Source organism: Myodes glareolus, chromosome 24 (assembly GCF_982192425.1).
Source record: "Myodes glareolus chromosome 24, mMyoGla1.1, whole genome shotgun sequence".
Lineage (NCBI taxonomy): Eukaryota > Metazoa > Chordata > Mammalia > Rodentia > Cricetidae > Myodes > Myodes glareolus.
In genome coordinates, this window is record NC_142049.1 from 14,138,976 (window position 1) to 14,211,064 (window position 72,089).

Genomic DNA, 72,089 nt, shown 5'->3' on the forward strand with positions numbered 1-72,089 from the left:
GACTCCTGGTGGCCTTTGAGAGGCAGGCTAAAGTGACCACAGGAAAACATACATGTACAACTGAGAACATTGATCCTTACTGGGTGGCCCTGAGAGAAGACTTGGCACTGGGCCCTCCTATAGTCAGGGAATTTGCTTCCCCCACATGAAAAGAGAATGCAGAACGGGTCCAAGAAGAGCGGGCAGCAGCGAGGAAATGAAGACAGCATCTCCTGCTGCCACCAAGGAAGAAAGTGATGAGGGACTTATGGACATAACACACACACACGGATCACATGCATGCATATCATACAGATCACATCTCACATGGACACAGCACATACATATCACATGCACTCACATCAAATCACATGCCATCACATAGCACATATGTATGGATCATACACATCATATTCACATACATCACATACACCTACAACATATACACACACCACTTACCATCACATACTAAATTATGAAGTTGGTCCTGAAACCTCAAAAAAAATATCTCCCTCTCTCTGTTCCTCCCCTTCCCCCAACCACCTTCTCCCCGGTTCCTCTTTCCAAAGCTGGAAGCTGGAGGCCAGCCTCATAGATTGCCCTGTGGCTCATTTCTGAGTCTGCTTCAGACCGGGAACCTTAGAGATAATGACAGGAGCAATTTCAACTTATTTCAGGAGATGAGCTCAAGCTTTAATGAGTGGAAATCACCTTCTAGAGGTAGTGTAACTGGGAGAGACAAGGCCAGCTCCAAATGGCATCCTGTCGGACTCCTACCTGCAGCCGCAACACTGGGATCACCATGACAATGAGACACACGGATGTGCCCAGGAGTTAATGGACCAAACCCCAGCGCTGGACTTGCCCAGGCCTTTCCCAAACTTAGCCCAGACTTTTATTTGTAACTGTTTTTCAAGAGATTGCCTCAACAGTGTGACTTTTGCCTTCACACACACAAAAAAAATCCATCCACCTCTGCTGACTAATCGCCATTTAGGAAAAGCTGAATCTCCGAAAGGGGGAGTGGCCAAATCATCCTCCTCTTGCCCAACACAGTCTCTGAGAAGATTTAAAGGATGCTAGGCTGGAGGTTGGAGTGTTGATGATGGACTTTGAAAGGGACTTCCCATGAGCAACACTCATGTTCCAGAGAGTCGGAGAAGAACAGCAAAAGTCTGGAATTGCATGTGCACTGAACGAATCTGGTGTGATGGAAGCTGACACAGAGATTGGATGCCTGTGACGTATCAAGGCCGTAATAACAACAATGTTACACACAGAGGGAACGAGAAATAATGTCACATACAGAGGGAAGGAAAAACAGCTGTTTAAAAACTTGGAAGACAAAGTCGGGCAGTGGTGGCTCAAGCCTTTAATCCCAGCACTCAGGGAGGTAGAGGGAAGTGACTCTCTATGAGTTCAAGGCCAGTATGGTCTACACAGTGAGTTCCAGGACAGCCAGAGATACACAGAGAAATCTTTTCTCCAAAAAAAACAAAACAAAACTTCTTGGTAGACAGGAAGCTTGAGATGGTACCAGCAGATTCAGTGTTTAATGATGCTTGCTCTCTGGTTCCCAGAGTGCATTGCTTTCTGTGTGTTCACATCTGTGTCCATCACGGTCCCACCAGCCTCACCCATCCCACCTCACAGCATGTATCCCATTCATAAGGGCTCTGCTCTCATCACCTCTTCACCCCCCGAGACCTCATCTCTCAATATCCTCACACCAGAAGTTGGGATTTCAGCCTAACTATAGGTATAGATGGTGGGGCAGAAGAATATTTTGAAGGGACTTTCTCAGCATCTTCAGGAGTTTTGACTCGATTCCCATAGATGACAAGCACCTTCAGCAGGAAATGCTGTGCCCTGGTTTTCACTTAGATCACTCTAGATAGAGTCCCATAAAGAAGGTGACGATGGCTGGACCACGATTATGCCGATCAGTGTGCATGCAGAGAAAAGGTTGTGGGAAGGCATTAGCACACCTGTGGGACAGCTGTGACCCACAAAGTCCCCGTGCCAAGGAGGGTTCCAGGAACTGGAATGTGGCTAAAGGATGCTGTGAGCAGACCCCTTCAGAGACAAAATACAAACATACTAAGATAATTACAGCTACATTACATTGTGCTACTATAAACGTACAATTAGTAATTTGACTAATACAGACAGATACTTCATGAACTATTTGATGGAGTTAGAAGCATCTTGCACCAAGCTGCTGCAATGACTTAGTGGGTAAAGGGTGCCAAGCCCAACAACTGAAGTTCAATCTTCAGAACCCACATAGAGGTAGAAGGAAAAAATTGACTCCATGAAGATGTCCTCTGACCTACACACACACACACTAGGGCACACATGTACCCCCATCATACACAAACACAACAACAACAACAATAATAACAAAGAAGAGGAGGAGAAGGAGGAAAGAGAAAGGAGGAGGAGGGGGAGAGGGAGGAGGAGGAAGAGGAGGAGAAGGGGGGAGGAAGGAGGAGAAAGAGGAGGAGGAGGAGAAAAAGGAGGAGGAGGAGAAAGAGGAGGAGGAGGAGGAGAAGGAGAAGGAGAAGGAGAAGAAGAAGAAGAAGAAGAAGAGAAGAAAAGAAGAAGCAGAAGAAGAAAATTTTAAAAACTATCTCACGAATTTTCTAAAAATAAGGTAGTGTTCATCTATAACTGCAGAAACAACATCAATATCAGAAGCTTTAGCATCCATCTTCCAGACGTAAATTACATCAGCTGTCCTAATGAGGGCTTCTCCTGCATTACTGTCTTCAATCCAAACACTTTGCAGTTCATCCCACATCTCTTTACCTTTAACTTTCCCATAATCTAAGAAATTTTCAATTTTTGTTCTATGACCTTGACATCTAAAAAAAAAAAGTAGAGGCCAGTTACTTTACAGGATACCCCCAGGTAGGGCTGTCTATTGTTTCTTTGTCATGAGATACAGGCTACACATTCTTGGGGGGCAAATCCAGAAGTGATTCCGGAAGTGGTGTGTTAATATCAGAGCATGTACAAAGTAGACTTGTTCCAGTATTGGTGACATTCTTTAAGTCAATTTAGATGGCACTGGCTCTGACTTTTGCAGTTACAAAAGTTGGCCATGTTTTAAATATTAGTGTGTGTGAGTGTGTGTGTGTCTGAGAGAGAGAGAGAGAGAGAGAGAGAGAGAGAGAGAGAGAGAGAAGCAGGCTGATATCAGGTGTCTTCCTCAATTGCTCTTCACCCTGTTTTTTTGAGACAGGATCTCTCAGTGAACTGGAGTTCATCTTTCCAGTTAGACTGACTGACCAAGCAGCCCCTGGAATTCCCCCTCTCCTCTTCCTCAAGGCCGACTCTATGTGGGAGCCGGACACTGAAACCCAGGTTCTCATGCGTGCCAAGGAATTACTTTCCTGACTGAGCCATTTCCCCAACGTTCACCACAGACGAGTCTTTCTTTAGGTCTTTTCCTGGGGTATACTCCAGAGCTATACTTCATAGTTAAATGCTGGACATGTTTTTAGGGCTAAAGGTGATGTTCAAAGGGCCCATTTTCAAAAGGTTTGGGCTTCACCTGCCTTACCACAGTGTATGCTCGCGCTCCTTCACCTCCTGTCCGCCCGTGGCCCCCACCCCAACCCCAGCTAACTGATTTTGTCAGATCCTAAAATCATTTGTTGCTTTTGTTTGTGTTTTACTTAGGAAATTTGACTTTTTCCACATAGTTTAGCCACTCGTGTAACTTCCAAACTTCCCTCTTCGTGTCCTTTGCTTGGTTTTCCTGTTGTATTCCAATCTTTGGTTCTAACACACAGTTCTGGCCTCTGCTACCCTATAAGAAGCTTGCACACCAATGCTCAGTTCTTCTTGCTCAGCTTGCACACCAGTGTTCAATTCTTGCTGGAGGGAAGAGTTTTATTCTTCTTTGACTTGAATTTCCAAATAGCATTTTCCTTTTCTGATTTAACTATTTTTTCATGCGTGTCTTCTGGTCTGTTGTAGGACTCCAAAGCAGGATGGTCTGTGGTGAGAAGCCTAGGCTCCGCAATTGGATGGGTGTGATTCCTAACCAGGCCGGGTGACTTTGGGAGGCTCAGCCTTTTCTCAAACATACCATAGGAGATGGAAGCAGGCTGTGGGGAGGATGAAAGGAGATGCTGTGTTCAGTGCCTGCCAGGTGGCAACATAGAGCCTGCCCAGTGTCACTTGGCCCATGCCGGTCCTCACCGGTGTCTTGCTCTTTTAATTTAGCCTTCTGAGGAGCACATTCAGTGACTCTGAAGCAGCAGGATGTGTGTGACAGAGGACAGGAAGAACAGACAGAGCACCTGAAAGCAAACGGTTGGGGAAGAGACAAGGGCTGCGTCTAGAGACACAGAAGGGGGCTGGTTCGCAGCATCTCCCAGTGGCCTGCTTTGGCATCTCCTCAGGCTTCAGTCAGTCACAAGCCTCTGTTCCTGCACTCCTGCAGGCTAAAAGTTATGCTGCCTGAATGCAGAGGCTGTTGTTTCGGTGAGCTCATTTTTCTATACCGCATAAGCATCCGTCCCCTGGTGATACTGCACAACTTCCTAAGAACAATGCAGGTGTATTTGTTGGCTGTGGGCTTGGGGTTTTAAACAAAGTCAATAGGGAGCGTCACCTTTAGGAATAGCCTTGGAAACACTTGGCCTGTGCTCAGCACATAATAGGAGCTCATTTAGGGCAAAGCTATTTCTTTCCTGCCTCCTCACCCTCTTCTTCCCTGCTTAGTGACACAGCAGGTGATTAAAGCCGGGTCTATGTGGTACTCAGTACCTGCTGCATTAGCATTGGTGCTGGATAGGTTTCACACCCCCTGGATTTTACCTTCTTCTCCATGAAACATAATTTGGGCTGGGAAGATGGCTGAGGGGGGATAAAGCAGCTGCTGTACAAGTCTGAGAATGAGTTTGAATCCCCAGTACCCACTTATGCATCTGTAATTCCAGTGCTTCTGGGGATGGGTGGCAGACACAGGAGAATTCCCAGAAGCCCATGGGCAAGCTAGCCAGGTACACATAGTAGCGAACAATAAGAGACCATTTCTCAAAGAAAGTGGAAAAGAGTGAATAGAGCCTCCATCTGGATCATATAATAAATATTCGACCACAATACAACTCATAGATATACTTGCTTGATGCATGCTGAGGAATGACAATTTCCTGGTTTTTTTTTGTAATTAAAACATTATGTTTCTTTAGGATCAGAAACTCAACAGGTACAAAATATGTGCAGTTAAAACAAAATGCTTCGCGTATATAATGGTTCCTATCTGAACGCAGGCCCTTGAGGTGTCCTTTGTGGTGTCTCATGGTATTATGGTACGAAGTTTTCTAGCTGTGTGTTCAGAACCAAGGCGGCAGTGAAATTGGGAAGTGCAGCACAAATAAATTCTGCTAGGACCACCTAGGATTCATGGCGCATCGAGTTTTGATGGCTCTGCCGTTGGACGTGTTTGCTGTCGTCCACTTTTCTGTGAACCCCACATTTATTATATGATCCATATGGAGGCTTTATTCACAGTTGAAGAAGTTGTGGCACAGGATGAGGCATGCCTTATCGGGACTTGAACCTCTGGAATTGAGTCAGATTACTTTAACTGGCTGTTGTCTCTGTTCTGGAAGTGAATCCCTTCAAGCAAGGTTACAGGATGGAGGGGCAGAACGGGAGCCGGGCAGAGAGGGGTTGAGTTCTGGGGATCATAGGAACAACGGGACTAGGCCTGGGCAGGTGAGCTCAAAAGTTGAAGCAGGGACCAGGGGGCACAGAGAAGCAGGAAACAATTCATTAGAGACTGAAGATTAGGGGTGTGGGCCATTGTCACCCAACTGAGGTGAAGGTGGCGAGTATTTAAAGAGGAAGTAGCTATGTAGACCTGAGGAGTCTTCAACACAGGAGTGACAGTGTTAGCAACTTCTGATACTAATAGAGCTCAAGTATATTTCTCCTATCCCAGGTAGTTTCTTGTGCCAAACTCAGGAATCTCCAGTTGTGAAGTCTCTGTGGGATGCAGGAAAGACTCCACCAGCCATCAGGAGGACAACAGCCTAGGTGGGGGAATTTTATGGGTTATTCTTCCAAACAGGAAGAGGAAAGGGGACTCTTGCTATCTCCTATCAATGGAAAGGAAGAGTCAGAGAAGAATGGGTCAGAAAGATCCACCCTGGCATTTCAGCCTAAGTCCCAGGATGCGTGGGGTCCATGTGCAGAGGAGGCAGTGGAGGAAAGCTGCAGAGTAGTCGGGTTGGTTCCCCACCCCCACTCCCAACACACACCATGTTTAGGGAGTTAGGTTCTGGGTTGCAGCTGGCTGGCGTGAAGCCTTCTGTCTTTCTGTAGTGGAACCACTCAGGGCACAGATAGAGACCAAGAAGTTGGAACTGAGAGAAAACTTCCTCAGTATGGAAGGGATCAGGAGAACCAGAGACCTGCCGCAGCGGGGCAGAAGGTGATCCTGCCAGGAAGGCATCCCATCAGACGGCATGCTCACTGCTGTCAGGTAGAAAACATGCAGGAACAAGGAACAAGGTGAGTCCAAAAGTACTGGGAGAACCTCAAGCCAAGCCTTGTTGGTGGCCTCTGGAGACCCTCAGCTTCCTTCTGCTCAGGTCAGGGAAACAGAGACTGCTGGGGGCTGGGGGCCAGAACTTGGCTTATGACCTGTAGGAAACGCTGCTTATCACAGAGGACACAGGTAATTTCCTCCTGGAAGCGCTGACTCATGAGTCACTTCTAAGAGAAGCATTGTCTGCCTGCACACATTCCTGCTTTCCTTCTTTCTCCCTGGCACCCCACATTCCACACGGAGCTCTGGGGATGCTGCCTGAATGGTGCTGGTATCTCTGCCCACAGATAGGATGGTCCAGCCACACTTCTTGCCTTTACACTCCTCCCCTCAGTTCCCAGCAGGGCTTCCCCATGGAGGGTGTGGCTAGAGCCCTGCTGTAGGAAGAGAAGGTGGCTGGCTGTGCATCTGAGCATTGCCAGTCACCAGCACGGGGCAAGGCTGTGCTTGTCTGTTCTTAGCAGCCAAGCAGCCTGTAGCTCCTGCCTCCCCATTTAGAATGTTAAGATTTCAGATGCCACCTCACAAGTCAGGACAGGCAAATGAATATCTGTCTAAGTGCGCAAAGATGTGCGGCACTTGCTCATGCTACCTTTGTTTAATTATGTAATAAAGGTGTGTTGCTTTTACTTATGCTTCCTTGCTGAACTATGTAAAGATGTGTTGCTGTTTCACCTTGCCTGCCTAAGGCATCTGATTGGTCTAATAAAAAGCTGAACAGCCTATAGGCAGTAGAGGGATAGGAGGGGCTGACAGGCAGAAAGAAAAGGGGAGCCAGCCAGCTGGTAGCCAGGGAGCCAGCCAGACACAGAAGAAGCAAAAAAGAAGGACATACAGAATAAAAGAAAGGTAAAAAGAAACCCTGAGGCAAAACATAAATGAAGAGAAACAGGTTAATTAAGTTATAAGAGCTAGTGGGACAAGCGTAAGATAAGGCGAGCATTCATAACTGGTATAAGTCTTCGTGCCATGATTTGGGGGCCGTCAGTCTGAGAAAGCCTGCAGCACAAGTGAGATAGATTCTCAGAGGGACCTTCTTCCCTAGAGCAGAAAGAGGGGAGGACAAGCTGAGCATGTTGTCCCAACAGTCTGTCTTGGATTTTTATCTAGTAGCGGAGTCTGCCTGGGGAGTGGTGACGTTTAACATGCAGGTCCTGGAGAGTGCTTACGATCATGTCTAGGACGTGGTAGGAACACAAAATAATATTTGTTATGGACATGACTAACATTATTATGGAAGGATTGAATCATAGACTGGAGGAGTAAATGAGTTTGCCCTGAGTGTGTTCCTGCCTCTGAAGGGGTCTCCAGGATGCCGAACAGCACCAGTGTGCCCCCATCAGCTCTGCTGCCAACACCCTGTGAGAGGATCTCTCTATTCTATAATTTGTGATCCCCAAAACCCAGCGGGAAAGTGAGCAACCCTCAGTGTATTTTGCTGAGTTAATCCAAAGGGTACGCTGTGCTTCCTAAGGGCTGTAGGATTTGTGAAGCGCACCTTTCACGTGGGAGAGGAGTGCCACAGGACACACCCCCACTGGCAAGTGGCACCTGTCCCATTGACTCCGTGTATTTGCCATTGCATGAGGTGTAAGTTCCATGTCTCCCAAAGGTCACCTGGTGCTTTCTGGGAAGTCCCCTGAGAGTGTTAGCAGGACCCAATGGAGCTACACTCAGAAGAAACTGTGCAGTGTAGAGGTGCCCTTGCTCTTCCTGCTGCTCTTTGTACCCAGGAAAGACCACTTGACCTTATCTGCCAGGCTGCAGAGGTCCTGGCACAGCCGCCAATCAGGCCGGTTCTTGAGACAACTGAAAGACAGATCCCAGGGGGGCTCTCCTTGTACTCCCCTTTTTATGCAGGGGAGTGGCTCTCAACCATATCGCAAAAATGAGGGCCACCACATCCTCTTTCTGATCTAGTAGGTCTGAGGTAAGACCAAGAACGAGTCTCTTGACTCTCCGATGATGTGGGTGACCAGGACAACGACGTCACTGTGGAGTTAGTGTGGTTTGTGGCCTCTCTTTCTAGGGTGGACTCAGGTCCGGGGCAGCTGCATGTAAGGCACCGAATGGTACTCTATCAACACAGGTAGAGTTGGGTATAAGATCCGTTGGCAGCCTGACTGGATACTGGATGCACCTGCTCTCTGGCTGGTGCTGGTGGAAAGGGATAGGGTTTGCATGTCTGCACTCCTGGAAAGCTGTAGGAAGATAAGGCCTACCAGGCCAAGAGACCAACCAACCTGGAGTCTGCCTGTCAGAGGCCTGATCGTACCCGGCCAATGAGGGGTGACCACACAATGTCAACGGTCCTGGGAGGGTATATAAAGTTCTCCCTGTTGCTAAATAAGCCAGTCTGCTGATTGTCTTTTACCTGACTCCCATGTCTTTGCCAGTGATGCTGTACCTTCTCACCCCCTCCCCCAAGGGAGCCGCTAGGACCTAGCAACATGACACCCAGGGACTTCTAGCAGAGGTTTTGAGCTTGCCTGGTTGGAGTCCTTTTTTCTTTTTTGTTGTGGCTGCAATTTTTGGGTTGTGACTGGAACAGGTTCTAGTCGCCCCCCCCCCCTCGTGGCATTGGACAGCACTCCAATAAGGTGTATTTCAGTGAGAAGGCCCCTCAGTGCAGTGTGTACTTGGTCCCTTTGACAGGTAAGCATCATGACTCCCATCCTTCCCTGTTTCTGTGTTGCCGTTCATGTTTTTCTGCCCATTTGGTTAGGAAGGTGTTTTTTTTTTTTCTGTTTCAGTTCACCCAGCACCTCCACTGAGCATAAAACATAAATAAGGTCTGACACAATTTTCTACCCCAGCTGACGACCATCTTCTCTCTGACTGGTATCCTTTCCTTCCCCTCCACGCCGTCCATGTCTGATCTCTCCACAACATGCAATGATGAGGAGAAAGACAAGTCAAGCCCTGTGAACCATGCTAAGAAGAGCATGGCCACAGTTAATAAGGCTGTGCCTGCTGCTTCCCCGTCAGTTCTGCCCCCACGGCGGGAGGCTACGCCTCTGTCGCGATACCCTTGGAGTGAAGCATCACAATGTCCACCTGTTCCCCGAAGACAGAAATTCCCTCACACTCCGCGTCCCCCATTGGAAATTTAGATCTGGGTCTCCCATTAGTAGAGTAGGAGGCCAATACGATTCAAGACTTACCACCTCTCTAGTCCATTGGGAAGACCTTGATGGCAACACAGGAGCCATTCATCCTATTGTTTCGATGGTACTGAGAAACCTCTGGGGCAGAGACATTCTGGAGGGTCTGGATGCTGTCCTAACCACTGGCGATAGAGTTTTCTTTGGTGATCTTCAGGTCCATGAAAAGACAGGTTCGGCAAATCGCAATCCTATGCATGAGTCACCCCCCCCCCCAATTCTAAGGGCCATTGTCCCTCAGAAATCCATCACGATCGAGCCTCCAAGAACCATTCCATTGATATAGTTCTCTAATCAGGATGTTTGGGAGGAACAGTGGCCTATAATCAAAGCCAAGTTGTTGATTCTAAAGGAATTGGTTATGGAACAGCAAAAGATGGATACATAGAACCGACCACAAGTAAACATAATACCCCATATTTATTATGAATTTTATGGATACTATCAAAATTAATAAATATTTGATTCGAACAGGAGAAACCTCTTGATATGGAGAAATGACAGCTCACCCACCGACATGACAATCCTACAAATTTTAAGGAAAGCTCACAAGAATCGGGGCACAGTTCTGTTTTTATCTTTACAAGATAGAAACCATCTTCAAGGAATCAAAAGACCTTGGACATCTAGACCTCTAAAGAAGAAGGAAAAGCTATCCCAAAAAAAATAGCAAGCAAAGAAAAAATGACCTAATGTACTAATACTAATATTCTCTGCAGGGAAAAATCTCACTACTTAAATACCTATATCTCGTTATTTCTCAGAAAAGTTGTAGTCCCAACTCAATTAAAAAATCAAAGCTGGCTTTGGAGTTGAAGCATGGCTCTCTCCTCGAAATCCAAACATGTTGTGAGAAGAAAAATTCAGAGTTTCTGTCTTATATTAAAAGAGCCACCTGATGTAGGACAGAAGAAACCCAAAAATCTAGGGACTATTGTTGTCAAAACTCCCCAAAATTCTATTTCTCCCCTTACTTATTTTTGATTCTTTAGTACCTTTCTTTGACTAAATAATATTAATAATGTTTAAATTTTCCACAGTGAACAAAAAAATTTTCCTAACAGCAACCTTTGAAGTTTCTAGAAGGAAGATGGGGCCCCACAATATCGATTCTACCTGGTTCATAGTGATGTCACCAAGCTGATAAACATCACTCATAGACCCTAGGCTGGGAATATAGCCTAGAAAATAAAAGCAGGGGCCTGGATCGTTACTCATACATATGTGTACAAGGCAGCATTATAATTTCATCACCAAGAGGTAGAAGCAAATTAAGTATGTACTGAGAGACTGATAGGTAAAATAAATCGATGATAGTCAGATTCGACATATACAGTCAGTAGACTATCATTACATTTTAATGTATTTATCTTATTTGTAATTATTTGTAAGGGTATGTATACCTATGTGTCTGCATGTATGACCCTGCCATGTTATGTCTCAGCAATAACTTTCTGGGGTCCATACCACTGGCATCCCCTGGAAGCCACAGGGACAAGCCACTGTGGAGAGGACCAACAGAGCTCTTAAGAAGCTGGCAGCCAGGACTGTCTTACCAGAGGCTAGGAGAGATCCTCATCTGACCTTAACAGAGGTCCTTTTCCATACGAACCTTCTCTGTTTTGATGACAAGGGTTTTAGCCCGACCTATAAGTACTGGGCATCTCTGCCAAGGAACACACCCCTGCTCCTGGCGAAATAGAGAGATCCTATCTCTCTCTAATGGCAGCTGTCAGCCCCTGCTACCCTGTGGGTCAGGGTATGCTTATGTTTTTCCTCAGACTGCTACGACGCCAATATGGGCTCCAGGAAGAGATATTTGCCTAGCCATGGATCAGCCCGCTTTCACCAAAGAGGCAATAACCCAGGATGGGTAATGTATATACTTCCTTTTCTTGTTTTCATTGCCCCCCCCCCCCCGCCCCAAACAAGTGGACTTATTGAGGGCAGAGGTTATGGCCTTTGACTCTTCATTGTTTGAAAAAGTTTGGCATAATATAAAAAGGCTAATGATCCCCTCAGGGTGAGTACATATGCATTAATTGGTAGGGTGGTATTGTTAATTCGTATTCTCTTTAAAAGTCTCCTGCAGCAGATCTGACAGCAGCTGGCAGCAACTAAGGCAGCTCTTCAGATGCTAAAGGCTCTTAGACACCCTTCTTGTAGTCCTCTGCAGGAGGTTATGCATGCCTGGTTATCTGAAATTCAAAAGGCTACTGCCTAGTCCCCCCCCACCATGGCAGCTCTCCAGGAATGAAGGCTCTCCAAGTACTGGTAGTCAATGACAGGTAAGAACTTGTTTGACAGGCCTATCTAAGATAGGCAGAGTCCACTGGCTGATCCCTCCTGAGGTGGGGAAACAAAGCCTGAGGAAAAAAACCGTGGCTCCTGCAGAAAGCCCATGTAATAAATAAAAAAGGGTGGCTGTGTAGGAAGTTAAGGCCTGCCAGGCCAGGAGACCAGCCAACCTGGAGTCTGCCTGATGCTATCAGAGGTCCTGATGGTGCCCAGCCAATGAGGGGTGACCATGCAATGCTGCCTGAGGGCCTAACAACAGGCACTGTCAGGGGTCCTGATCGCGCCTACCCAATGAGGGGGGGATGATGCAATGTCAACGGATTGTGATGCCCAGGCTGTGATGCTGGGAGGGTATATAAAGTTCTGCCTGTGGTTAAATAAATAACTCTGCTGATTCCCTATCCCCCGAGCCATTAGAACCCAGCAACAGAAAGCCAGCAACAGGGATGATAGAGTCAAAGGAGTCTTAGGGGACCTTCTCATCAGAATGTCGGCTGTCAGATTTCTGATGTGCTCTAGGAACTTTGGGGTCATCCAGTCTCTGCCCAGAGCTCCCGCCTATCCTGGGGTGGGATTTGAAGTTCCTTACTCTCCCCTCTGGCCTCAGCAACTTTTTCTTCCACATTAGTCTCTGTAAAGAAAACATGGGGTGGCTAAAAGCTTGCCTGAGACTATCAGGATGGAGTTAACCATGCTTCCCCCTTTTAGAACAAGAAGCGATCCTTTAAGTTTCCATATTACAGGATGGAGATGGCCTATATAGAGACCAGAAAGAAGGATGACAGATTCTAAGTCCAGGGGTCAAACCCTCTGGGAACCTTGGAAAAAAGGAGCTACAGGACATCACAACAGGTTACTGGGAGGTTGAACTAAAAATGCGCTTAGGTAGAGGAGGCTGGAGGACCTGCAGTTGATGTTGAACCCTTCAGGTCAGTGATGCCACAGTTATTTCTGCAGATCTCAGTCTATTGTGCAGGCATAGTCAGTGGATAGTCCTTACTAAGCAGCCAGCACTGTCCAGACACAGTGGCTCAGGACCATTTCATCATTTTAATTTTATATGAGGATTTTTGTCAATTCTCAAAGTAATTTACTTTCAGCATGCAAAAAGGAACACTTCACAGCAACACCATATGAAAAAAGACAGGGATCCCTTAAGCTTACGGAGCTGGGAACTTCAACAGATTCGTGATGCCTTCAGATGTTCTTAGCATTGCTCACAATGTATACATAAGTATATAGCCAAGACAAGTTCAACAAAACAGTTGTGTGGCCTGGTTTTTATATCTGCACACACCCTGGAATTCTGTATTAGTAAGCAAACATCTCCAGATTCTTAAAGGAGCATTGGTGATTTACTAATTGACTGAATGCTCCACCAGTAAACACTAGGACTCTTTCCTTTGGGGCAACTATGTGTAGCCTTGTTGTTGGGGGCTGTGGACCCCCAGACCCTGAATTTCCTCTAAACAACTTGTTATGCTTGCAGCTGCTCTGAGCACGAGACCCTCGGGAGTTCCTGATGGCAGGGGAGTGGTTTCTGGTGGGTTTGACTGGGGCGTGACTTTCAATTGAGAATCCCTATATAAGCTGCCCTGGAACACAATAAAGTGGCGTTCTTGTTTCAAGGCTGACCCATGTCCCCGTGTCTGTCTCTGTCTGTCTCTCCGTATCTGTGTGTTTAAATCTCCAGGCCCTTTTCCAGACTAGTGAATGGTCCCGTAGTGCGTGTGCCACACTATAGGCATAGGACCATAGTATACACAGTACGGGCACTACAGGACTGGTAGAGCACCTTTGACCCTCCTGTGACCATTTCTGCAGGAGGGAGTGCTAGACGGATTGCTAGGCCAAAGCGTATGGTCATTTTACACTTCCGTACATATTGCCGAACCAGAGAGGGCCACAGGCACCTGCACCTCAATGTATATGCCTGCCCACCCATCCTCCCAACCATATATTTATAATTTAAAAATAAATCATTCAAAAAAATTAGCAAACCTAAGCACAGAGATCACGGATAAGGCAGTCCATAGGAGACAGAGGGAACCCAGGCCTGTGATGGCTGCTGTCTTCTCTGTAGGGGACAGGCTCCCCCAGTAGGTTCTCTGTTTTGTTCTGCTGTTACTTTTAGTTCTTGTGGCTGGGTCTGACCTCCAACTTGTAGGATCCTTCTGTCTCAGCCTCCTAAGTGCTGAGATTACAGGCATGCATCAATACCAGGCCAGGCTTCTCGAAGCTTCTTACCTGGCTTTTGTCATGTGCAGACAAATGCATCTACCACACACAGGCTGCAGAGCCGGTGGGGTTATCCATAGTATTTGGAAGCTTTAGCTTCCTCCACCGAGGAGTCCGGTCATATACAGGAGCTGACAAGGTGGCTGTCATCACTAAGGGTGCATGTGCACAGGGCAGGGGCCGTCCACCTGGACTGCACACCAATCACCTAGGGACCTTTACTCTCCCGATGTCCAAGCCACATCTCAAGCCCCTTCGGTCAGAAATTCTAGAGGACTGAAATTGTAGGGGACTGAGGAATCAAGGGGATCTATGATCTAGATCTACATCTGGGTGACTTTCAAAGATGGTGGCGCCATCTCAGGTGTTGGCAGTGCTGTGGCTTAAATGAACAGTGGTAGCTGGTGAAGGGCTGGGGTGCCACTGAGGGTGAAGCAAACAGGCTGGGGTGTGCTGCTGTACCCCACAGAAGAGTGATATATTGGGGTTGGTTCTGAGTCTCTTCAGGATTCCCTGAGAGACCCTGAAACACTTGGCTGCTGCAGGAAGCTACTGGACGGGCAAAACGGCTCCGCTGGCTCTGAGAAGGCACCTCGTGTTGACTGCTGCCTGCAGGTCCACCTTTTCTGAAGAAGGGACTGGGCCTGTCTGCAGTCTTAGTACTTTTGCCATTTCCTAAGAACCATTTGATCAGGGAGCTGCAGCGAACACCATCTCAGATACCAAATTCAACTGACTTTGAAAGACTGACAGAGGAAAATCTAAAAGGCCACAGCCTCTGGCAGCAGTGTAATGAATTCACCTGGAACCTGTGTTCTCTGCAGGAAGTTGTGTTCAGAACCACCATCTTGGGTAAGGGCAGCTTATGAAATGTATGCATTCCCAATGACCTCATGGAATACACATAACAGAAAGTCTGAATGCTTTCTGAGTGAAGAGAGAAAGTGGGGTGTGGGGAGGGAAGAAGAACCGGGGGAGCCGGGGGGGGGGGGCACAACCAGACACTTCGGAAGGTCATTTCTTTTTTGAATTAGGGCAAATAAAAAAGGAAGCATCTAAATCTGACGTTCAAACAACCTTTCCAGTTTGATCCTGTCTTTTTTTAAAAAACTACATTTCTAAGTGGCCCAGATCTGTGAGCGAGCCGTGGACACACCGTTCCTCCCTTTGCTTCTACTGGGCTTGAAAGGCAGGTGAACTCTTTATCCATCTGCCCACACTTTATCCAGAAATTTCTATGGGTGTTCCTTTTCAAATTATTATTTTTTTTATTGTTGTTGCTTTTGTCCTTTCACCTTTCATTGGGGATCCCAATCCTGGAACAACAGCACACATCTGGAAGGCTAAAGAATTTTTGAATTAAGTGTAAAGGGGAAAAATGCCCAAATGGAGTCTAGCTAGATCACTGTCAAGATGACTGCAGGATGAGGAGTGTGCACTTTCCTCTGCAAACCCCGAGGTAAACACCAAGTTCAAAATGCATAATGCATATAGTTTTAGACACACATGAATTGAAGTCTTCAGTACAATGTCTCTCCAACCTGGGTGGCAGCATCCCCAGGGCCACTTCTTACACAGCTGGCCGGGCTGGCTCTATTTCATTTGGGAATTCCAGGAAGGGCTGAAGATGTGCTGCCTTCTTGACCAGCTTTCAGGAGACACCGATGCTGCTGGCCCAGGGCAACTGCTTTGAGGACCACTGCCTTGCAGTATGTTGTGTATCTTCATCTACTGATCTCTGCCTTTCGAGGCAGGGGCCCCCACTAAACCAGATACATCCATTTGGCTAGACTAGCTAGCCAGTGAGCTCTCTAGATCGACTTGTCTAGGTCGTCTTTCCCCCACGCTGAGGTTGTAGGCCTGGCTAGCCATTCCCAGCTTTTTTCCCCCTTCCTTATGTGGTTGCTGGAGATTCAAACTCAGGTCCTCAATCTTGCAGAGCACATGTTTTCACCCACCGTGCCACCTCTTAGCTACAGATGCTGGACAAGAGATAAGGGGTGCAGGGATCAGGGGGAACCTCTGGGCATTTATTGTGCAAGATGACCTCAGGTGTTGGGACTGGTCAGGGTGCTTCAGGGTTTGACTAAAACTGGCCTGGGATTTAAACAGAAGGTGTGTGGGGGTAGGGCTATTAAAGTCCTAGCAACTGCAGAGCCCCGGGGGATGGGGAGGGATTGGACCCTCCTAGGAACGCGCATGGCGGTGGCCCTTAAGGCACAGCAGCTGGGCTGATGCTGCCTGGCCTGTTTGGACACTTGGAGAGGACAGACACACCAGGTGGCTGTTGAGTCCTGGTCTGGGAGGGCTAGCCTTTGACTCTCCTCTCCCTGTCTCACTGGCTAGGGCAGATTCTCCTTAGATTCCTGCTACTGGAGAGAAGACAAGGGAGGGCAGAGTGTGAAGGCAGATTATACCAAAACCATTAGCAAAGGACTCAGTGAGGGGGCAACCTCTGTACCCCACATTTAAGCTGTATCTGTGGGAAGGAGGCTAGAACAGAGCCCCCGCTTTCCTCTCAGAGCTGTTGCGGTCCAGGGAGGAGTGTGGCTTTGGTCTTCCCACACTCGGGCAGTCAGTGCCCACAGGGTCCTTCAGCCACACTCAGATGGGAATGTGACCCGGATAATCCCGTGAGTTTCTCACAACCTCAGGGCTTGTGAGAAAGCGGGGATATTATTTATCTTATTGCTGTACCTATGGAAATGAAGCTAGGGCTATAGGTGGCCATCCTTTCCACATGGCCAGGCCACCCCAGAGCATCAGTCTCACTGAGGGACCAGAGGAGAGACCATTTTCCAACAGCATCGTGTGAGCATTAAGAGTTCAGTCCTGTGGTGCCTATCCCTGCTGGGCCACCGTAGCTTCAGTTTATTACCTTGTGTGGACTGCATACACCAAGGCCCTCTTGCTCTTGCAAAGGGGAGGCAGACCATGGTGGCAGAGTGTCCACAGCTGTAATGGAGGGGTTGGCTGAGCGCTTCCTTGGCTCTTCAACAGGTCCCAATGCTTTCTATTCCTATTTTAATAGCTATGAGGGACAACGGATTATATGTGCCAAGATACAAAAGGATCATAGAAGCTACCTTCCCAGCCCTTTCCTCTTCAGTGCCACACACCCCCACCCCCCCGCCAGGGTCCCAGAAGAAAGGCATGCCCCTCTGCTCTGTAGAGGCTATCTCCAAGGAGCAGGCCCCTTCCAGTCTCCCAAGAAGAGCAGAGCTGGGGCTGTGTGCTGCTCACTAATCCTTCCCCAGTGGAGTACTAGAACCCGGCCCCGTCTAACCTTCCTGCCCCACTCCTTGTGATCAGGACTGGTTGAGAAAATGCAGCGAGTTTGGCCCTATGTCTGTCCTGAACAGAAGCAGAGCTGTCTGTGACCCATGCCTCTTCGCTGGAACTGTCTCAAAGGTCCTCTTGCTATTTGAAAGGGGAGGCAGGTTCTGCAGTAGCCATGTGTTGGGGCTGCTCCAGCTAGCTTTCCCTGCTGCTGCTCAAGCCTCTTCAGACATGATGCTGAGAAAGCGGCGCTAAGAGAACCACCACATGCAAACATGCTAAGAGAACCACCACATGCACACATGCTAAGAGAACCACCACATGCACACATTCTAACAGAACTACCACATGCACACATGCTAAGAGAACTACCACATGCACACATGCTAACAGAACCACCACATGCACGCATGCTAACAGAACTACCAAATGCACGCAAGCTTCTTGCTTTGCTTCCAGTAAATTTAACAGGTGGAGGCTAGAATCTTGGGATAGCCTGGGACACACAGTAAGACAGTCTTGTTCTGCAGTCACAAGTGGAGGCCCTACACAAGTTACTACAGCTGGGGAGGTTAGGCGGCAGCTCAACCCTATGCCTGATCAGGTCTCTCTGTGGCACTGTGTTGACCACTAGTGTGTCCCCTAGGTATGGGGAAGGAAAGCGGCCTTTTATCATCCCGACGACAGTCCCGCTCCTGTGCTCAAAGGAACTGCAGAGAGAGCCCCAAATCGCTCTGGGTTAGTCCCTCTCTCATACAGAGATCAAGTGCAGAAGGTGAGGAAACACACCACGGCGCTACCGAATGATGTTATCTGCCAATGCTGTCAGTCACTGAGCTAGCTCCTCTTATCATCAGAGTGTTAAACACACCAGCATGTGATACTGTTCTCCTATGTTAATTCAGATACCGTTATCTATTAAAGTTAAACAGACAGTGAGCTATCTCCAAATACTTGCTCTAAAGTCTGGGTCAATTAGACATGACCAGCTCTGTGCCAAGGCTCGAAGATTAAAGATAAAATGTTCACAGCCATTATTAAGAGTGACACAGGTTATTAAGAATACCATTAAGGATATTTCAATAACGAAGTTAGACGTGCTAATTTTATGATAAGGAATCCTTCATGTTGCTATAAAATTATTATGCAGTATCAGAAATAACAGAATTGATTTTTGATCAGACTACATTTGTTCCTTAAGTGGGGACCTTAATTCTAAATAAGGCAACTGAGACTACAGAAAAAAAAAATTAAAATAATGGCAGTGACCTCATGCACATTAGCTTATAGCCCTTTGATGTGTTTAAGAAGGAACAGCAATTACAGACATCCCTTTCCTTTTTTAACAGAAAGGTCAGGGCACAATGCTCAGGAGCACTAATTCAGGACGGAGTGGCGCACTCTGCTAAGGAGCGGGAGACCCAGGCTGGGGCGGGCTGCTTTTGCTAGCTAGCATGCAGCTGACTGGCGCTTTTGGAAAGGCAGCTGCTCTCTGAGGAAGTGGTCTCTCTGGTGAGATGACTGAGAAGGAACTCAGGAGCTCAGGTGAAGTTTACAGGAGGACATCCTTGGCTCACAGCACATGAGGAAGCCTGGCCAATGTGAGCTGAGTAGCTAGCTGCTCAGGGCGCGGGGTGCAGCCTTCCCCTCTCCCCGCCCATGGGGTCTGCCCAACAAACAGTGCTAGCACCTGGGGCCACCCTGTCCTCAGCACATCTCTCACGGCTGAGGGTGGTGGTAATAATTCTCCACAATGGAATCACCTTTAACCCTGAACCAGCATCAATTAAAAGTAGTTCTCTGATGCCTTTAAAATATATAGAGCAGGTTTATTATTGAAAGTGAACCCACACAGATAACTTATATCAAAATGAGATTTTTCCCAAATTATACCCTTGATAATACCTGTTAGTTTATTAAAAAGAAAAGGCCCCACCACCAGCCATAGCTACTTCTTTTTAGCTACTTGTTCTTGCTGAGCGTTCTCTGCTTTTCCGCATGTTCCACAATCTTTTCTTCCACATAGAGGCCCTTCCGCTTCCGCACAGCGTTCATGTACTTCCGGGCCTGGTTCTCGGAATCTGCCTTCTCCCCAAAGTGCAGGTACTCCTCCTCCGTGGTCGGCACCCAGAAGGGGTCACTGGGGATGACCTTATAGAGAGAAGGAGACAGGATAGGCCAGGTGAGGCAGATGTTAAATTCTGTCAGTCTCTGGCTAAGGGAACAACTTCAGCAAAGGACGTTTCATCTTCCTAGGAACGGATGCATAAAAATACGAAGAATCACGGGGGTTGTGACAGAATGGGGCAGATTCAATAAACTTATAACATCTGTTATTCTTCTCACGGAGCCATTCCACAAGACAAGCAAGACAAAAACAGCTTCATCTTTAATGAAAATGAGGACATTATCCTGACTAGGATGTATCCAAGTATGTCTTTATTAATTTTGCCTTTGTCTCTAATGATCAACTTATGTGAACACGGTCTTGCTTTATGTTTCTGGAGCCCGCCATATAGCCCATGATGGATCAGAAATCACTAAGAAGCTGAAGATGACCTCGGAGCCCCCTAAGCCCTGTCATGGCGTCTGGCTTATGTGGCGTTGAGGACTGAGCCCAGGACTTCATGTGTAATGGGCTCCATTTAGCTGGAAGCCCCATCGAAGACACCTGAGGTTGGCTGTCTGCATGCACAAATGTCTTCCTTGGGGACCTCTTTAGGGTCCCAGCTGCAACGCTCCCGTGCTGTGTGCTGAGGTCTGACCTGCTCTGGGTCCCTCACATCCATCACTCTCGCACCTGTGTGGACATCCTGAAGCCACTGGCATCAAGCTCAACAGAACTCAAACCTAGGAGAGATGGAGTAAGAGCAGTCCAGTCTACTATGGCTGTCCAGTTTGGGACTACAGAAAGACCTCTCTAGACCACAGAGCTGAGACTGCCATCAGACATGGGGGGGGAAGGGTGCTTCTCTCCTACTGGTTCAGAGAACCTGACTGCTCAGAGCTCAATCCTCAGATCAGTTTTTCCACCTTAACAGTCAGAGGTGTATATCACCTTCTAACTAGCAGTCAGAGGTGTATATCACCTTCTAACTGACAGGAAGGACCCAAGTGAGCCTTGTTGCCCAGTCACAACACAGATACAGACACCTAAGTGTGCACAAACACACACACATGCACATGTGACATACACTCATGAAGATATGTATGTAGGCATACATATGTGTACACACACATATGCACTCACACCCCAAGAGGGAAAAGCTTTAGGGGCTCCATTTCATTTGGGTTCAGCAGGTGGGAATCACCACACCCAACAGAACCTGTGGGAGCTCTTCGGTCCTGCCTTCCTCACCAGCCTCGCCCGGGGTCACCTTGGGATCAAGCAGTGAATCTCGGGCTCAGGCTGACACGCATGTGTCGCAGCACTGTACATGCCGAGAGCATTTTCCCCGGTGTCTGCTATTAGCTCCTTTTCTTCTCCTTTCGTGGAAGGCTAAAACTTAGAAAGAAATTATGAGATTGCTAACTTCAAAGGCTTCCTCATGGAAAACGCCTGCAATTTATTTTCTCTATTTTCTGAAGCACTTTCTCTCAAAAGCTCTTGATTGTAAATTATATGGTATGCCAGAACACAAATGAAAAAACTCCTTGGAATGAGAAGGCAGATCTCAACAACTAGGCTATTTTAAATCGAAATATGTGTGTGTGTGTGTGTGTGTGTGTGTGTGTCTGTGTGTCTGTGTCTCTGTGTGTGTGTGTATATATGTGTGTGTGGGGTATACAAGATCAGTGACATTTAATTACGATGCAGTTTTAAAGACTTGCAAAGATTTGAAGCTTTGGGAAATAGGACCATGGCAGGTGGTAAGATAAGAACAGAAGGAAGGGATTACAACCAGTACAGAAGTTTCCTTGACGAAATTTTTCTCTAAAATTATTTATTAGGAGCCTTTTTTAAAATAACTGTCTGCAGCTGAGCCAGACATTAGTGCTCTCAAACATTACTAAGAGCCTAAGTTTAATTCACACTCAAAAAAGGGAAACACTCTGAGACTCAAAGGACAGTGAGATTCACCATGGCTCTTGTGTAGGGAATCTCACCTACTGGTAACTTGTTTTTATATGGTGTCCATCCTCTTTCTGTAGTGACAGATGGGTACATGGTCACATGGGCTTTGGGGGGGGGGTGCAGAGATACTTTTGTAAGAGCTTGACACACCTCAAAAATATTCCATCTTAACTATTTAACTCTTTTTGAAAGCAGCTACAGAAAATACCTGGGTGAGCTCGTTAGGCTATATGCTAATACAATTGTATTTACTCCAACAGACAATGGGCAGCATTTTGTGGACTCCTGACCTAGTTAAAGATATTTCCCAGCTTCCGTAGATAGGGCCTTCCTAGAAGTGGTTATAAGATTGGTTCTGGTTGATGGTATATAGATAAAGTAATATGAGCAAATTCCAGAGTGTATTATAGGGGGAGGAGTGGGCCCCTTCCTCAGCCCCAGCCCTATTGGCTGGGATGCAACTGTGACCATCAAGAAAGGACAGGATGAGCCTGGGCTGTCACTCTGAGCCATATGCCAGCAATGCCTGCACTGCTTTCTCAGACTGGAAGGAGACATATCCTCTGCCTGCGTGGTCACTGTATTTTGGGATGTTAGAGCAGTCTTTCCCCTCTTCTCCATAACACACTTGCCAATGAGAAAAAGAAGGAAAGCCTTCTCTGTGTGTGCATGTATGCATGCATGCATGTGTGTGTGTTGTATGTGCATGTGCGAGTGTGTGCTTGTGCACATGTGCTGCATGCATTTGAATGTGCAGAGGCATGGCTATGAACGTGCACACAGAAGCCAGAGGAAGATGCCTGGTGTCTTTGCTAGGCTGGATGGCCATGAGCCAGATTTTGCCTGTCTTCCCCTCCCAGTCCTGGGGCTGTAGACATTTATAGGCACAAGTGCTTTTTCGCTGGAGCTGGAGGTTTGAGTTCAAGTTCTCATGTTTGCTCAGCAAGCTTTTTTTACCCTGGGAGCCTTCTACCCAGACCCAGTCATAACAATTTAGAGGTTCCACAAAATCACTTTCAAAGAAAGACTCAGTATAATATTCTGGGGGGTGGGGCAGGCCTGGTGGTGAAAACAGTAACTTTAGTAACAGAGCAGAGGAGCAGTGGCAGCAGGATCAGGGATTCAAGACTAGCTACAGCTACATAACGAGTTCAAGGCCAACCTGAGAAACTTACGTTGTTGTCTCCCTCCTTCCACAAGCTTTCAGAACAAAAATAGAATACATGATGTATCATTCATCCAATGGTGAAATCAGTGTAACAGCCCCAAACGCTTACTTCAAGCTCTGTTTATAGACAGTCCCAGGCACTATGTGCCTAACACGCTGTGCTCAGATCAGAGACAATATAACCCAGTTTTCTGTGCCAGTGTGGGCCAAGGCCACCCTTGTGAGGTTGACGACTGTCGCCTGTGATGTCAGAGCAAGGGCAGCACCAAGGAGGCCAGCGTGCACCTCTCAAGGTCATTACGCGGAAGTGGAATCATCTCATTCTGTTATAAACAACGTTTAGCTGCACTGTCCTGTCTTCATGTGCCTGGCCAGCAGGACCCCAGGAGCACTGAAGAGGGTTTCCAAGCTTCAGGCACTGACACTTGAAATCGACTTCTCTCTTATTGCTTTGTGTTTTATGTAAGAACTGAGTGTCAAAACCAAAACTCAAACTGAAAAAAGGAGATTTCTGGATAAATGGGAAATGACTATCTAGAAGCTGAGAGTTAACAGTGACTTAAATATTTTAGGGCTGTTTACACAATGAGATATAGAGATGAAGGTTATCTGGTAAAAAGGCAATGAAGGAAACCACCAAAACGTCATTTAGTATTCAAAAATGCAAAATTCCAAGAGAAATGCCATAGGAAAGTCACTGTTAAAACACAGTCTGTACTAACTAAAGAATGCAGCTAAGTCAGAACACCCAGCTTGTTCCCATCAAGTGTTCAGGATATAATGCTTTCTAGGGGAAAGCAGACAGCCCAGGGCTTTGGACTGGAAACTGCATCCACACCAATCCAGGTGACAGGGACCACTGGATTAAAATCACGTGCACCCTGTGCAAAGCCAGCTTCTCCAGGGTCATCATTGAAGACATCTCCAATGTCTTTACTTTGCTGGCTTACATGACTATAAATCTCACTTAAAAAGGGAGGTTTTACTCAATTATTTTTATTCTTCATTAAACATCTAAATTTAAATTCTCTGTTTAAAGGGTCCTAGAGACCCTCTGAAGTCTTCAGGCCAGAGAGAGTGAGAGAGAGGATGGTAAAATAGAGATCCCTTTCCCAGCAGCGAGGCCTGCAACACGGAGCTTGAGCTGAGGCTTCGACATGAATTATCTTAGAAGTGACGTCTTGGCACTTTGTCCAGATAAGTGGCAGAATCAATATCCACAAGTAAGCCTCGCTGACAGTAGTATCACTTCCTCCCAAGTTACAAACCACCATGGAAGAGGAGAGCTGGGGCTGCTGGGTCTCCTCCAGATATGAGAATACTGCTTTTTTGAAACAACCTTTCTTCAGCTTTCATTTAAAAGATTTCTGTTTGTGACTTTAGTATTTTTCCCCCCCAAGACAGGGTTTCTCTCTGTGTAGCCCTGACCATTCTGGAACTAGCTGTGCAGACCAGGCTGGTCTCAAACTCACAGAGATCTGTCTGTCTTTGCCACAAGAGTGCTGGAGTTAAAGGCGTGCACCCCGCTGCCTGGCATGACTTTATCTTTTTGTTTTAGTTTTTCTTAGCCGGCCTATGTTCTCTCTGCTGCTTAACTGCTAATTTCCTTTAAAGACCTCTTCAGGAAGGCTTACCTGACCCCTCCCACACACTCTGCACTCACAACCCTCTTCTCTTACCTAATGATTACAGAAGGATTTGCTGCTCACTTGACCCCACATCTGTGGGCGGGGAAGGGCTGTGATGAGCTATGCCACTCCTCTCGGGGAAGCCACAGAACCCCAGTCCCCAGAATGACAGAAGATTAGAGACAAGCTGCAGATCCCCCTTTAAGAGTGTTCCCCTCCAAATGCTGGAAGAGTCTCTCCCCATCTTCCTACTCTCTAGGGAAGAGTCCTTCAGGACTCATTTTCAAAAAGGTTGTCATTTTTCTTTAAACTGCTACACATCGGCAGCAGGAAGGAAATGGACTTAATGTTCTGTCTCTTCAATTTCACATTATAGAAAGAATGGAAGCTGGTGCTGTCAGCCAGCTTTCACCTGCCCTTGCCTGGGCCGCCACCCCAGGGGCCGCTGCTCACCTCCCAGTGGCTGAACACCAGCTGCGGGCTGGCCAGCCCACTGGTCCTCTTCCTGATCTCATCGGCAAAGCCGAAGCTCTCGGCCACAGGCAGCACGGCCTTGATGATGAACATGTCCGTCCCTTCCTTCATTTCCTCCTGCAGCACTCGACCCTCTCGCTTCGACAGCACGGCGTAGACCCGGCCTGCGAAACCGAAACACAAGCTCATTGGCTGATCGTGCTGGACCCAAAGCCAGTGATTCACACACCCAGTAAGGATTCAGTAGTGGATTAGAACGTTCTGTCCTCAACAATCCCAACTGACAAAGCCATGAATACTTAGGTGCTAATTAAAAGGGCAACATTAGAAAAAAAATTACATGTAAACGATAACAAGAGTCCCAACAGTCCCCTGCCACCCCCGTGACAATTCCTACAACGACATCTAAGAACCACCTCTGGAATTACAAGCAGAGTTATTGCTGGGTATGAAATCCAATGAGAAGAATGTTACTGGAATCTTACAAATATTAAAATACATTAGTAATTATGGGTATTCTTGATATGACCAAAATGGTGGCAAGAGACCACTTGAGTCAGCAACCAAGCGACTAGCAAAGGCAGTTTCATACCAATCAAAGCCCACATCTATGTAAACATCTGCTCGATAATACTGAAGTGGCGTTGAGCATGGGCATTTTATTCCCGGGATGGATCATGCTTGGAATCTTTACTATCTGGTGACAATCTCTAATGTCATATACCAAGAGTCTTAGCAACTTCTCTGCCTGACAGTTACAATTTGCCTTGAGGTGAGATTCGCCCTGACACTCAGGAGGGACACACCTGCCCCTGGAAGTGGCATCCTGTACTGAGGTCTGTGGGTGCTCAGGGCATCCTTTCCACTAGCAAGCAGATTAGACGGAGAGAAACAGAGACAAATGAAGCTAGCAGGCATGCTCATCTTTTACCTGCAACTGAAAAGGTCTTTTCATTGCAGGGTGATCCGCGAGCGTGTGGGTGTGCAGCTGCAGCCAGCAGAGTGAAAGCCTACCCAGACACCATGCGAAGGTCTAACCTCTGACAGTACAAGGGGGTGTGTCTATTTACCCATCTCTGTTTAACCCAGGAGCCAAGGGCTCAGAGCCTCACTACCTCACACCCGCCCCTGTGGACACCCTCGGATGCCAGTGATTAGGAAGGGGCAATGAAGACAAAGCGAGGACCAAGACAGCAACCCTTTTATTGGCTGTGGAAGATACTACCTCTCCACTGTCCGCTCACTCCGCCTACTCCTGCTTCTCCTTCCCCACATTTCTAAAGCCAAAGCAGAAAACTCAAACGCTCTGGGCTCTACTAAACCGCTTTCTGGAGTTGGATGCTAATGTCCGTGCTAACCAGTGTGCTTCTCAACCTCGCGCTCATGACCTCTCTGTGCCACCAGGGGCCTCTGATGGGTATGCCTCTGCCAAGCCCTCCTTCCACACCAGGCTCCTGGGCTACCACTGGTTATTTCTGTAATCCCTGTAGGTGCAACTTCCCCACGAGCACTCTGTGAGGCCTCCTACACCTAGAGAAGCAATTCCCATGTCCTTGGTGTGGTGAGCTTATCTCAGGGAGGTTTCTAAGACTCCACCTACCTACGCTAGGCCTCTCCCCTGCCTCCACCCCAGCTTTGCAACACCCACTGCACATCACTGTGGAGTCAACTTCCTTCTAAACGTAAGCCCAAGTGCGAGAGGCAAACCGATCTCTAGGGACAACCCCTGCTCTGCCATTACGACTGGGAATGTTAGCCACAGAATCATGCATGCTGGTGAGCATGTACCACAGTATTCGCACGGTGGTCAGGGGACAGCTTTCAAGAGTAGGTCCTCCCCTTCTGCCTTGTTAAAGACAGGGTCTCTTTCTTGTTTTTCTGCTGAGCACACCAGGCTAGCTGGCCCATGAACTTTTGGGGTTCCAGTGTCTCCCCCTCCACTCCCTCACAGGGTGCTGGGATTACAGATGCTCACAATACCCATCTGGCTCTTGCATTTGTTCCAGGGACTGGAATTCAGATCCTTGGGCTGGTGGCGCAAGCACTTACCCACTGAGCTATCTTCCTGCCCCATGTTCTTAGAAAAACTAAGGTGGTCTATGACAGTGAACAGTTAGCATTAGGTGTAAGTAAGGGTAGGGACACGGGCAAAGGAGCCGTGGGAAGGGCTAGGGATGAACTGCTGACCGCTGCTGCCCAGGCTGGCAATCCCTCCCCTCCAGGGGCTGAGACAACAGTGCGGATCAATACTTGTAATTGAAACTGAATGTAATTAATCATGTACTTCTGAGCCGCTCAATTCTAATTCTACTAGAACTACATCCTAAAACTGAGGCACAGTAATGGATCATCAAAGAGAGGAAAACATTATAATAAAAATTTCCATGGGCACTGGGCTCATGTGACAGATGTGTCCAAAGCTTAGAGGCCTTCAGACACCTTCTCACCCTGCTACCGCTGTCACAGGAAGTCATCAAGGCTTTCTGGCCAGGCTGCTAAGTGTAAATGTTGTTATTCCTTCCCTGGGACGGGGCAGCAGACCAGTCAGCCTTCCCATTTATGTGCATCTCTACACATATGCTCCATGCTCTCCAGACAGCTCCACAAGAAGACTCGTCAGGAACAGCAGAGCAGCAGCGGCACCAAACAGCTGGAAGGGCTGCCATCACCGCCCCACTGCATCTCCGAGCTCCAGCCTGCACCCGGCCTGGGGGCTCACGGGAGTCCAGCTCCTGCAGTCGAGCACAAGCTGTGTGCCTTCCCTGCCCAAATGAAGCAGTCAGCACAGCTCACACTGGAGGACCTCCACTCAGGGTCACAGCCCCTCACCTACAATGCGTCATCTCAGTTCAACCCTTTAAACACTCTTTTCAGATTCACGAACACTCGCGAACAACTTGTACTGCCTCTGGTACTGAAAGGTAAAGTCTCCTTCCATGCCAGCTCCATGGAGCACTGTCTTTACAGCATTACAGATCAACACGCGGCTTCTTCTAACGTAACGACTATGATTAGTCTACAGCCTCTGGAGATGGGAGGCAAATACAGAAAAGAAAGTAGCTGTTCACAACGTATTTCTCTTACAATAAACAAAGACGAATTTCCAAATGGGGGAAGACAGGTCAGTCAACTATGGCACATGGAGTTCACAGATATTATGCAGAGGTTAAAATGAAAATTATGAGTAAGTGGCCAAAGAGAGGTGCACTTTAAAAAGAACACAAGGTAAAAATATTGAACTGGTCGTACCATAAGGTCATATCTATGTACAACGTTCCAAGGAACGTGGAGAGAAACAAACGAGCAACAAGTCAGACAGAAAAGAAAAGGCTGATTTCCAAGGACGATTTTGTCTTTCACCATTTCTGTAACTGTTGGTAACACACGTGGACATCTTCCAGATACACACACAGACATATAGACACTGTGGGTATTTTTAAGTCTTACAAACAAGGTCACACATAAAAGCTTTCTTCTGTCACCGAGCTACCAGAATGTGAAATCAAGAAAATGCGGCTAAAGGGATGGATACGGTCAAGTTGAGCTGAAGCAAGCGGCAGACACCTGGGCTTGTGGGCTGTTTGCTCCTGCAAACACATTCAGCTGCAGTCTTAGTGGACATGGCAAGCTGACCTAGCCCTGGAAGGTCTTCAGAGACTCTCCATGCAGAGCTTCACGTCTGTACTGTCGCCGTCAACTACCTACAGACGCAGAAGGCACAATCAAATCCAGAGGGTGACATGGAACTGGCAGAGTAACGCTCTGAGAGAGCCAGCTAAGGACCCCAGTTCAACGGCACGGTTAACACGGTGTCACTTTGAAGGAATTTAACTGGCAGTATCTGGGCTCAGAGAGAGAGAGAGAGAGAGAGAGAGAGAGAGAGAGAGAGAGAGAGAGAGAGAGAGAAAGAGAGAGAGAGAGAAAGAGAGAGAGAGAAAGAGAGAGAGCAAGAGCGCGCATTGAACAGTTCCTAAAGCCAATCAGGAGTGAGCACCAGATCAGTAGCAGACTTCTGTGAGCTACCCAGCAAATGCTGGCATGCCTGGAATGGCCCATTTCAATATCCTATCACTTCTAAAAGACCCGCCCTGTACCCCATTCCACTAAACAACTAGGTTTTATTCTATTCTCTTAGTATTATTAAACTTTGTCTCCTTAACTCCTCTGTCAAGGCAAGAACCATGCTTGACCTCAGGATTAACACATGCAGCTCAACATAACTGAAAATGATGTCTGAGATGCTGGTCAAACATACAAAGAACTTCAAAGCAAGAGAAAAAGGGCCTTTACGAGCACAACAGTAGTCAGGATGTTTCCAGTTTGTTCAAGAGTTCAAGCTGGCTCTAACAACGCCAATGCTGTGTCAAATTAGGCCAATAATTATAGCTGTGACTAGATCCTAGAACTGTCAGACAAAAACAGCAGGTCTGAAGGAAGACAAAGATAGACAACTGATTGGTCACATGACAAAGTAGATAGTGTTTATGATGGCCAAATAAGCCCATTAGAGGGAATTTTCACATAGATACCTTTAGGAAAGGGCTCTTTAAACAGGATATTTTCTTGAAATCTTTTTCTAAGATAAAATAATCTGGAAATAAGTATTTTCCTACAGTTTCCCATTTTGATCATATGTAATTCTATCCATGTGCAGAATGATAGGCTTTAATAATCTGTACAGGAAGAATTAAGAAGAAATAAACCAGGGTTGGAGAGGTGCCTCAGCAGGTAAGAGCACTGATTGCTCTTTCAGAAAACCTGGGTTTGATTCCCAGCACCCACATGGCAGCTCACAACTGTCTGTAACTCTAATATCTGACACCTTCACACAGAGATATACACGAAGGCAAAACACATAAAACAAAACACATGCAGGCAATGCGCATAAAATAAAAATAAATTTAAAAAATGGTAAAAAAGAAGTTATAAACCAAGGAAACCCATCTTGCTCAATAAAAAGGAGCTGAAATCACTTTGTGTTGATTCTTAGAGAACTGAAATGAATGGTCAGCAAAGTCAAAGTCATCTTGGAAGATCCCCAGATAACCTGGCAAGAAATAAAAAGGCTTCAGAAACAGAGTGAGTTTCTCCATTTCTTTCCCAGTTGAAATTGTAGAGTTTGGAAGAAAAGAAAACAAAAAACACGCCAACAGCTGACTTTGTCAATGGACCCTGAACTCTCAGCTGCCCATACCAAAGAGCACCCCCAAACGCCAGGAGAAAACAGGCCTTGGGTGAGATGCTCCAGGACTTAGACTTCAAAGCAATTCGGGAGAGGAACCAGTAAAAGATCCAGAGAGATTCCTGGTGGTGGGGGTGGTAGTGCACTGGTCTTGGAGACCAGTGTCTATTCCAACTGAACCACACACAGAGCTGCACACGAAGACCTGGCAAAGGGGACATGAGTGCCACTTGGACAAAGGAAAGCCACTCACTCTTCACGCCAAAGAAAGAAGGCCGCAAATAAACGGGTCCAGACGGGCACCTGGCTCTGGGAGGTCACACAGGTGTGCACAGCAGCCAAGTAAGGTGTGCCAATGTGAAGGTAACAGAACAGGGTGACAGGTGGTACCGTGAAGTCACACATAGAGCCCGTGTGGTTTCGGGTAACCAGACAAGTTTGCTGGGAATTTCAACCTGGTAACAGGACAGCTGCCTCTGGTTTCCATGTTATGTGGTTAACTTGTCTTTTTGGAAAACCGAAGACAGAAGCCAGGAATGCAGCTTAGTGATGCGGCGTTTGTGGGAAGACAAACGGCACGTGCCGTGCCACCTGGGACGCCAAGTAGATCTGATGTGAACTGCGGAGGAAACAGGTTTCTCTGATTCTGAGTGGCGGTGGCACAGGTGAAGACATACACGGACTGTGACTTCAGGAGGACCGTTTCAAACATTCAAAGAGAAAACAACAAGCACATAAAACAACAAGGCACAGGACAACAGACCCCAAGGAAAGTGAGGAAGATAAACAAATCTATCAGGAATTCTCCTGAAAGAAAGAGGCGAGAGCCACATCTATCTTCTGTGAAGGAGTACGTGCACCGTAGGTGGAGGACGCTGATTAAAGACATCAGCAGCCTGTCCAGCATGCTTGCAATAAGCCGAGCCTATCAAAAGAGAAGGCTAGCACATCACGGAGGGGCCTTCTCAATGCTCCCAAATGAGGAATGTGTCCACAACCTGTGCAGGGCAGGCATGAGGCTCATGAGGACCGCGAGAAAGACCATTCCCTACGGCAGGAGCCTCCTCTCAGAGAGAGCTGAGCAAAGACCTCTCTTCTTCTCAGACAACTGATAAGCCGGCAACCAGGGCAGTGCGGACATGAAGGACCGTGGCCTCATCGAAACACTTGAAACAGTTGATTTAGACGTGAAAAAAAGGGAAAAGAAATTCATGTGTTGAGTTTAAATTTTTTGGCCATTTTTCTCCTTTGTACAGTTGTATTGCTTATTATACAACATGTAACAAGAAAATTAACAATATGGACTTAGATTATTGATATATAAATAAAAGAGATGATGAGACTACCTAATTTTTGTACAGTCTAGCCAATCACCACAGCATGGATCCTGTTCTGGAGAAACAGAGTGGGAAGACATGGCTTTGAAAGTAAAAACAGGGCCAATAAGACTCAACCCCAAACTTTCTGAGAAGAGTACTTGACCCACAAGAGTGGTAGCAGGGTTGGTCTCCTGGCGGGTCTCGTGGGTGACAGATTCAGACACGGCTGCTTTACTTAGGATGCTGACCGAGTTCAATGTGTTCAGAGGAACAGCGGAATGGGGAAGGGGCACAAGACCACAGAAACAGCAGAAGGATCAGGGCAGCTTCTCCTGAGTCGAAAACTAGAAGACCAATGTTCTCAAATACGAAATCACCACTACAGAGACACAGTGGTCCACACACGGCCAGAATGAGCAGGAGACTGACTTCATGCTCAGTAAAGGAGACACCGTCTGATGGAAATGGCTGAGCTGCCCACTGCCGGAAGGTCAGAAACAGATGTAGCATGCAGACTGCCCAAAGCAAAAGAATGCAATGGGTTCTCTGGGACTAGAAGGAATCGCCATCTCTTGATATCAGCCCACCTCTGTCTCTTTCAGAAGGCTCTCGAGGGAGAGGCAGACTAACATCTGGGAGTGGACTAGTTAGGGGACAGGCTGTATGAGGGCCAGATGGACGTGCCACTCAGAAAGAGAGTGCAGCCCTCACTTAGAGGCCTCCGTCACAGGGTGCACTGCCGCTTAGTAGCCTCTGTGACTAAATCACCCTAACCTGTTTAGTCATGCTGTTCTGAAATGCTCTCCCAGATATTCAATTTGTCACAAAGAGCTTTACTATAAAACAAGCCTAAATTTCTTTTGGGAAAAAATGTTTAGATTCTTCTTTTGGAAACTAATCAGTAAAGCAAACTTACTCAAAACGTAATGAACTGTGTATTGACTCAAAGGACCGTATGGCCAGAGGAAAGACAATACTGTCATCTTGTAGACTTCCTTCATCACTGATAGTTCCAGTGATAGTTTCCTGGAGAAAAAGACATCTATTATGTCCAGGACACTTTGAGGACTAGTGTTTGTGTTCTCACTTGAATTTGCACAACCCACAAACACTTACTTTCCTAGTTTCCTCCCCCATTTAATAGAAGAAAATAGGCCAGCTGGTGGTGGCACACGCCTTCAATCCCAGCACTCAGGAGACAAAGACAGGCGGATCTCTGTGAGTTCGAAGCCAGCCTCATCTACAAGTGCTAGTTCCAGAACAGGCTCCCAAGCTACAGAGAAAGCCTGTTTTGAAAAACAAAACAAACAAACAAACAAACAAACAAAAACAAAAGAGAGAAAGAGAGAGAGAAGAAAAGAAGCCCCAGTGAAATAGTACTGAACAAACACCAGAACAGCTATATTGAACCCAACTTCCATGTCTCCTGAGCTCCTTGAGACTATTTCCTCCAAAGAGAGAGAACCCAGAAGATCAGCTATAACAGTTACAGTTAGAAGGTTTAAAAAAGCCCAGCTTAGTGTTGAGAATTCACAATATCCCCTCTGGGCTGTGGTCAAGAACGGTGGCATTCACTTAGGACAAAGGTGCTGCAATGGTGTGGACGGTAACAGGTAAGGCTGCCAAACTGGGGTTACAACCTTACTGGCCGGACCTTCCACCATAAAACTTTCTTAGAATGAAAGTATGAAAAATATTTCATTTATGATAGCATTTTAAAAGTCTAGGATCAAATTTAACCATGGAAGTACAAGATCTTTACAAAAAAAAAAAATTAAGACGTTGACACAAGAAACTGAAAAGACATCAGATGGTGGAAAGCTCCCCCACGCTTCCCAGACTGGCAAATGTCACACTGTGAAGATGGGTACGTGACCTAAGGAGTCTACAGACTCAATGCAGTACCCATCAAGATCCGATGACATTCTCCACAGAGCCAGACAAAATAATCCTGCAATGTGTCCGGAAACACGAAAGACCACAGACGGCCAAAACAACCTATCCATAAACACAACTAGGGCCATCACATCACATGATCTCCAACTGCACCACAGAGGCTCGGGGACAAAGCCAGCACGGCACCAGACAAAGAGACACATACGCAGACCAACGGAAGACAAGTCTCAGGGATAACCTCAACACAGCTAAGGACATCCAGATTTTGATAAAGGTATCAAAAACATGAACTGGTAAAAAGACAGCTTACTCAATAGATGATGCTGGGAAAACTGGATATTCAACTGCAGAAGCATGAAATTAGATCTACATCTTCTGCCCTGCACACATACAAATTAATCAAACTTAATCAAAGATCTTAAAGTATACGAAAAAGTTACATTTGCTGCAAAAGAAAAAATCTTTAGTACTCATGTATTCCCCCTTTCAAGATTTTAATATATAAGGTTTCTGGCTTTCAAAAAACAATAATTTAGTAATTATTTAGTTAATTAGATGATATGCCTTCAATAAAATATTAAGTGGGAAGATCTTCACCAACACCACATCCAACAAAGGGCTGACCTCCAAAATATAGAAAGAACTCAAGAAACTAGGCTTCATAAAACCCAATAGTCAAATTCAAAATGGGGTACAGATCTAAAGAGAGAATCATCAACAGAAGAATCTCAAATGGCAGAGAAATACCTAAAGATCTCAGACACCTAACATCTTTAGCCATCGGGGAAATGAAAATCAAAACGATCTGAGAGTCCATCTCACACTTGTCAGAATGGCCAAGACCAACAACACAAGCGACAACCCATGCTGGAGCGGTGTGGAACAAGGAGAGCTTTCCTGCGCTGCTGTGGGAGTGCAAACTTGTACAGCCACTCTGGGAATCAGCATGGTCGTTTCTCAGGAAATCAACCTAGCTCAAGACCCAGCTAGACCACTCCTGGCCACATACCTAAAGGATGCTCAGTCCTACCACAAGGACCACTGGCTCAGCTATGTTCATAGCAGCTCTATTTATAATAGTCAAAACCTGGAAACAACCTAGATGCCCCTGAACCAAAGAATGGATAAAGAAAATGTGGTACATTTACACAACGGAATATTACTCAGCTGCTAAAAACAATGACAACAGAAAATTTGCAGGCAAATGGGTGGAACTAGAAAAACATCATCCTGAGTGAGGTAACTCAGACTCAGAAAGACAAGCATGGTGTGCACTCACTCGTAAGTGGATGTTAGCTGTAAAGGAAAGAATAATTATACTACAATTCAGACCCAGAGAGGCTGGGTAACAAGGAGGGCGCAAGGGGGCACGTATGGGTTTCTCTGGGAAGGGGAAATAGAAGAGATCCCCTGGATGGACTGGGGAAAGGTGGGGCAGAGGTATGCTGGGGAGAGGGAACGGAAGGAGAGAAGAGAAGGAAAACTGTGGTCAGGATGTAAAACAAATAGAATCACTAAATTTAAAAAGATTATTAAGTACAGACTTTGTGTTACTCAGGGCACCTCTGTCTCCATCCTTCCCTCTTACCGAGGACATCACTGGTGGCCATGATGTCACACGTGTACATAGCTGCCATCAGGCGCTGAGGTTTCACCTGCAGAGCGTAGCGACATGCTTCTTTCATGGTGGCAATTAGCTGCCCCGAGAAGGGTCCATAGCAGTCAGTGACTGGGGATTCTCCTTTTGCGGAAGTCTCTTCAGAGTGGCTATCTTGTTGCTCTTGGTTTTCACTGCCACTGGGGCAGGTTTTACCTTCTTCCTGTCCCTCTCCTGTTGGATCACATTCTTCTTGGTTCTGTTTATCACTTGATCCTTGTTCTGCACATTTACTTAGTTCCCACTTCTCTAGAACAAAACAGACACCCATGAGGGGCTCCTCACACATGGGGCCAGAGAGGGTTGCTAGCTGGAAGCCACTCACAATGCTGTTGCCAAAGTCTCGGAATCTACCGGCTTCTTTTGATTCTCTGCCAGCTGGGCCAGACCATACTGAGTTCTGGAAATCTTCACTTCGACTGGCAAGTATGTTGGGCCCACATTTTCTTGGGCCAAATGACCAGATTTGGTCAACAGTGTTCCTCCATTTTCTACCTGTTAGGTGTTGCTCTAGTTTGCCTTTGAACTCCCAAATCTTCTCCTGGGTCTTCTGGTGAAGCGCCTGGGTATTTCTGCCTTCATTCAAGGAGGAGGTCAAAAGTTCCATGGAACGAATCAAGTCACTGTTTTCCTCTAGGATCTGAGTGACCTCTTCTGGAAGAGGTATGGCCCGAACACTGAGAGTGGCTAGTTTATTGGGCGTCGTTATGGTGATCAGCCCGTCAGAGTCAACATGGATGCCCTCTGGAATTTTGCTTTGCTCTTCTTTTGTTTGGTGTATGACAGCCACTTTTTGCTGTCTGCCTATCTCTTCATTGACCATGTCAACTTTGGGAGGCTTTGTGATTGTCTCTCTGAATGGAATAATGGGTTCGGATACACTGATGTGAATCTTTGCAAATCTATAAAATCAAAGAGAAATAGCAGGTGGTTAGAATCAGAGCCTTGCATCACACAGGAAGACAGTGGAAAAACACAGAAAAATAGAAATCATTTTGTATGCAAGGCCTGTGATTTACATTCTATTTCAATTCCCAAAGAGCTTTGACTTCAGATTGAGACGACCTCTGATGGGAATGTACCTCTGGGGAGCTCTCTGCTTGTGCTAGGAAGGCGCTTTGTTCATTCTCAAAACAAATAGACCATCTATTTAGGTAAGATCATTTTGAGTGGAAAATAAATATGGCAAGAGGATCTTACACACAACTTCTTTAAAACCAGATTTGCCAGACCTGAGTCTGGAGCAGAAGAGGCCAGTGATGACAACTCTGAGCAGAAAATCAGAGACTCACGAAGACGGTCAGAGCCAAGCTGCACAAGATATTCCAGATTGACAAGGAGGCTCGCACAAAGCTGGGGCAGCCCAGGAGTTTGTCTGGACTAGCATGTCATCATGAACATTTTGCAGTGACAGAAAGCTGTCTATCTTTTCTGTGATGACTGAGCACTGGAAACGTGGTTAGCACAACAGAAGAAAAAGATGTCTATTTTTATTTAAATGTGAACAGTCACAGTATGGCTGAGAATTGGGAATGTAACTAGTACTGCTGAGCAGCTGAATTTCCAATTCCACCGTGTTTTAACCAGCATTATTTACACAGCTTCGCATGGTCCCATAGCTTCACATAGGTAGGGTCTGCAGTACTGAATAGCACAAGGCTCAAATCCTAGTCTGGCGCAGAGTTCAGAAAGCACCCTTTCCATACAGTATTGGGCTCAGTGTCTTCTTGTCAGCTCTAAGATCACCCAGGGCAGAGCCTGGAAACAGGCATGGACCGACTCTTCTGCCACTGCAGAAAAGGGCAATCTTTCTTTTGGTCTCATTTTCTGCTTTTGTTATTGTCAGTTCACGTTACAGCGTTGGGACAGTCTCCCTCTGCATGTGTGTGCGCGCACGTGCGCACATGTACAAATACATTATATTGATGATTTTGCATCTCAGAATGACGCCTTCTCTGGGAAATTTATTCCATAAGGAAACTGAATGGTGGCAATCCATCCTAGGTTTCTTTCTGTTTTAACATTTTATAAATATGACCCAAGTACTTTGTTTTGTGCTTTTCGATAAATTTGAAAACTCAATAAACGGATTGTTTAGATAAAATGAATTCAAATAGATTTCAGCATATATACATAAATACATACATGCACATATATACATATATATGCATGTATGTATATATAACCAGAAACAGACTTCAATGCATAGAAGAAGAAAAAAAGGCAGGAGAAAAGGTTCCTTTCACTAAGGGCTGTGGCTCCATCAGTAAGGGCTTTCTCTTTCAAGGATTAGCTTACCTCAAGCCGACATGTCTGCCCCAGGGTACTCAAGACAGGTGCCTACCAGACATTGTGCCAGAGTGTATACAAATGAAACTGTAGTTCAACCTCACCAAATAATTCAGGTGGAAAAGAGAGATAAAATAACAATGAAAAGTATTAAGATATTCATGTACATTTTATTTTGTGGTGTTATTTACTACACCGAGCTATTATGCCAAGTGCTGTAGAAAGGTGTTATTCCTTCATAGACACTAACAAAATCCTCATTGTGCAGAAGAGAAAACCAGGTAAGTGTGTGTGTGTGTGTGTGTGTGTGTGTGTGTGTGTGTGTATTATTCAAGTGGATAGAGAGTGGAGAATCTAGGATCTGAATCTTGGTCTGACTTTAGAGTTCACACTCTCCACAATTATAGTGCAGTAAAAAGTTGAGTCTCAAAGCATGTTAAAGCAAAAATTCACAATGGCAGATGATTTTGATTACAGGTTATGTAAAATAATTTGTATGAGGTAAATATTATTAAAATTATATAATACAATATATGCTAAAATGTCAAAATAATCTATATAATCAATATTTAAAATGACAAGCATTCAATACTTATTCTTTGTTTAAAAAATATTTAGGAATCTTAGAAATAATAAATAAACTTTAAAAATAAATCTTAGAAACAATGAATGGCTAGTGCCTGGCTCCAAACAGCCAATTCAGTCTTTCCTTAAGCGCGTGGTTCTCCCCACTTCCCACGCTGCAGGTCTAGTTTACTACTGCATCAGTGCTAGCCAGTCCATCTCGCTGTGAGCAGGTGGGCAGAACAGTGGACACACGGGTCGAGCAGCCTATTCCACCAGTGTAGGCGCCTGCCCAGAGCAGGCTTCATTCGTCTCCACACAGGCTCAGGAGCTACTGAAATAGTACTACTGAAAACCCAAACCACTCTGTTTCATGTTATTAGATTAGATAAAAAAAAAAAGAAAGAAAAGCCAAATTCATGTCAGAGCTCCTTGACTACTTACAAACAGCATTTACAATTTCATGTGGCTAGGTAACAATTAGCTGGCACTTTAGCCAAAACAAAACACAAACAAGCAAACAAACAAACAAAAAATCCCAAACAACGTCATGATAAAATTCCTTGTTTTAAGAATTCTTACAGACTTTTTACAATGACTTATTTCCACTGGCGTTTAACAAACACGTTATACAAGGAGGCAGGCCAGGCACATGCTTTGTAGCAGAAAAAAATTTCAAATTCATCGGTTAACTATTGGAGGGTGGGGTGGGTACAAAGAGAATGAAATTACTGTTAGTGTTTCTTTTCTTAAGGAAAAACCCTGTGAGTTCCAGCCGTATTTCCAGGAAGTCTATAAGGCTGTGATCGACAGAAATCATTACACTGTTTTAAAGATGTTTTCATTTTGCAGGTTTATGTGTATGTGTGCATGTGCCTGTGTGAGTTTATGTGCATTATGTGTGTGCAGGTAACCAGGAAGGCCAGCGGGCATCAGACTCCTGGATCTGGGAGCTGCCTGAAGATGGGTCCTCTGCAAGAGCAGTTGGTGTCAGCATAGGATCTGAGTTCGATACCCACCACCCACATGAAAAAAGAAAGAAAGTGTGGTAGTTTGTGCTTGTAATCTCAGTGCTGAGGAGGAAGGCAGCTGGACGCCTTGACTGACAGTCAAGTCCAGCTGGGAGGCTCAGTATCTGAGGAGAAACATGCAAGGCCTCTATATGCTCACATGCATACATGAATCACCTCCTCAAACAGATGGACTTACAAAATAACAAAATGGAAGCACAGATATTAAATAAATAGAAAAATCACAGGAATGGAAAGGTAAGTTTTAAAACCACTATAGAATATATGCTTATATACTTCAAGAAAGCCAATTGCAAAACTATTGAAACAGAATACATCAATAAGATTATAATATTATGTTTTATTATAAAGTAACACAGAAGTTAAGAACTACTTTGGATTTCTGAGGTTTCAAGGAGTCTGTTATAGAAATGTATTATATGATTAAAGACATTCCAGGCTGTGGAGGAAAGTGTGCAGCAGCCAAACCCAAGGCACCAGGAGCGGAGGATCGGTAAATTCTGGCAATGCAGAACCTGATGTTACTTACAGAAGATAGACAGACAGACAGACAGAAGAACGGATGGATAGACAGACAGACAGATAGATAGAAAGGTAGGTAGATAGATAGATAGAAAGACAGGTAGATAGATAGATAGATAGATGGATAGATAGATGATAGATAGGTAGGTAGGTAAGTAGGCAGACAGATAGATAGACAGACAGACAGACAGATAGATACAGACAGATAAAAAGGTACAGTAGGCTTCCACTATATCTGTGACTGTGCTTCCAGTGGGTTCCTGCTCCATCTGCTTTGTACCTAAGATCTGGATGCTAAGAACTGACAGTTCCTCTGGCGTAGGGCCAATAGCTGACACTTCACCCCTCCCTCTTCTGCATACAAACCATGGATTGGTAAAAAAGTTGAATTAAGAGGCATGCCCCGTGAATACTAAATCCTAAAAGGTTATTAATGTTCTTAATAAAATTGTGAAATGTACTAGTCACAAAGACCAGTATACAAAGAATCTACTGATCTGTAATCACTTGGCTCAATGTGAACGCCCCTGCAAACAACTGCCCAGGCTAAAAGAGTTTCTGGGCCTAAGAAGGAACCTCCCTATCTCTTCCAAACGCCTCCCAGGCAGCCACAACCTTTTACTGTAACCTGCCCCGCTCTTCTGCTTTTACAAGTTACAGCCAAACACCTATACTCTACAGTTTAATTATATGCACACATATACATGTGTGCATATGTGCGCACGTGGACACCAGAGATCAACAACGGGTGTCTCCCTCAATCAATTTCCACTTTAACTAGTGACAGCCTAGGAAGGTGGCACACACGTAGAGTTCCATATGCTGAAGACGCTGAGGGAGGAAGATTGACGGAGCCTGAGAGTTTCAGGCCATCCCAGCCACGCAATGAGACCCTATCCTAGTACAAAAATGTTACCAAGAGCACCCATTCTTGAAAAACATTTGCCCAGCTTTGTTGCACACAGAGAGATTTAGAAATAGAAGTTTTGCCAAGCTGAGGGCAGTGCCTGTTCTCCTAAGAGACAACCTGAAGCAGACTCTAAGAGTCTACCAATCCCTGCTCACTAGTTGTGTGCCAAGTGAGTTGCTCTCCATCTCCTCCATCACATGAGAATGTCTTTAACAACTCTGAACGCTAGTGGGTACACAGAAGTAGGCACCTTGTGTGCCTACAGTACACATGTGTGTACAGGTAGGTGTGTGTGCATACATGTACAGGCCAGAGCACAACTTTGGCTGCTGTGCTGCAGAAGCCGTCTTCCTGTGTTTGAGACAGGGTCTCTCACTGGTCTGGTATTCATTGAGTAGATTAAGTCCCAGAGGTCAGCCTATTGCCACCTCCCCACCAATGGGATTACTAGCGAGTGTCAACAATCCTGGTTGTTTAGTAGGGCACAAGGATTAAATGCCTGCAAAGCAAATACTTTACCAACTATCACCCAGAAACTCACCTTAGTTTTAATTTGTATTTAATCAAGTGCCGACTGGCTCAATACATCTTCAAGTGTATTTTTGCCTTTAGATTCCTGCCAAGTCTTTGTTAGTGCTAGTAAGGCTTTCTTTTGGGTTGAGCTTCTCTCCCTTATTTTCAGGTGTTCTCTATATGTGAGGACATAAGTCTCACATGCTGTAGGTATTATAAAGGTTAGCGTACACTGGAGCTTGCTCTTACTCTATAGACTTTGTGGAGGAATAAATCTTCATGGTCATCAATACCCAATTTTAGAAGCATTTTCTTGCGCAGACCTTGTACATATCCCCTACAGTGTCTTCTAGACAGCAGAGAGATTCCGGTCTCCACACCTTTATCTACAGCCTACCTGGACATGACGTAAAAGTGCTCTGGCTCTCTCTGGAGTTCTCTCTCTCTCTCTCTCTCTCTCTCTCTGGATACCGAACTAGGCAGCACTACTCACTGGAAAGAAAACCCACCTTTTCCTCACGGCTCTGCATTGCAACCTGGTTTAGAAGTCTCTATTCTAGTCCATTATCTCTGCAGGCAACAGCACAGCACAGTCTTACTTCCTGCTGCTTTAAAGAAAGACTGATTTCCAGTTTCCTAGCACAGTGACATCACCTACCTGGGGGTTCTTCTTTGGCTATTACTGAACTGACCCTTTGCATTTGTGCACCGATTTTCAAATCAGCTTGAGAAGTCTCACACATGCGGGGTTCAGGAGTAAAGGGGCAGCACGCATCCTTCAAAGTCACGTGCCAGGTGACATATTCCTCAATTAGTCCCTACCCAATAGACCATTCAGTACAATTCTTGTAACTCCTGACCCCAGGAATAAATCTTTACTTGTCGCAGGTCACTGGGATACTGCAGATTGCCATGGCCCTTTGCCAATGCCACTTGTTCTTCTTGGAGGTCAAAAGCTGAACCTGTCATAAGCACTGCCCGACTGAGCAGATGCACCTGCCCACCCTCCCTGCGGACTTGCGCTCAGCCTAGCTGACTGCTCTGCATATGGACTAGAAGATTTCTTTCTTCTGGGATCCGGGTGAGCTCTGAGTTCTGACAGGGAAACACTGGCTTGAGGTTATGCCTCTGTCACAGGAGGCTACATGAAAGGAATGATTTTGTTTGTCTTCAGGGAGTGGGTGGGACGCAGTACTTTAGTCCAACAGTTAAGGACCACTTCAGAATTTATATGGGATTGCCAGGTACTACAACACGTATCTGTAAAACTATTACCAGGGAGGCTGAGGCAGGAGGATTGTGACTTTAAGGTTAGGCTGCACTCTATACAGGGAAACTCTACATAAATAAATAAACAAGTAAATGAATGAATAAAGGTAGAGAGAGAGAAAGAGAGAACATTGTGGTATTTTAATAAAGCAGCATACACTTTTTCAAAAGAATTTGTTACAGTTTCCATTGTTCCTATTCAATGTAACTATAAATTACCGTTAGTGTTTGGATATTTTCTAGGAACTTTTATATATTTAAACTTATTGAAACTACTCAATACCATGCTAATGGTACATTTCTAGAAAGCTAATTTATAAACCATATTGTGTTTTCCCTCTAGTGGTTAGAAAGAATTCAGAGTGGAAATCACGAGATATAAACACTAAGCAAAGATAGGGATACGGAGCTACTAAAGCAAGTTGTAAGTTTAAGGAGAAAATATTTTTCAAAATAACTTAAATATAGCATGTAGTCCCTATGTTTGTCATCCCCCGTGCACATGGACCGCACAGACCGGGTAGCGGTGACAAACATAGGGACCACATGCTATATTTAGCATGTTATTAGAACAATCACTTAGAATTATACAGGTTATCATTATTACTATGACAGAAAACTTAAAAAGAGAAGGGCTATTACAAAAAAATTCTCATTGTTTTCATTAGCAAACACAGAAATATATACTATGATAAATAACTTCATCTTCCAGATTGTGATGTTTTTAAAACATAATATGGAAGGCTGACAAAAATATGAGCAAACTGCCATCTCAAACACTATGGTAGTTACAGCATGCGCGTTTTGAGTTAGCAGTAACAGCTGCAGACGTGTCTGTCTTGGACAAATGAGCAGAGATCAGCACGGACAGCTGTACATACGCAATTGCCTACAGACTGAGTGGGTTTATGAACCTGAATGCTCATAACAGATATTTCTGCGCATAGCCCAATAATCTGTATTCATCTATATTCTCCTTACTTTTCCAATACACATAAATTAGCAACAAAATAAAGAAGAAAACCATGTTTGTTTGTTTGTTTTTATAAAAAGTGATTTGGTATGTTCTTATAATGACTTACATATGACCTTCATAGAGAAATTTCCATCAAATTTACATTGCAGAGTTCACAAGCAGTCTATCCTAATCACCTATGTATTTATAAAATAAGATTTTTGCTGCTTTGATATGTGCTTAAAATAAAATATATACATGAAAATGTTTTATGACTTAAGCTAAATGCAAAATTATTCAATTTTATTTGTATAAATTCATGTCAGTTTCCAGCTTTTAAATTTAAATTTATGATTCAAAATCATAAATAGCAGTTTTATGTCTGAATTGAGAGCACTGCGCTTTTCTCCCCAAATGAAGCACAGTCTTAGTTTGACCTGTTTGGGAAACATTAAAACATCTCACTGGTTTTAGAACAATCATTTTACGTCTCTAGCATTTGAATCTGACCTTTCTCTTAAGTCATCCAAACAGCGCTGAAGGTGGACCTCCCCTGCTGTGACCAAAACATGCTCTCCTGTTTCCTGAATTAAAACCTGGACACAGGGATCAGCTTGGTTTAGCAGCTTCATTCCTTTCACAAGCTGAGGCATTTCACCTAGATGACAAGATGAAACAAATTAACAGCGACATAAGAACCAGTGATCTAGAGACAATGGCCGTGGCCACTGACAGGAGCAGTACAATGAAACCTTCTTGTAATTGACTTGTACACACAGGCAGCTAGCACAAGACCCACATGGGCTTTTCATTAAGACGCCAAAGGTAACTCACACGGCTTACATCTCTTCATCAAATTCAAAGCAGACACAAACTATCATCACCACACCAGTGAATGCAAGTCTGCCTTATTAGTAATACATGCATTACAGATCTTGAAACAGAGCAATATCCCTCAACAGTACATACAAAATGAAGACAGATACACAAAACGTTTACGATGACATTTGAGAACGACTAGAACTTCATATTAAATGAACAATTTGTAAGTCAGGGTTGGTGACACAGACCTACAATCCCAGTTACTCAGGGGGCGAAGGCAGGAGAATCTCCGCTTCAAGGTTTGCTGTGCTACAGGACAACCTTTAGTGAGACTGTTCCAAAATAAAAACGGTAACAGGGTGGGTTAGACATGTATTTCAGGGACAGCGTGCCTGTCTCCTGTGCACAAGATGGGGTTCAGGATCTGCAGGAACTAGCTGCTACACCCTTCTGCATTCCGTTCTGCGTGTGCCTGGGACATAACTGCTTCCACTCATTAGCACATGGAGCTGAGTTGAGGGCACAGATGGGGACTGAGATCTGTATTTGGGGTTTGCTTTTTCACTCCTACATACTCAGCTGTCACTTTGCCTTCAAGGCAGGCCAGAGCAAATCTCTTAGGGCATTCTTATACAGCATTGCTTTGATTCAACATTTTGCTTCACAGTTCTGTGGTGCTCAACTTTCAACACACAAAAGCACAGCAGCTTTCTGCAAGGCAGAAAAGCCTTACGGAGTTTGTTAATTAAAGGACAGGGAGGGACTATAAGACCTTCAATGCTGATTCATTTTTGAACTAAAGTTCTAAAAATAACTACCACTATTTATAGTGTTAAGTTGCCAGACAAGCATTTCAGATTCGAGCATCATAGAAGGAGACAGATTAATGTCCTCATTGTGAAGATGAGGAAACAGCTGGAGAAGGTGAAAGAATGTGTGTCCAAGGTCACCAGCAATGATGTGCCAGAGCTGGTTCTGACACTGGCCTTCAAGCACAGGCTCTGTTCGTAGACAGCACAGCTCCATGCCAAGCCACCCCGGAGTTCAGGGAATCCCAATAGGTACTTTCTTATGCCCCTTTCACTGTTTTGTGCCTTCCCTTTCCTCATATAGCTAGATTTGATAGTGTTGGCTTGACCGTCTGAGAATTTGAAACCTAGCTTAGGATTGCTACACAGACACTAGTAACACTCACAACACTGGAAAGCAGCGATAACAGGGAGACAAAGCTTGTCTTTGGCTTTCCATCCGCTGAATGACAAAGTCCGACCTAAAAACACTTAAATCTGTCTCGAAGCCAAAGGCGATGGCTTAAGAATAAGGAAAGAAAACAGTTTTAATGAAATTTGAGACTTGGCGACAACATTCAAATCAGGGATTTGAAAATATTTCTGGTAGTCATTCTGTGGCCAAAACCAACACAAACACTCCATACATTAACCTTTTAAAATCTGGAGGGTGATTTTCTTCCCTTAATTTAAAAATCTTATAAATGGACAGTTCACTCACAACACAAAAACAGACACTAAGGACTGTAAGAGAAAGTGACACCAGGAAAAGGAGATGTGTATTTTCTATATTTCATCAAGAACTTGGTGTAAATGATAAACGCTCTAAAACAACACCAAGATTCAGTGCGGCTGTCAGCAAGGCACTTCTTCCTCAGTAACACTGCCAATAGCCATTCAAGTCAAGTGTCGCAATAATGGAGCCCAGGAGACACCTTTCAACAGCCGTAGCACAATGTGCCAGGTCAAGCGCTCAGAAATCAGGAAGCTTTGTCCAGCAGCCAGCCTTGCAGGGGACTCAACCATCCTGGCACCCTGATATTCAGCTCCACTACAGTGCTCCCTGAGGGTGACAGTGACGTCTGACAACAGAACACCGTGGAAATGGTGACGTGAGCTGCCAGAGCCAGCTCTGGACTGAAGTCAGTCACTGCGTTCTGCTGCAGGACACTTGGGAACCAAATGAAAGGGTCCTGTGGAGACCTGAGGGCTGAACTAGAGCAAACATCTGAGTCCACATGAATGAATCTTGGAAGCCTAATCCACCTGCAGGTGGCTGTGACCTAGAATATGTAGGAAAATCATTGGCTGGGGACTCTAAGCTCAACTATCCTCAAATTCCTGACCAAAAGGACAAATAAGTGATCAGTGTTTCAACTATTAAATTCTGGAGTATCTTGCTATGTAGTATAAGATAATTAATATAACCACAAATACAAACAGTTGGTATAAGTACAAAAATCTCCCATAAAAGTTTAATTACTTTATTTCTCAATTTTAAAAAATAATTTCTATTTTTTCATGTTTTATGATATGCACAAAACACGAACAGAAAACCTAATGCATCTGGGAAGTCCTATTTCAGCTAAGGAGGATTTCTTAACCATCTCCTCAAAGTAAGTATTTAGGATTGTCTCTGAGCAGGGGTTTGAGTCCTGAATGCAGCACTTACTAACTATTCAACCTTGGACAAGTGAGCTTCTTTTATTTTATTTAAAAATTATGTGCACACGTGTGTGTTTGTGCACAGGAGTGTAAGTGCCTTCAGAGTCCAGAAGAGGGCACTGAATTCCCTGAAGTGGAGCTACGGATCGTGTTGAGCAAGTCAGCGTGGTTGCTGGAAGAGGAGCGTGTGTCCTCTGGAAGAGCAGAAGGGAGCCCTAACTGATGAGCCATCTCTACCATACCAGTTTCTATTTTTAGTTTTAGAACTATCCAGTGTTGGGGATCAAATAAATTAGGCTTTGCACTTAATTAACTCCTTTACTCCTGAGCCGCCCTCACATGAGGATGAGAATAAAGTCAGCACTGGGGTGGCTGCTGAAGGAATCAGAGGACAACTCGTGATTCCCCTGCCTCTGCCTCCTTCAGCAAATCCTACCGATGTGCACCACCACAACCGGCAGCACTAGAGGATAACTCAACGACAAACCAGCATACACTGTTGGGATGCACACGATTAGCGCGGATGACAGAACCCGTGATGGCCGGGGACATTTGTGGGAGTCTGCTGAGCCCTGAGTTGCCTGTGTGCAGGGAGCACAGCGGGCCAGCAGGACCTCCTAACTCCAGCTTGGAAAACCCAAGAAGAAAAATGAGCGGACAAATGGGTGCGGTTCTCTTTGACAGAGTGAATGGTTTGATTCCGGATGAGTCCAGTTTATCATGGAAAAGAGAAAGGTGCCATAGAAGAATAACAGTGGGTCCTCCCGGAGCTTCCCACAGCGCTACTGGGAGTCTTGTGAGAATGTGGACCCATGGACAAAGGGGCATGGCCCACGGAAGGATGAGTATAAAACAGCAGAGCCAAGAGCAGAGTCCGCACATTCTCAGGACTCTGGGGCATGGGGACAGCAGGAAAAAAAGGTTCTTAGACATTCTGAACACGAAATGAGAAGCCGGACAGACAAAGAGTACAACAGTCAGAAACTGAAATATCCAAATGGGCACTTCACAGATATAATCAAGAACAAGGCGTCTGCAGTAAGAACAGCGTACTTTATGGGAAAAGAGCAACTTTTTTTTTTTTTTTAAATTAAAGTGAAAATTGTGTGCCACTTCCAAATGTTTCAATTTAGATTTTAGAAGCTCAGAAGAATTTGTATCAATGGGGAAATGCACTTTGGCCTCCAGGTGGATAACTAAAAATTCTCTTTAGCTACCATATTTTAGACAGCGTAAAGGAAACGAATGCCATTCAGAACACACCATAGACAGAAAAGAAGCCAGGTACTGAGCAGTACACAGGATCCTTCACGTCAGGGAGCATATGAGCAGCTCATAGGCACCTGTAGCTCCTGGCGGATGATGCTGGCCTCTTCAGACATCCATGCACATGTGTGCACACAAATGGAGACATACTTACATATAAATTAAAAAAATCTAAAAAGAGGGGATTTAGTAAATATCTGATAATATAAAATGCTCTAATATTTCAACAGGAAATCTCTAAAAGGTTGTTTTGGGTACCACTTTGTGCTGTGTTACCCAGGCTAAATTGAAGGTCAGTAGAAACAGCTTCTGGGTAAATAATCCCAGGGACCACGATCAGCTAGGTCTACGCCTTGTAACCTGACAGGAGAAGAAGTTCTCAGGTTTCAGGTCTAGGGAGAAGAAGGATGGATGCACAGGTTCAGATGTCAGGAGGCGATCACACAATTCCTTTAGCAGAAAACTGCCTTTCACAGACTCGCTCTACCGTCTCTTAAGGAGGGTCTGCAGCTTCTCCACTGACCATTACTAGATGCGGGAACAGCTAGGTCACAGGGGGACAAATAAATACACACATTAAAAAGGTGAAGCAAGCAAGCTTAATCCTAGCACTCAGGAGACAAAGGCAGGGCAGACCTCTGAGTCTGAGGCCAGTCTGGTTCCACAGCAAGTTCCAGGCCAGCCAGAGCTATGTAGAGAGCTCCCGTGTCAAAAGCAAAATAGCAAACAAAACAAACAAACAAACAAACAAAATCCATGGCAGCATTAGTTATATGTTTCTAAAAACGCGGTCATCTTACTTGGGTGTTTTGGTTCAATAGCAACTCTCACAATAGGGGTGGCTTCAAAGTTGAGTGGAATAAACGGAGGGCAGGATGGCAGACTGCACAAAGTTGCAGACTTCAGAATGAAGTCCTGGAGGCCTCCAATTCCTGCAGAGAGAAAAAGACCCATGGGATCAATACAGAATGACCGATTCTGAACTTAAATTAGGAAAATAGCAGCATAGACCTAGTGTTCACCTAGAACACTACCAAAGTGACAGGGAATGAAGTAGGCATGCATTGTTTGTTCATTTTTAACCTAGATAATATTACTCTTGTCAAAAATCCAGAAATTCTGAATGGGTGTGGTGGCACACACCTTTAGTTCCAGCACATTAGAAGCAGAGGCAGGCAGATCTTTGTGAGTTCCAGGTCATCCTGGTCTACACAGTGAGTTCCTGACTAGCCATGGCTATAAACTGAGACTTTGTTCCAAAAAACAAACCAAAAATATTGAAATTTGCTAGTTTTTCTTTTTCACATAGACAAATCAAGTTACTTCAGGTTTAGTGAAAGCATATCTACTTTGATAAAAGAAAGGATCACTTTGAAGTTTTGTGTGTGTGTGGTAGGAGGCCGCTTGTTTGTTCCTGACTGCTCAGCCCCGAAATAATAACACAGAAATTGTATTAATTAAATCACTGAGTATTAATTGTATTAATTAAAGCTATGGGCCCATTAGCCCTAGCTTCTTATTGGCTAACTCTTATATTTTAATTTAACCTATTTTTATTAATCTGTGTATCACCACGTGGTTGTGGCTTACAGGCAAATTTCCAGCATGTCTGTTCCCAGTAGCAGCTACATGGTGTCTCTTGACTCCACCTTCTTTCTCCCAGCATTCAGTTTAGTTTTCCCTGCCTAACTCTACTGTACCCTATCACAAGTCAAGACAGTTTTCTTTGTTAATTAACCAATAAAAGCAACACATATATAGAAGGACCTCCGACACCATGTGTGTATGCTTTGTATGTACATGTTCACGTGGCTATGTGTATATATGGTTGAGGGGGTGCAAGCACACAAGTGTGCACATTCATGTGGATGCCAGAGGTAGACATCAAGTCTTCAATTGCTTTCTGCTTTATTTTTTGAGATAGGGTCTTTTGTTGAACTCGAAGTTCACTAGCTGGCTCGACTGGCCTGTCAGTAAGCCCAGGGCTGGTCTGTCTCCTTCCCCAGGGCTGGGCTCACACTGGGGTTCTTATGTGGATGCGGGGGACCTGAGCTCAGTTCTTCAAGCTTTTACAGCAGGCACTTTCCAGGCCCCACTTCTAGATATTTTGTCTGAAAACAACGATTATTTCAAGTTCGAATTTGTAGTTTCTTTTTAAAATACATATCAATTTAATGACTATGAATCTCTACAAAAGTAATCATTTTGCTAAATGTATATATGGGCAAAGGGAATTCAGAAATCTATAGTGTGGCATGGCTACTGAGTATTTAGGCCCCTAGCTATTCTGAATTCTACTCCAGTTTTAAAGAGAATCTTCCCTCTCCAGGCTCCTGATGGTTGCACGAGACTCTGAAGGGTACATATGGCCTCTGCATAGATTTGAGTAAAGAGAGTATCTTACAAAGAGAGATGGAAGGACATTCTGATCTCACATCCAGAATCAGAGTGGAGTGTTTTAGAACATATTAAGAAACAAACGCAAGCAAGCACCACTTGGAAGCCATTGTGTTGAAATAAAAGACTGAGAAGGCTAAGTGGGAAGGAGGAGGTCATCCAGTTCAGTCCAGTAGCCAGTTTGGGGGAGGAAAGCTGAGGCAACGGTTTTGGACATAGGCTAGAACGGCAGCTCATGGGTTCTCCTTGTCTGACCACACTGGTAGAAACTGTTTTGATGTGCTGACAGGAGTGCTTTCCGGTTCACCATCCTGTGAAGCCAGTTCCCTGTGCAAGGGAGAAAGCGTCCATTCTCTCATCACGTGTACGCGCTCCAGCACACCCCTGTGGCTAAAGTCCAAACTCCCTACCACTACACGCACTGGCCCTGCACCCATGCAGCTTCCTGTTTCTCTCCCGGTATCAGGATCTGACCGATTCTGGAGCTGGCAGACTCCAACAGGGCTACTAGAAATAGCCTCATCTCCAGGGAGGCCAGGCCTCAGGAAAACCCCGTAGTAAATATTCCCGTTCAGACCTCATTCATCCGCTTCTGACCTCTGACAGCGGCACTTCCTTCCTGCACACAGAGCACAGAGGACCAAATGCTGCTCTTTCCTCTCCACCACAAGGGATGCGAGCTGCAGATGGCCAGTGAACCTGATCACTAGCTCACTGACGTCTGCTTTACCTTCTGCTCCTCCAGCAACCAAGCCTGCTCTTGCTCTTCAGATCTGCTCAGATCTGCTGACATGACAAGGATTCCCCACAACAGGAAAGAGCCAATGCCACAGAATTCAGAGCATAGGAAATGATCCAAAGAGCGTGAGACCTTCATCAGCTGTATAACAGGCTATCAATTTCATTTATTTTAAAATGTAATTTAAAGACACAGAAAAGGGACCATTCAAGGTTATCTGGGTAAATCACAGCAGAATGACTAAAAATCTCCGAGAATTTCTTCACAGGACACAGGCAACACGGACTGTGCGGCTTGGGTTTTACACCAAAAACAACTGGAAACAAATTTTTTTTTTTGCCTTAAAAATAATGTCATCAAATTTAGTTCTAAAACAGAAAGAAAACAGCATACATATTATCTAACATCCTCACACCCTCACACTGTTACTATCCCCCATCTTCTCCCAGACACACACCTTCACACTATAACATTTAATAATCCCCTCCTTAAATCATTTTTTTTCACTTGAGTCATTTCAGTCAATATTATAATTAGCCAGGCATGGAGTTCCCCCCACCTCAGGAGGCGGAAGCAGGATGATTAGGAATTGGAGTCAGATTCTGCTACACAGACCTTTTCTCAAGACAAACCCCAACCCTTACTATTCCCATTAGCTAGAACTTGTAGGGGCAGGGCCACGCCCAAGGCGCCATTTCAGAACCTCAGAAGTAGAGACTGGGTTCACGCAAGAAATCCCAAATGATGGTACGTATCATTTCTTAGCCCCTATACTTACTTTCAAGTTTTAAGGGAAAAAAAAAAATCCAACAAACCAACAGCAGAAAAAGCCAGATTAAGGTATATGGCGATAAAAGCAGTTTATGGAGTAAAACAATTTCAGCATGTTTATTTTCCCTTGTAACGGACTGAAGGTAAAAGAGTCTGCACGCTAGCTGTACCTCAGACAGGACGACAGAACCAAGTAAGTGCTGAGTTCTTTAGTGGGGCACAGAGTCCCTGGCTAGGCTCCATATCATTCATTTGATTCTGTAATGTTAGCAGGCCTTTTTTTTTTTCAGACTGTACCAAATACCCGCTTTAAGAAGTAGCTCAGGCATAAAAGACATATAAAAAAAAAAACCTGTTAGCAATACTTTACAGAGACTGAGAAGTGGGCTGACTTTCTGTTACGTGGGTTGAGTCCATCCTGCCTGAGGTTGTCCTGCAGGCAAGAAGATATTCTGGAGACAAGCCAGTCGGCTGTCTGCACAGAAAACGGCATTGCTGTGCTATGAAAAACGTAGGTTTGTAAAGTTTTACTCCCTGGCTAACAGGGCTACTGGGATTAACATTTGTTGGGAAACATGCAGCTAACGCTTTAGCTAGCAGAACTCCCGAAGGTTTAGCATTATCACAGTTAAAACCCCCAGCCCACCCTTCCCACGCGGGCTGGGCTGGAATCAATGGATTCCGTAAACTCTGGAGAAGCCGACCTGCACACAGCCTCAGGTCTGTTCAAGCACTTGGAGCCACTGAGGAAGGGACACGGGGACAGTCCTATTTTTAAGTACAGGTGCCTTAAGATTTAGGATCTGTGTCCTTGGTTGTGCAAGGCTACATTCTGCCCTATGCCCGAGGTCACCAGGTACCCAAGGACTCAATCTTTCCCCAGCTTAAGCTCCAGTTCTTCTTGTCACCCAGACTCAGCGGTTTGACTCAACTGCAGTGTTAGAGAACCCCACTTTCCAACCCTCATCATGAAGGTGGGGAGCCCGTGGAGGGAGCCCAGAAACATCACCGTGCCATTTCCAAGCCCACTTGGCCAGCACTGCCAAGGTTGACGGCTCGGGTCTAGACTAGCTAAGGTGTTCCGAAGATTAGGTGTGCTGAGCAGGCCCATGAAATCAACAGTCTGTCAGCCTCCTGATAGCCCTCCTGCAACAATGACATCACGTCATTTTTTTTTTCTTCTCATAGGAACCAATAAGCTGAAATCAGCACTCAAGCAGGCTACACTAAGCAGCAGACCCCTTTCCTCAGAAGAGAATAATGAAAAGACCAACACCTTAAAGAGTTATAAATTTTTAATTCTGGTGTATTTAAGAATAGGGAGCAAACTGTCCATTGAGGTAAGAGTTATAATCATATCACCAAGATGTGGTCACAAGGAGCCAGCTGACTCCACTCTGTGGAAAACATACTGACCAATGGAGTCTGGCCAACATGACCAGTCATGGGAGACTAGGACTTAGGCAAGAGCCTGACGTGGATGGCAGTGGAGTGTGGCCTGGGAACGCGCCAAAGGTAAACGAGAGAGCATTGAAGGAAGCCATTCACCTTCTCCTGACACCGGGACAGAAGAGAGCTACACAGGCTGGCCTAGGGAAGCAGGGTGGTATGACTTCAGTAGGACATCTGAAGTGAGGCTCTCTACCAAACCACAAGGAGCCGTGAACGGTTGGGAAGCTGGCTCTGTAAGGTGAGGAAGGGTTCTAGGCCTAACAGTACCGCACTCAGGGCAGGTACAGCAGAGGGCACAGCCTGGAGGTTCTACAGACAGGTTCCCAGGGGCTGTCTTCAAGCACGGGCGCTAGTCTTCTGTGTGAAGGCCAGTGCGGTAGACGACAGCTGGAATAGGGACCTGGGACCGAGGCGGGGCCGTCCCTTGTGGTTTGTGAGAGCCTGGAAAGATGAAGGAGAGGAAAGGAGGACAGAGTGCAGATTCTGTCATGGCGGGAAAGGGACGTGTTACAGTCCAAAGCTCTTCTAGGTGTGCGATTTCTTATTGCTGTTTACATTGTTCATTGTGCAATGAACATTTTAGCTCTATCTTTTCCCCCTCTAAATATTTTTTTTCTATAGTATGCTTTTAAGGTTTTTCTATTTGGTGTTCAAGCTTCAAAGCTTAGAAAGATGTGTTCAAAGAACTGATCGATAAACATTCAAATCCCCCCAGTCTTCCAAAGATATGAGTGTTAAGGGCAAGAATCCAAAACAAGCACTATATAATGATTCTCCAAGGACTGAACGAATGTGAGTACTTCCTGTCCTCAGAGAGCTTAAGAACTGATGGGACAAATGCACAGGAAAAAAAGAATTTACAGCATGATACAACCAGTGTTATAACGAGGCAAGTGAATTCTGTTTACAGAAAAAAGAAATCAAAAGGTTCTAGACTTCCCCGAGAAACTGAAACAGAGGGAGAAAGACAGCCGTGCAGAGTGCATGGGAGGGTGTTCTAAAGAGCTGAACGGCACCATTGTAGGCCCAAGAGAGAATACAAGGTCCTTATTGACAGACGCAGAGCAGTGTGGAGCTTAAAGCAGGACTGGAGACATTTCACCCCTGCGCGCCCACTCTCTGGGATCTTGCAAATGCTATCAGTTCGTTTCTCCAGTCCCCATGTGTGCTTGTTATGTTTGATACGGAACCAAGGGATTTGAATCTAATCACAGCTCTAACCCTGTGCAATAAATGAAGCTGGCAGTGACAATTATAAAGGTCACAATGGCAGCTGCTGGGCTAACAGGCAAGCTCATCAGATTTTGAACTTATATTTGGTGTATGATATAAACTGTATTAATCAATCACATGTATACACCAAAGAGTTAACTACAAAGAATAACAGATTTGCATTCACAATCCCACCCATCCATGGGCTCTGTGCCCTGTCCCACTGACCTGAACTTAGATACTGCATGTAACACATTGGTTTAGACAACAGTCTGCAGGATGAGTTTTTCAAATGGAACAATTTACGTAAACGGAGGAACATACGAAGGTCAGTATGCAAGAAGCATAAAGTGCTTAGAGTAGATTAAAATAATACTGTACAATTATCTAAAGGGAAAACTTAAGTGAAAGGAAGAAGGAGGGAAAGAGAGGAGGGGAGAGGAGAGAAGAGGAAGAAGAAAACACAACCTGACTCCTTCTGCCTCTAAAACTCAAATGTTTCCAAATGAAAAGAGGAAATGAGTTCCTTCTGGATGAAAACGGCACTTCCAGCTCAGGTACAAAATGATCTTGACCAAAATAATCAAAGAAACAGAAAGCCAGGGAAAAGCTGAATGAATGGGTGAAGCCAGAGAAGGGCACCTCCGACTGCGAGCTATTTCTGCTCACTGCAGACCAGATGAAAGGGGACTGCAGGGCCAGCTCCCGGCCCTGTCCATGAGAAAGTAGCACAACTCCAGGGGGCAAACGCACAGACAGCACAAGCAATGGTCCCTGTTAGATGCAAGGTCAGTGGAAGCGAACGAGGGGCAGGCACAGACCAATAAGAACAAGCACGTGCCCGGTAAGTCCAAGGGACTATTCAGGAGGCCTATTCAGCAAGTGGCAGTGAGATAAAAATTACCACTGTCGTAAACGCTTAAAAAGTAAACTTCATATGGATCAAAGATGAAGTGTTAAATAAGAAAAACCGGAACACTTAAATTCCAAAGACTCTATAACATTAGACTCCCAAACCTCAGTACATTGTGAAAAGCACACTTTGTAACAGAAGATACAAAAACCAAGTGACAAAAATGGCTCGGGTACCAAGGAGTTGGAACACTGCAAGCACTGAGTGTAAATCAAGGAGTCCTGAAAAGCGACAGGGACAGATAATGATCAGCATAGCTGCCGAAGACTCTGAGAGAGGAGGAGACCTCGATGTTAAAAATCAAAAAAGCAAAAAATCCCAAGTCTTAATCTCATTAAACAATAACACAAACATAAATTAAGATAATATAAATATAAAATATAAAACAAGATACCATTTCACACTTACACAAGTGATACAGAACCAAGTTTTGGTGGCTATGTGTATTAAAAAATAGGTTTTGTGTACTATAGATGGGACTAAAGGTTGTTACAATTGTTACTAGCATTTAGTAGGCTGGGGCACAACCTCAGAATGTATACAAATGTCCTATGCAAAGGAATCAGCTCCTTTATACTCATGATTTGTGGGTTCTACGCTAGATAACTAGCCAATGGTAATCTGAGTTTAAATCTACTTCCATCTTAGCAGCAAAGGTGATTGTTCTTTTCTTTTTATAGGTAAATATACACTAAAAATTTAAAAATGGAATTCCTACATAAATCAGAGGAAGAACAAACCTGTGGTGAAAACAAGATATTTACCATTTTACCAACAGCCACTCAGAGCACAGTCATCAATTCCGTACACTCTATCAAACCGAATCTGTAACTGAGACCTAAACACCACGCGTAACTGGCACAGTCACGAACAATCTTTACATTCCAAAGGGCACTGTACTTTACTGCACATTACTTCCTATTTGTTCTTATAACTAAATTATAACACCATTGTGTTGAAATTAGGAAGGCAGACAGATTATTTTATCTCTGAACTTTATTTCCAGGAAGAAAGGTGATGTTAAATTAGTTATTTGGATTGATGGGGTTAAAAAACCATTGCCCTGGTAAAGCATCAGGTGTACAAAGGCCTTCACTTCTAACAGCAAAACACCTGAAAGCAGGGCAGCTGGAGGGAGGAGGCCTGTCCTCTCAGTGGCATTTCTAAACTCAAGGGCACCCTGAGCAAATCAGCCCTGGGTGCTGGTCTGAATAAGAAGGGTCCCACTGACACAGACATTAGAAGGCTTAGTAACCAGGAAATGGTATTATTTGAAAGGATTAGGAGGTGTGTCTTTGTTGGAGGGAATGTGTCACTAGGTGGGCAAGTGTGTGAGCTCTTTCTCTTTCTCCCCCTCCCCCCTCCAGGGATGTAGCTCTAGGCTACTTCTCCAGCACTATGCTTCTCTGACACCTTGCTCTCTGTCGTGAAAATGGACTTAGCCTCTGAAACTGTAAGCCCCCAACTAAATGCTTTCTTTTTCTAAGAGTTGCCATGGTCATGGAGTCTCTTCACAGCATTAGTCACACTAAGACAGAAGCTGGCACCAGGGAGCAGGGGACCCCGTGATAGGCCTGACCATGCTGCTTGTTGAAGTTGTTATCATTCAGTTGACCTTCCCTGCCACCTGGGTATCCTGTCCCTTTAAAAGACAAGCTCTGTCTACCCCCAGTCTCCCGTTTCCCACCCAGGCAAGCTGGTCTCTCACCTCCTCTCCACCTCTTCTCTCTCTGTCCTTCTGAAGAAGAAGTATCCATTGCCTCTCCCTTCCCCTGGCTTCTTGCCCGCTCTCTCTCTATCTCTTTCCTCCATAATCTCCTTACCCTTTCCAATACCCACTAAGAAACCTCTATACCGAAGCTCTCTCTGCATGGTGTATCTGTCCGTCTCCCACCCACCAGGGGACCGACAAGGGTGGCACCACCATGAATCCTTCAGGAGGAAGAAGGAAGACTCTGGACTAGCAAAGTGGCTGTACACTTTAAGCAGGGCGTAGTTGGTTATCCTGGTAGGAAGACAGTGCTGAAGGTGATCTGAACTGTGGGTCCAGCTCAAGAAGTTTCAGAGGGGAGAAATAGTAGTAAGTATCTTAGACCATTCTTGTGATATTTTGGCAAAGAACTGACTACATTTTGCTCTTGTACTAAAAATCTGCCTGAGGCTAAATTGAAGAGTTTTGGATTAAGGACACTGGCAGAGGAGATTTCAAGACAGCCTGGTATTGACTCTGTCATGTTATTTTAACAACTCTTACTCAGATCTGTATTGAAAAGGAGAAAGCAAGAAAAAGAGAATATAAAAATGTATAACATGAGGGGAAAAGGAGCACTGGGAAGTGTAACAGAGCTAAATCCGGTAATCAAAGGAGTTCAAAAGTTAAGGAAAAACTGGATGTTAACTGGAATAAAGGGAGTGGTGATCTCAGGGCAAGACCCCACCCAGCTAAGCTTCCAACTTGTGAGAAGGAATAAAGAAAAGCTTTAAGCGGTAAAGGAAACCATCAACAGCAGAAAGCTGCTGCAAACACAACTGAAGGAGGGGACCAAGTTCCAACCTCCACGGAGCAGACAACTTGGCAGCTTTGGTCACATGGCTCTGGCTTTAAAGTCAAGGATACAGAAATGGGTTGTAGAATTTCCCTCCACAGCTAAGGAGATAAGGAAGGACAGCCAGCGAGTGAGGCAGGGGCTTGTGTTGGGTGTTTCTGCATGGAGGTTCAGAGAGGCCAGTGCAGGAAGCTATGAAGGTGAAACCCAGACTGTCCTGGAAACCCCAAGATGTGGAAGATGTCAAGAGTCACGGGATACATGCCAAGGACAGCAGCTAACAGATGAAGAATCAGCCCAATAGAGAGAAGTACGTTTCAGTCAACAAAGTTGAAAGGAGCTGGAGATCTGAAGAAAACTTGATTTCCTCACTATGCTCCCTTCTCTCCCTTTTGGAAAGGTAATGTATATTCTGAGCCATTGCATTTTGGAACTATGTGATTTACTTTTTGCTTTTGATTTTATAGGGCTTACAGTTGAGAGATTGCCATGAGTCTCAAAGGAGACTCTGGACTTTTAAAAAGTATTGATCAAGATGGTGAAAGACTAGGGGAACTTTTGAAGTTGGACTGAATGCACTTTGCATCCTGATTTGGCTACAAGCCTTTGAAGGCCAGGGAATGGAATGTGGGGGTTTGAATAAGAACGGCCCCTAGGGGCTCATACTGTGTGAATGCTCAGTCACCAGGGAGTGGCACTAGATGAACAGGATTAGAAGGTGTGGCCTTGTTGGAGGAAGAGTGTAACTGGGGGAGGACTTTAGGTTTCAAAAGTCTATACCATGGGCAGTCTGTCTGTCTGTTTCCCTCACTCTGCTTGTGGATCAGAATTAGTTCTCAGCTACTTCTCCAGCACCATACCTACTACCTGCTGCCATGTTCTCTGCCATGATGATAATGGACTAACAGACTAACCTCTGAAACTGTCTGGGAGCCACCAATTAAAAGCTTTCTTTTATAAGAGCTGCTTTGGTCATGGTGTCTCTTCACAGCAATAGAACACTGGCTAAGAAGCCTGTGACTAAATACTTAAGCCAAAAGATTAGCGATCTGCGGCCAGACGGTGGTGGTGCATGCCTTTAACCCCAGCTCTTGGGAGGTTGATGTAGGTAGATCTCTCGAAGTTTGAAGCCAGTCTGGTCTACAAAAGAAGTTCCAGGACAGGCTCCAAAAGCCAGGCGGAGAAAACAAAAACAAACAAAAAAAGACTAGAGAGCTAGCTTGGGGAGTGTAATTATTCAGCCTCAGATAAGGCTGCACTTCCGGGTTCTAAAGGCAGGCCCTCGGGCACAAAGTGCCTAAGGAATCTAAAGGCCCACGTGCACGCATGCATGGTTACGTCCACGCATGACTCAGCTAAACCTCTGCGAGCATGCGTGAGAAGCCTGTCTTCTGCGTCATCAGTGTGACATAGTCACGCCAACCCCCTGTGCGCATGTGCTAGGCAGCTTTTAAAAGCTGGACGCGCCATTTCTCTCCCTCTCTGCACATCGATCCCCAGGCCTGTACGCACTCCCCTCTAATAAACTCCTAATAGGGTTTGTTGGTGTTCCGTGTCTCCTTCTCACTCACGCCAGGTAATTTCAGAGAGAGCACTTGCCTGACACATGCCAGCCTTCTATTGCATTCCTAGTGTTGGGGAAAAAACAACAAACCCGAAAGCCATTTTCAGTAACTGGTAATGGAAGACCAGAATTACTTCATGATGAGTTCAGACAATGGAATCAACACAGGCAGAAAAAGATCACTGAAGGTGAGAATGGTACACACCTATAATCCCCCAATGCTGCAGAGCTAGAGGCAGACAATGAACTATATATAAACAGTCTAGGCTACAGAATGAGACCCTTTCTCAGAAAGTCAAATTAACTTCTCTCACATCTACCAAGCTAAAACAACACAAAACAGCATAAGAAAATGCTGCACAAGTCACAAACAACATGATGCTACTGTTCAAAGCTTAAAAGTTCAGAATGTATGCATGTATATATGTTATCTTATAGACACCTCTGAAGTTGTAATTGGGTTGCAAGGACCTTCTAAAGCAGGGGAAGTGGAAAATACACAGCAGCCTCAAAAGAGTGACATCACTGGTGAAGGGGGAGCTTTACTGAGACCAGGGAAAGGCACAACAAAGGCTCCTTAGGTGACCACTCAATACTAAAAAAAGAATGGATACAATTACAGGGGAACTTCCAAATCAGTTAAACCTGGATGAATATGCGGGCGTTCACCGTACTATTCAGCACTCAGAGAGCTGCAAATTTTAACATGCTGATAATGGTCTCGACTGCCTTTCTACAGCTTTCGTATTTCTGTAACCTATAAGTTTTTTTTTTTTCCTGAGCTCATTAAGAAGTGTATCTCCTGGGAGCTGAGGCAGTATCTTAGCATGTAAAGCACTTGCCTTACAAGCATGAAGACTTAAATGCAATCCCCAGAAATTATGTAAAATTGCTGGATGTAGAAGCATGTTCTGTAATCCCACTGTTGGCGGAGTGGAGACAGGATTCCTGGGCTCACTGGCCATCGAGTCTAGCCTAATTAATGACCTCTGGGCCAATGAAAGCGTCTGTCTCAAAGGAAGTAGACAGCAATTCCGAGAATAAGACTTGTGGTTCTCTTCTGCCCTCTATATCGTACATATACATGCGCTTCCCCACACACATGCACAGAAGCATACACGAAATAGATTTTCATTTTTTAAAATGCATATACTTTAAAACTGCAACCTTAAGTGTGTGCACAGTGAAATATAAAAACATGCATAGGAAAACGTGTACTCAGAACATCAAGAGTGACATTCCATTTTTCCTCACACATTTAAACAAACGATCTCAGAAAAACTCCCACTTTTATTACGATAACATTTATTTAAAAACAGAACCTAAAAACAACAACAACAAAACAGCCTTCTGTTGCTCCTGAGGCTGGAATGAATGCTCCTATTGTTTGAGCGATCAGAGTAATAAACCCTGGGATTCTGCTCTGAATGGATGCATTAGTAGTAATCAACTTGAGCCCAGAAACTGAAACTGGTCTCTGACTCCCAGACTTAGATCTCCCTGTGCCTGTGAGCCTGGTGTCCAGAGGGAGGTTTGGGTTCCTATCTGATGGGGAACAGCCTGCTCCTTAGGTTAGTCAAGGTCCTTCTGGAAGGCTGTGCTGACTTGCAGCCCCACCAGAGCACTCACCTCCAGATTGTGCCTAACTCGCAGGCTGCCACACTACTACTGGGCTTGCACACTTGGTGACCCTCACCCATCACCACTAGTACTGAGCGCTTTTCTAACGGTCACTATTTTACTTCAAAGTTCATTCAGGAGGCACGGAATTGGAGTGGCCTCTGGAATCTCACTGGTTAATACAGTGATTTGAGGCTGAGCCCAACCCTGTTGCTGAAGGAGCATTTCATACAATTCCTGTACTTCTAGAGATTTATCTCACTAAATACCTCACTGGTCACTCACGCTTCCAGCTGTGTCGAGGACCATGGGAGGCAGATGAAGACAAAATCACTTCTTAGGCGTTGTTAGCAGCGCTGTTCCTACAGCATTTTTAAAATTCACTTTTTAACTTGTACATAAAATCATAAGAATTTCACATTAATGGAGTACTCTGCAATATTTTGACATGTTTATACTGTGTAAACATTAAACCAGGTTAAGCACTCTACCTCCCTAAGCATTCACCATTTCTCTTCTACCCTTTGTTTGTTTGTTTGCTGGTATTTTTAAACAGTTATTTTAAATACTCTCAATGGAGGTTTCCATGATTGATTCACCTGTTGCAAAATGTCCTAGTTACACCTAACATCTGGGGAGGGCAAAACATTTGCCAAGTCCAATGGTCAGATAAATTTACAAAAGTTGACAGTTTCAGAAATTGATATTTCTGAAAATAAGCACAGCATATCACATGTGTTCAGCCTTCAATGAAACAAGTTGTTTTTATACAGTGAAAACTTTCAAAGTCCCTGCTGGTTTCCCGAAAGCACTACACACCATCATCAGCTCTGTCACCCTCCTGCTGGCAGCCACTGGAGCAGTGTTGGCCCCTTACTGCTTGCTTACTGAACCCGGGGCCCCTAGTGTGTAGCTGATGCTCTATCAAGTGTCTGCATCTTGATATGGCACGGGTGCCACTGAGTTACGTTCCCAGCCTGCTAACTAAATTTTAAGCAAGATGCATCAGTTCAATTCAAGCTAATATCCGTTTCCAGAGCCTACATTACATTCCCAGTAAGAAGCAGCAGCCTGCAAGACAGCTCTGTTACTGTGGTCTAAATATAAAGGGAAACCATCACATTTTCTCTCTTATCAGAACTTCAGGCCGAGGGGAGGTGAGATGGCATGGGTTTGGTTCCCAGGATCCCCAGGACAGAAGGAGAACTGACTCCGAGCTGTCCTCCAGTCTCCACACAGGAAGGAGGACAGCTGCCCACCTGCTGAGGAAATAGATAGTTTAAAAAAACTTAACTGTAAAAAACACCCGAAATTCAGTTTTTCATATTAATTTCATCTTAAATATTAGGAAAAGTTTCACTACAGTGGTTCTGGGTTTTAATTATGTACTTTCAGAATACAGTGGTTGATAATGGTGTGAAAAAGCAATCAAACTATAAAAAACAAAAAGATTGGTACTATAAGGGATGGATTAATGTTGATTCAATTAAATAAGTAAAAATAACTAACAACAGGGGCTCAAAACTGACATGGCCATTCTATCTGTTCCCTTTAGTACAATGCATTTCTGCCAGACAGCAGTATTTCCTAAGTAGACAAGACCAGCCTAGATGTCTGGAGACTGGGCAAATACATATACCTGTCAGAATACTATAAGTCACTAAATAAACTGAATTTAGATGACCACTTAGATAAAGCAGAACACACAACTTTATGTAAAGAGGATTGTACACATAAACAGAAGGAAAACAATTATAAGATAAACTGAAATAGAATTAATATCATGTGATCTTTTAAAAATGAAAAAAATACTGTCAATTTTATACTGAAAGCTTTTCACAAGCCATAAGAACTTCTGAATTGTTTCAGAGTGGCTGCAATCAAGGGAGTATAAACTACTGAGAGAGTGGAGCCCTCAGTCCTAAATGGGATGTCTTCATCAAACCCTTCCCATCAGAACTCAGGATCTATGCAGAAGAGGCAGCAAAGATCACAATAACCAGAGGTGATGGATGACTCTGAGGAAACCGTCGTCCAGACATAACAGGACTGACGCACATATGGACCCACAGGCACTGCGGCTTACAGCACGTAAACACAACCTACTCAAGGTCAACCTAAACAGAGTCCCAGCAATGAGACAGGGAAATGGACGTGGGCTCCCACCCCTAACAAAGAAACCATTTGCTATTGGTACCTACTCGCGACAGGAAAAGCAGTTTACAGGTGTTTTTCCTATTTCCCAAAGGGCTCTGCCATGGGATGAACAGGACAGGGCCGAAAGGCAAATAACAGACTTCTTGGAACAATATTCAGATGTAGGTTTGCCCTGCCATGTCTGCTCTCTTCTTCCTTGGCACCTCAATTACCTTCCCAGGTCCCTCTACCAATTCTCTGTACCTGCTATTCCTCTCAACTCCAGAAGACAATGCAACCCACGCTGAAATCCCCCCGGGGCCTCACTTCTCACATTACTAGCACACATTAAGAAAATGGCCTATGGAATTTGCTCAGGCAGCAGAAGAGGCTGTGGCAATAGCACTGAGTCTCCTCGGAAAGTGGGAAAAGCCTCCAGGGAGCCCTGGAAGCAGCCAGGGTTCCACATCTAGTATCATAGCGGGGAAACAGAATCACTCTCACTCTTTTGTTTAGTGACTCTTTTGTTTAGCATCTCTGTAAAGCTCTGAAAACAACCTTTATAGCTGGCTGTGAAACAGTGTCGTCCCCAAGCTAAATACAGAACCATATATTATATTATAACCCATAGGTCCTCAGAGTAGGTCCATCTGAGGGGGGGGGGGAGGCACAGGCTGCCCTCACTGCACAGTCCCTGATGGTTCTAGAGACTCCTTACTGCCAGACCAGGGCTGGTCCCCTCTGCTGTTTCCTCATGACTTTTGTTAAGGGGGTCATGTTGTTGAGGGACAATTGTTCCACCGGAATCCATGTGCCTTCTCTCCACCGGAAGGTGGCTACTCCTGCTTCCGTCTGCACATACCAGTCGTGCTCCTCATGGCACCCCGCCTCTAGTTTTAGCTAGCTTTTAAACACTTAAAAAAGCTATTTTCCCGACAATCCCATTTTTAGACCCCATCGCAATCTAATTCCCTCCCTGACTCTGGTAGAAACTGAACAAAATATGTTAGGTTAAAAAGGAGATGGCTGCACCCAGGGGCATCTCTAGTAGCTATTTGTGTAAGCGGGTCTTCAGCCCAAGCTTGGCAGCAGGTTTGCTGTGAGCTCACAGTCTGAGGCAGCTGCTAACTCGGTCTGAGGTTTGCTTTCTTGAAGCGCAGTGAGGTTCCCACAGTGGTCACCTGAACCTGCAGCATTACTCCATTAGAAAGGACAAGTTTGGCAGGAGACAGCAAGCTGCTTGTAAACGGTATTTTATAGTATGAAGGACATGGAACCAAATGCGGTATGAAGTCAGGATTAACCACCGGAACAGCTGGCCAGCGAAAGCAACAGCAGACGGACAACTGCAAGGGAAAAACCGCAGCCAGCCTGAGGCCAAAGTCAGAGGGTTTGGATCCTGCATTGTGAGCAGGTAGCCTGGAGAAAGCAAACAAGACGGGCACTGGTGAAAGGACCAGCTAGCAGACGGAGAGCTGGAGTGACAGACACTTATTGCCAAGACTGTGTGGGAAGGGAAACAGCAACACCAAGCAAGGCCATGTCCAGAGAATTTTCTGTCAGGAGCCCTTGAGATATACAGTAAGTAGCAAAAAGTATGAATCCCAAATGCGGGGAAAAGGAAAAGTTGCTATTCATGCACATGGGATAAAAATAAACTTGGCAGTACTTTATTTTTTTAAGCAGGCAGCTTTCACTTGCCTTTTTGGAAAGCCAGTCTTATTTTGGGGGGAAATACTTGTCTTCTTAGCAGGCGGTGTCATGACACCACTTTGGGTAGCTTTCATCACTAATAGTTACCAGCTCTTTTGTCCCTGCTCTACAGACAGTCGCCGAGGCCGGCTGAGAGGAGGTTTGGTGACACCCTCCCTACATCTGATGGAAGGAACTGGAAGAAGGGTACTAGGTAACAAAGGCTGTGGGATGACAGAGAGTGGCCCGAGGCGGCAGAACTGAATGGCGAGCCCTCCTGAGAATCCTCTCTGGGTTTACAATAGGTCCTTGTGTTCTGTTTGTGCACAGGGTCAGCTGGCAGCTGCTATGTTTCTTGGGGAGTTATTACAGCCAGCACTGAAACAAAACCGAGCACAGGATTCCCTAAAAAGTACAAAGTGCTGGGAAGTCTGCCCAGCAGCACCCTGCCAGGTTATCTAGCAAGGCCTAGAACCAAACACCTGAGCAGCACGCATCGGTGGTAGTGGTGGTGGGGCTCACTGACCCCATGGCAGCCATGTCCCATCTACACGGAAGCATATTAAAACAGCGTAAGAGCAAACTGACCCACTCTGACTACGCTGCGTTATAGCCAGTGGTTCATGAATCTTTTCTGTCCAAGTATTTTATCACCTTTGAAGATCATAAAAGTTCTAAGTGTCTTATCTCAGACTGATTTGCAGTAAGATACAGAGGACCAGCAACAGCACTCGGGTACCCACAGGGCGCCGCAGAACCACAGTGGAGGGTGACCAAACCAGACTGTGGCACGTGCTTATCCTCAGTGCCTTCTAACTAACCAGCTTCAGGAGCATCACCACCCATGGGCTTATGTCACATTTCACTGTCAGTCAGGGTCCAGCTCTGCCCTAGTGAAGGGGCAAAAAACCACAGAAGCAGACTAAAGCCTCATTTCCAAATAGACAAGCAGACTGGCCTCACTAGCACAGGCAGACTCTGCAGGACTCCAGCAGACTCAACTGCTGCTCTAGTGCCCTGGCCTTAGGCCATTCTGGGAATTCCATCTGACATTGGGAACCTCAGTGGAAGCTAACTAAACTGTAAGAAAGAGGAGGCGCTCCCCCCTGCTGACATGTGGGCTGCAGGCTGAGAGGCAGGAAACCGTGTCATCAAGCAAGAATCAGCCTTATCTTCTAATCTCGACAACACTCAGAGAAGAGCTGAGAGTGGAATCAGATGTTTATTATTTACCTAATAAATAAGGAGACTTTCTCCCCGCCTCCTGTGTTACCAGGAAGCGCAGGAAATCGGCCTGTTATGTCCACTATGCTGGGCTTTCCTGCCAGGGCGAACTCGCTGTGCACATGAACGCACAGTTCACAGCAACGCCACAAGGTGTGCCCCACTTCTCAGGTCACTGGGAAGAGCCCATTTGCAAAACACAAAATACAACCCTGGACACTCGGCCGGCTGAGCAGTACCAGCACACATGCAGCTCTTCAACATGTCCAGGACGGTTGTCTTCCTAAGAGAAGCACGGCAAAAAGAGAGAAAGGCTACAGAAAACTATCAAGCTTGTAAATCTTTCAAAGAATGAAAGCTGACTTTACTCGGAACTTCTCCCATACCTGCTCCCGCTCCCTCCTCTCCTATGCTGTGTAGACCATACCCATTAACCCCTGAATTCTAGACAAGGCTCTCCTACACAGCGCTCTCTCCAGCTCTATCCATTAACTTTTTTCACTTCTCTGGCAAAGCTACAAAACACAAAAAGATGAGTAAAAAATTGATTAACAAAAGCTGGATAGCTTCAATATATAAAAAAGCTTTTTATCAGTAAATGAGAAAACTAAAGAATACAGGCCATGTTGGGTATGACGGCGCATGCCTTTAATCCCAGCACTTGGGAGGCAGAAGTGGGTAGACTCTGAGATCGAGGGTAACCTGGTTTACACAGTGAGTTCCAGGACAGCCAGGGCTACATGGGGAGACACTGTCCTACAGAAAGACCATGCATCAGCACGTCTGCTGGGTTAGTTGCCGTGTATACTGTGGTTGCAGATTTGGCCTTTACTGCTTTTCCATTTCCACACTGGGGAATGGACAGTTGACAGCTCTGCCTTCCTCCACAGCCTACAGGCTCTATGGTTCTTGAGAACATCTGTATCAGGAAGCTTTGATACGTGTGATTCCACTTTTGCCCACTTTTAAATTCCCTAGGCAGTCTCCTTCCCACTTTTAACTAACATCTAAAGAAACAAAAGAATAGGGCCAGAGGTCAAAGGCAACAGGAAGAAAGGTCACTGAGCTGAACTGAAAGCCCACCGTCACAGCCTACTCATGCACACACACAGGCACATGCCTTCACTGCCTAAGACGGCAGAGCAGATGCTGCCGGGGCTGAAGCCCCTCTCGCCAGGCAATCTCCAGACTCTGGGTGCTCTGGTGTCACAGAGTTTTGCTATGATCAGAAGCAGCCACCTATGTCTGATCCACTTAGTGCACTTGTTTTTAATAGAACTTAGTGAGTTTAATATAATTTTGCAGTAATTCCAGCACTCAGAAGGACAGGGAAGTTAGACTGCTTTAAGTTTAGACCAGCCTGGGCCTGAGACAGACTGTGTTTCAGGGGGGAAAAAAATTAAATAAATGTGCATAATTTAGTCTTTAAAAATAGCCAAGTTTAACAACTGGTTGGCAATTCTGTGAAATTTAACAACTGGCTCTTGAGAACTGACAGCTCCCCCCTGCTTGTCCTGCAGGGCCAATCCGACTTTTCCAGAGTGCAGTTGGTGGCTCCAGCTGTTTGGGGGCCGCAGTCTGTGGCTTGATTCTGCTCCTCTTTCAGTGTCCACTTCTGATCTACACCTCTCAAATCCTCGCCTCCTCTTGCATGACTGAGGCAGTCTTTGCTACAAACTGCCATGGTCCCTTAAATGCCTCACGGTGCCGGGCAACCGCTGCCATTCCTTAGCAATGTGTACATTCTGAGACATGCACCTCATGGGCTTCTGGCACTGTGTGAACACCATGGCAGGAATGCCCTGACCTCCTGACAGGCTTGAGAGGAGGCAATGAGGGCACGGGAAGTCCCCACTGTCACAACACCACACTGTCACAGTTGACTTCTGACTTAGAAGGTGTACACGCTAAGATGACACCGAAAGCATAGTACTCAGGTAAGCGGGTGGCACAGGCACTTACCTCTAAGCACCAGGAAACACAGAACTGAGTGTGCTTGATGTTTATGAGTTTGGGGGTACGCTGGGCTTCACACCAGCCAGCATCCCCACAAGCATGCGAGAGCCATGTTACAGCTGTTCGGGATGGCTACAATATCCACAGGCTGGAACAATTTGTCAGCTCCATTATAATCCCATGGGACCACATCGTCCATAAGAGAAATGCCTCAAGGAGGCCTGTGGCTGTAATCTCAGCTAGCCAGCAGCTCGGATGGTGAACTCTGAGTATCCCTTCTCTAAAACCTCAGCCTGAAAGTTAATTCCTTGATGTTTGCTGCTTAAAATCCTTGAACTCTAAATAGGAACAGTCGCGTTCCCTAAAGACCTTTGTAGGCAGCAACTGTTGCTGTTCTCAGGGCGATGGTGCAAATGTCTTATTTCAGCCTTCCTGCCAGGGCTGCTGGCAGAGGAGGGGAGCGTGAGCATGGCGACTGGCTCTCTTCCTGATGGACCTGTTTCCCTCGACTATCCACTCTGACTTTAACCCATGCAATGCCCTCCGAAACTGACCGGAGATCTCTTTCCAAGCTTTCTCTCATTTCCCACAGGCCTGGCTCACGTGGGCCTCTTTGCTTGGGCTGATGAAGTTGGTTCTCTTCCTCAAGTGTCCATGCTTGTTCTGGGAGTGGTGAGGAGCTTGTGTTCAGTACTATGTGACTGTTCAAGTTTTTATTTTCTATCAAAAAAGGAGAGAAGACTTCAGATTTCCTATAAACTTGCTGCCATTTATCAGATGATTTAGCGGTCATCCGTATGATCCGTATGGTATAAAGAAGAAAGGCTTGGCAGGCAAGATCATAATAGAGCTCTACTCTTGTCCAAATTATGTTTCCCCCTATGTCTACAATAAGCAACAATGGGCATATCTATTTTATATGTATGTATGCATGGATTGTTACACATATATACTATATGTACAATATAGTGTATGCACGTACACGGATGATTGTATTTTCTATGCTCATGAAATATTTAACACTGGATAAGGTTTGGGTGTAGCTCAGTGGGAGAGCTTGCATTGTCTAAAGCTCTAGGCTTAACCCCTAGCAACAAAAACTAAGGTAAATCTAAAGTCCAAGTGCTCTTTGTAAAATCCTTGTATCAGCTTTGAACACAAACAACGGAAGTATTATTTTATGCTCCAGATCCCTTGTTCTTCCATTGTAGTTTGTAGCCCAAACTGGGGAACAGACTGTCTCCTTGGCTACTTCAGGAGTTTTTCTTTGCTCCTTCTTCTTCCTCAGTTATGCACTCAGGTTTCCCTACACATATTACACATCGTCCACATTGCAGTAAGCTAAGGCTGTTCACTAAAAATAGGAAAGGGTGAACAATAACAAACCCCAGGCTCTCAAGGGCTGCTCATGCCTAGGACAGCTCACGCAGCAGGCGTTCTTTATAGGAGACAAAGTCTGCAGCTCCACATTCAGATGCAGCCTGTCGGAAACACCTGGAAATGATTTCAAAGTCACTACCCTAATAGGTATCACTTCCAACCTAACCATTACTGGCCTTTGAAATATAGACGCTAAAAGCAGACTGGACAGATCAAATACTATAGATAAAAGCATTTTGAAAAGCATACGGTCCTATGAAAACATACGGTGGGGGTGTTAAAAATGGATTTGGACATGAAATCTCCCAAGCTCACCCATTTCAACAGTTCCCCAGTGCTTGGAGGGAAACGGAAAGCAGGCCGACTTTAATCCAGATCCAGCTCAGCATCGTCCAGGGATCATTCTGGGCCAGCCGACTTTAATCAAGCCCCTCTCCATCCACACAGGACTGGAAACACGCCGAGGTTTGGTCACGTGCTATGCTGCTCACTCAAGGCCACCGTACTCACTTTCTCAGAGGCCAGTTGGAAATGATGCCATCAAATCTGAGTACAACGTTTTGAGAATTGTGTGTGGTCTTTCTAACAAAAAGGAGCTTTATATTCATGGCTGTCTTCAAATCTCTTTCCTGTAACCAATCAATTGATAAAACAGCCGCAATAACAAAAAAGGCACATAAAGCAAAAGAAATGTTAATGTGTTAACTGAAGGCGATCTATAGTTCATTCTCATTGATCAGATACAGGCAAGAATATGAAAAAAGAGTTGTTGCTTTTTTTTAATCAACTAATGAGCACTGGTGCTCTCCTCTCAACCCCGTGTGTGTGAGGCCACTGAGCTACATCCCCAATTCATCAAAACCTCTCAATACCGAGCTGCGCAGGCGAAGAGCTTTAGGTTAGGTTTCACCTAAAAGAAACAAACACAGTAAGAGAAGCCAGGTGTTTTAAAGATCTATAAAACCCACTGAAATAATGCAAACCTAGGCAAACCTTTCTACAAAATTGACAAAAATTAGGTTCACAGATATCAGCTGGTAGTAACCACTGGCTACGATCTCAGCATCTTGTGCTAAGTGCTTGAACAAACAGTACCTTATTTGGGCTTTGCAGCATCATGAACTAGAAAGCCCTGGCATACTGATAAGGGGATTAACTACAGTAATGAACTGGAATATGTGTCAGAACAGAATGTGATAAACCACCCAAGGGCAGAGATTATACGCTAAGTGCTTCGTGCCTCTTGACATTGTGTGAGCAAGAGCTCAACACAAATCTATTGAGCCGAACCAAACGGACACTAGTGCATCCAACGTCATTTTCATAAAACAAAGGAAAAGGGAACGCATGTGTTGGCTTGTTGCTAACTTTATGTCAGAAAAGTAGCCGCAGAGACGATGAGACTTTGTTGTACTTAATGATTCTGATTTAAAAAGAATTCTTTGTGTGTGAGTGTAGACACATGTGTGCCACAGTGTGCGTGTAGTCAGAGAACAAACTTTAGAGTCTCTCCTTGCTCTTCATCTTGTTTGAGACAGTCTCGTGTTTGCCACTGTATGGTGTGCGAGGTCAGGCTGCCTGCAAGCGTCCAGAGGTCCTCCAGTCTCCAGTTCGCATCCCACCCTTGGCTGACTGGGGACTGTGGATCACACTCCTGCATCCAGCTTGAGCTGGGTTCTCAGTCTGAACTCAAGTCCTCAGGTTTCCTTCAAGCACCTGACCCGTGGAGACGTCACCCCAGACCTATTTCAGTATTTCCACTGTTGGGATCTGTTGACAAGCATGTGCTATTTCTAAAATTCGTTGGGGAAACAAATCACATATTTTGGGTGGGAAACAAAAGAGAAGACACTGGAGATGGTGCTGTGTTTGGATCACACTTGACCCCAAATTACTGTATCCCAAAAAGGAAGCATAGTGAACCCAATAATATCATACACTGGACTCAACCCACACTTATGGGGTGCTGCCAGAAGACAGGCAGTGAACAGAGAGTGCCCTAGTGGTTTAAGATTTACAGAATATCTGAATCTAGTTTGCCCGAAGTATTACTGCCATATATACCTCAACAGCAATCTCATACTTGAACAAACAAAATGACGTCTTCTCATCATCAATGGAGTTTACCGCCGAGTGCCTGGAGCTGTAGTACATTTGGCAAAGACTTAGCTTGTCCTCATTTCCCCTAACCTGGAGGCACTTGGCTGGTGTTAAATCTGGCCAGGCAAAAAGATTCATTTTATCAGGGGTTGCAAATGGCCTATCAGAGTACAGACCAGATTCTGTAACTCAAATTCTACAAAAGGTCATTCTTCCCTCCTTAGGCTCATACCTGACGGAAGGTTACAGGATACACTTGGCTGTCTATAATTATACTACTTCAAATAAAGGGAACAAACATCTTGAGAAACACCACGCGGTCAGCTAAATGTGCTCATGAGGTCTTCTGCTGCAAGAGGTCATCACATAGCTCTCAAACTGTTGTCTAGTTTGTTCTGTCCCACACAATTCAAGGGCTTCTCTTTCTAGCTCTGGGACACACTGCTGGCACCAGCACTGCTGGTGGCCACAGCGGGCAAACTAGGGCACCCCCAGTCCATCTCTCCCTTGGCATTTGGCAGCTGCACGGCCTTAGAGGAGAAATTCAAGAGAGGGCCCTACAAGCCCAGGTGGTGTTGTCGAGAAAGTAAACACTGAATGGATTCTTTTCCAAAAGCAGGCGCAGTCCATAGCAGTGGGAAGACTGGATATCCTCAGTCCAAGCTCAATCCACATCCCTTCCCTGGGAGGTTCCTACATCATAGACCAGACCAAAGTTCAATACTAGAAAGCCAAAATACTTCCCAAGACCCAGTCTACAAGTTCTTGATCAGTAACTTTTGCTTAGACACAAAAAAAGAATTAAATTCAGTCTCTAAAAATTTATGGAAATACATTTTAATAATGACTTATATCTAAAGAATGA

The 72,089-nt window shown here is 45.3% G+C and overlaps 1 protein-coding gene across 1 annotated transcript; it reads right to left on the bottom strand.

Annotated features, from left to right (window-relative positions):
• Window positions 1-19,333: 19,333 nt before the first annotated feature.
• Window positions 19,334-48,491, bottom strand: LOC148117964 (elongation factor-like GTPase 1). Its single transcript, XM_087901513.1, has 5 exons — window positions 48,323-48,491; window positions 43,492-43,639; window positions 34,860-35,830; window positions 24,854-25,038; window positions 19,334-19,680 (listed from the first exon to the last, which is right to left on the bottom strand). The coding sequence occupies exons 1-5, from the start codon at window positions 48,474-48,476 to the stop codon at window positions 19,492-19,494; spliced, it is 1,647 nt and encodes a 548-aa protein (XP_087757639.1). The 5' UTR covers window positions 48,477-48,491; the 3' UTR covers window positions 19,334-19,491.
• Between the last annotated feature and the right edge of the window lie 23,598 nt (window positions 48,492-72,089).

Excerpts from the sequence above, each read along its gene's own strand:
- LOC148117964 (XM_087901513.1), bottom strand. The coding sequence starts at position 48,476 with ATGGGTCTTTTTCTCTCTGCAGGAATTGGAGGCCTCCAGGACTTCATT. Across the intron at positions 25,039-34,859 it reads GGCCACCAGTGATGTCCTCG|GCCGGGTCTACGCCGTGCTG; the intron begins GTAAGAGGGAAG and ends TCGGTTTCGCAG. Across the intron at positions 19,681-24,853 it reads TGGTGTTCAGCCACTGGGAG|GTCATCCCCAGTGACCCCTT; the intron begins GTGAGCAGCGGC and ends TCTCTCTATAAG.